The sequence below is a fragment of the Bos grunniens genome, chromosome 14 (assembly GCF_055505025.1).
Source record: "Bos grunniens cultivar Pamir isolate PY7600 chromosome 14, Bosgru_T2T1.0, whole genome shotgun sequence".
Classification (NCBI taxonomy): Eukaryota; Metazoa; Chordata; class Mammalia; order Artiodactyla; family Bovidae; genus Bos; species Bos grunniens.
In genome coordinates, this window is record NC_141178.1 from 16200262 (window position 1) to 16258466 (window position 58205).

The window sequence follows — 58205 nt, forward strand, 5'->3', positions numbered from 1 at the left end:
GGAGGTTAAGTGCAATCGACAGTGAGTGAAGGGAACTTTTAACTTCTCAAATCTATAAAATTCTGTGTTGGAATTTATTCTACAACAGGAGGTATTCATGTAGTAGTTTCTATGTGAAAAGACTTCAAAGAACAAACAAAATGGTTACACAGAGCCTTTACAACAGTGTAAAAATGTAAAGTCAGGAGTAAACTGAGAAAAAAAATAGTGGGAGTTTAAACCTCATGGTTTCTTCACTTTTATTTAGGTAATGTAATTTAATGCATACATTAAACTGTTAAAAAAATCAGTAAATGGAATCACACCAAGGAAAATCTGCATGCTATTTCCACTAGAAAAATATTATCTATATAAAATTTGGTCCAGTTTCTTCTCCTTTATCTCTGCCATTCAAATTTAAATACTTTAATTTTATTCAAGCAAAAATCACATATCTGACATAATAAAATACTTCACATCATTAAATTAATAGGGTTTAGTTGAATTAGGTGTGCTCATCTTTCCTATGTTACTTCTCTACTTTTATTCTTCTGAGTTAACTCAGTAAGGCATGTCTGTTTTCCCACATCCAGCAATACAAGTGTTACAGAAGTATAATTTGTAACATTAGTAACTAGATTCATCATTAATCTTCATGTTGTTTCCCTTATTATATGGTATTTCCATATTTCTAGATATTTCAATCTTACACTTTCCAACAAGGATTAAGCCATTAGTTTAAAAATACTATTAAATTTCCAGACTAAATAACACTTGGCCCACTTAGAGTGATGCTGTCGTGAGAGGTCCTTGCACAGCTATTGCTTCGATCTCAACACGGCCTCCCTGTTGGGAAAATAACACAGATTAGGAGAGCATCATAATGTCTACTGAAAACATATGCATTTTTAACATTAAACTTTTCAAAGAAGGAAAGGAGGGGGCACATTCACCAAGAATCACTAAGAAAAGGCTAGGCTACCGTGCCCAGCATGTTCATTTATGTTAGCTTGTGTGATTCCCCTAGCAGCTCTGTTATCAGGGTTCTCTCAGTGCAGAGGATGATACACTGAAGCTTAGAAAGGTTGTTTAACCCATCCCAGAACACAAAGCCAAATGGCAGAGGTTCAAACCCATGTCTTATGTCAAGTTCAGAGCTCCTTCTATCTCATTCTGCATCTTAATAAATTTGATAATACTGATCATTCCAAGTAACAGTCAAAGCAACAAAAATACCATTCACAGAAGCTAAATTTCTTTGGTGCAAAATTTCCAGAAGTCCATGAGAATTGCTTCTTTATAGGTAGAAATATAGTGCTGCTAAGGGGCATAGGAAGTGCTTCTAGTTCAATTAGAAAACCAAAGTAAGAACGGTAAGAAATCTACGAGCCATTGTTTTTCAGATGATTTTTCCTAATGGAAAGCTTAGTGTTGTCTTGGGCGACACCATGCAGCTTGTTGGATCTTAGTTCCCCAACCAAGGATCAAACCCGAGCCCTCGGCAGTGAAAGCGCGGAGTCCCAACCACTGGACCGCCAGGGCATTTCCTAGATATTTTATTATACAATAGAAAATTAAAATTTTAACTGTAGAACTCACAGACCTGGCTCAATTTATAGTTGTTAAGTAACAGTAAAACAATACAGTGGCTGTTTTACTTCTCATAGTTTAAGTAAAATGATTCTGTTGTATTCACATTCATGTGTGGCCTTGATTTTTTCTTTTTTTAAAGATTTATTTATTATTTTTAGCTGTGCTGGGTCTTCACTGCTGCAAGGGCTTTTTGCTAGTAGTGACGAGTATGGGCTGCTCTCTAGTTGCGGTGCACGGGCTTTTCATGGCGGTGATTTCTCTTGTCGTGGAGCACAGTATCTAGGCACATGGGCTCAGTAGTTTTGGCACACGGATATAGCTGCCCCGTGGCATGTAGGATCTTCCCAGACCAGCGACTGAACGCATGTCCTCTGCATTGCCAGTGGACTCTTACCATTAGGTCACCAGGGAAGCTTGTAGCCTTGATTTTTAATTTTCTTAATTTTTAAGACAAATGTGTACTTACTTTGGGCAAAGCAGCAACCTGGTAAGCAGCTCTTGCAGGAAAACTACTCTGGAAATCTAATTTAAAAGAATTTCATTTTAGTTTTTTCAGATACTATATTGTAATTCAACACTGCAGGATCAAGAATCTGGTAAGTAATTCAGATCTATGTCAGTTCTTAGATACAAGCCAACATTGGAAAAAAGAAGCTCATGTTCATATTTGTTTGACAAAATACTTTGCCATGAGTCCCACAATATTTAATATTCTTAAAAATAGCTTTCTGGGAAAAAAATGAAAATATACACTCTTGCTTACATGCTGTATTAACTCATTTAAAATTCCAACCTTACAAGATGTTTTCCACATTTAGGATATGAGGAAACCAAGGCACAGAAATATTAACTAACCAGTTAATGGTTCTGAGAGAGCAGGACAGATAGTGGCTAGACCTCATCACAGCAATAATAAATGCAGTCATGTCTTGAAAAATGATTAGGAGAGTACAGAAAACCTGAGAAGGATGTAATAAAATTAAGCTTAAGGAAAAAGGATTTGTCTGGTTGTGCTATGTTTTTCTAGGGAATGCAATAGAAATAACTTGGATCTTTTTCAAGGGGACACACTTTGTGTTTCTAATCAGCTATTAATTCTTTCAGGACAGGATCTATGACCATTTCTTTAACCTCGCCCAACATTCTTAATGTATTGTTGTTGTTTAGCTGCTAAGTCGTGACCCCATGGACTGTAGCTCACCAGGCTCCTCTGTCCATGGGATTTCCCAGGCAAGAATACTGGAGTGGATTGCCATTTCCTTCTCTAGAGGATGTTCCAGACCCAGAGATCAAACCCACCTCTCCTGCATTTGTATGCGGATTCTTTACCACTGAGCCACCAGGAAAGCCCTTCTTAATTTATAATGGACACTTATTAAGGTTAATATATATCTTTTTAAAATGTTTATTTATTTGGCTATGTTGGGTCTTAGTTGCAGTGCATGGGCTTAGCTGCCCTTCAGGATGTGGAATCTTCTGGGACCAGGGATTGAACTCACATCCCCTGCACTGCCAGGTGGGTTCTTTACCCCTGGGCCATCAGGGAAGTCCAGTAGATACACTTCTCTTTAAAATGCAAAATAGTAATAAAGCCAAATAACTTACATTGTTTGTAGATGTCGTTGACAGTACTGAAGTCATTTATATCAGCCAGCAAAACAGTTGCTTTTACCACTAGGAGATATATACATTGTCATTAGGTTTGTTTAGTTATTTGGTCTGATCTAAAACATTACTTAGAAAAATGGTAGTGATGAAATAAAATTCACATTTTAAGGCAAGACAATAAAAATGTTAACATAAAATTTCTTTTCTCTGCCAATTTAGTCCTCCTGCCTCCCCTCTAGTGTGCAGTGGGTGTCTTCATAGAGCATTAGCCAGACCTCTTCAACAACAGAAATACCTGTTCAACCATAAAGTTCAATTCTTCTTTTGCTGGTGCTGGCCATGCAACTCCCTAGACCATAACATAACTTACTTATGAGCTTATTCATGTCACTAGCTATATTACCTGTGTTCTATTTTGCAAGATTGTTTCTTGCATTATCAAACGTGACCAAGTCTCCAGTAAAAATAACTAGATGACGTGAAATTATTGACCTAAAATACCGTTCTTCAAGATCGATGATTATAATAGTTGTACTCTAGATATAGGAAGCCGCAACAAGAGAGACTTGTTTCCTGGCTTCTGGCTACTATTAACAGAGCTTTAGTCCACTAACAGCACACTGAGTGACATATCAACTAAGTCCTCACCTGACTTGGCAATGATTGAAATTAAGATCAAAAGGGAGCATCCAATTCTATAAGAATCAAGTCATAGCCACTGTAGTCGCTGACCTACAATACATCCTGAAAGGAATTCAGGAAGAAGATCAGGATAAGGCACTTCGTGCTCTAGGGAAACTGGCAGAACCGGCCCCCAGATAGATATTTTTTGGAGAAAATGTTATGAATCTAGTTTTACATATGTTTCCATACCTAGCACTAAAACCATTAACTTAGCTATCTGTTCCTCACGAATAGTACTAACCTTCTGCCAAGATTTGGGCCAGGTCATGTATATACTGGCCTCTCCCCTTACCTCTTCAGAATAGTCCTCAGAGCTTTCTGAAAGACTGTCTGCCAGGTATCAGTCTCAGGTTGGGTCAAATAAAATGTTCCATTTTTTCCCTTAGATTGACTAACTGATTAATTTTTTACTGATATTATGTATATGGCTCTAGATCCACTATATTAATTTTTCATTGGTATTGTGTCTATGGGACTGAAACTCAGCCAACTTCAAACAACAAAAGATACAGCAGGACATATTATTAGATGCCATTTGTTCTTTAAAAAGACCAAAGAAATATCAAAAAGAAATGTGAAATAATTTCAAGTTGCTCACCATTCGTGAAGTCACAGCCTGCTGCTTTCAGAATTTCACCTATGTTTGTAAGAGCCTGTGAACCAAGGCAAGAAAGCCCTTAGGCACTAATGTTACATCGAAGATTTAACTCAATTCAGTTAACCATCTTTTACTAATACTTCCTATGTTGCAGAAAAATCTTCCTTTTCTAGGAAATTCACTCTTCATAAGCCACCTCTATACAAGTAAACTGCCTCTTGGCTTTCTTTGATGGAGTGAATCTTTCTGAAATATAGTGAGAATTTGTCTCTTTTTGTGAGGAGAAAGACTGAAGTCTCTTCCTCAATGCTAGAATTGTGAAATTCTCAATGTCAACTAAGCTAAAACAGAAATAACTACTTGGGCTCCTAATTCTGTATCACTTTCAGGAAAAGTATGAGCTAGTAAGCATTTAAACCTGTTTTCTTTGAAGCAATATTTTTAAAGAGGTTGTTTCCTTTTTCTTAAAAAACAATTATTAGTAAATTTTGTGTATGTTTGACACTTCAGCCTTTGGAAAAACATTAGTTTTTCACTCTGTCCTTAATTTATTGTTTTTCCAATTCACTCTTCCACTTTGGTCACATTATAGTAGTTGATGATTTTAAAAAATTTAACCTTCTAAATGGGTTATACATGGATATGGCAAAAAATTGAAAACCTACAAAAAACATATACAGTGAAAAGATGTCTTTCACCCTCACTCTCCCTCCCGAGCTTCCTTCATCAAAGGCAACAACTAGAAAACTGTTTCTGGTTTCTTGTATATCCTTCCAGAGACAGCCAATGCCTATACCAGCATAAACGTATATATCCTTAGACAGAGACACACACGGTAGCTTACTGTGCAAGCTGTTCTGTATCTTGGTTTTATTATATAACAATTTATCTGGAAGATATTTCCATATTAATTTAGCTGTACAGATCTAGCAGGATTTCTTTAGCTAGTTCCTCATGATGCACATTTTAGGTTATTTTCTACCTTTGGACATCACAAATGACTCAGTGAATGTACTGAATGATAATTTAATTCTATTTATTGGATTAGAATTATACTCCCATCCTTACTAATATTTTTAGAAAACATACTGCATACTGCATGTAACCTTTGATATTTCTCTCTCTCTAACAAACATTGATTTTTACTTCTGTGGTGGTGGATTATTTTTACGGTCATTGGCCTAAAAAAATTTCCCAACTCATGCGGAAGTGGCAAGATGTTTTCACAATTCACAACTGCTTTCACAATTCACAATTGCTTTCACAATTTCCTTCTCATTTCACTGAAATGTAACTTGAGATATAACACTGCATTAGTTTTAGGTAAATAACATGATGATTTAATACATGTATGTATTGTGAAATGATTACCACAGTAAATTTAGTTAATACCCAATAATTCAGGTTTAAAGTCACCTTGGCAGGTAAAATTTTTTTTTTTTTAGGTTGTTAAATGATTCATCACATTTAGAACTTTCTATTGATGTAAAACTGTTTTACATCAATAAGTCAACAGATAACTTAAAAAGCATCTATCTGATAATCTCTGTAAAATAAATGAGCCAAATGGATTCTTAATATTCCTCAATATGGCAAGGAAACATGTAAAATATCATGTAGGAAACGAGTTGCCAGTCCAGGTTCGATGCACGATGCTGGATGCTTGGGGCTGGTGCACTGGGACGATGCTGGATGCTTGGGGCTGGTGCACTGGGACGGCCCAGAGGGATGGTATGGGGAGGGAGGAGGGAGGAGGGTTTGGGATGGGGAACACATGTATACCTGTGGCGGATTCATTTTGATATTTGGCAAAACTAATACAATTACGTAAAGTTTGAAAATAAAATAAAATTAGAAAAAAAAATAAGAAAAGAAAAGAAAAAAAAAATTCCTCAATATGATGAAAAAGAAGTAGAAAAGGGAACTTCAAATGTGGAAAATGACTCACCTGTTTAGCCTCTTCTGCCACCCCTCCTGGCACAAGCTGTCCACTTGCAGGGTCCATGCCTAGTTGTCCTGAAATGTAAATGGTCCTGTCGACTAACACAGCCTGACTGCAAAGAACAGAAATCCAAAATGTGTAAAATATAAAACTCAATGCTAAGAGATTTCTTTGCTAAGATACAAAAAGTACAAAATATAAAATAGTAATTGGACTTCATGGAAATTAAAACCTTCTGCTTATTGAAAGTCATCTTTAAGAAAATGGAAACCCAAGTCACAAATTGGGAGAAAATATTTGTGAAACGCTTATTTAACAATGGATTTGTATTCAGAATATATAAAGAACTCTTATATAATTCAATAATATAAAGACAGACAACCCAGCAAAATACTGGACAAATGATCTGAACAGACACCTCGTAAAAGAAGACATACAAAGAGTGAAGGAGTAATGCAAACCAAAGCCACTCCACCATACCACTACACACAATAAGGCATGACTGATAATAAGCATGGATGAGGATGTGGAGAAAACGGAATCTTCATACTTTGTTGGTGGGTATGCAAAATAGTACACACACTTTGGATAGTAGTTGGGAGTTTCTTAAAAACTAAACAGGGAATTCTCTGGGTCCGGTAGTTAGGACTTGGCACTTTCACTCCAGGGGCTGGGTTCAATTCCTGGTCAGGGAACTAAGATCCCATAACCGACAAAAGAAAGCACTGCCAAGCACTCAAGAAAATAAGTAATGAGACAAGGTTAATCATTGCTGAAGGGTCAAGAAGGATACATGGCTTACTGTCTGAACTGATCATTTTTGTAGTAACTAAATATTAGAATTAGTAACAAGACCACAGGGAAAAGCATAAGCTACACTGAGACCTGAAAGAGAGCCAAACAAATCAACTTTCAGTTCAGTTCAGTCGCTCAGTCGTGTCCGACTCTCTGCGACCCTGTGAACTGCAGCATGCCAGGCCTCCCTGTCCATCACCAACTCCCGGAGTTCACTCAAACTCACGTCCATCAAGTCGGTGATGCCACCCAGCCATCTCATCCTGTCGTCCCCTTCTCCTCCTGCCCCCAATCCTTCCCAGCATCAGTCTTTTCCAATGAGTCAACTCTTCGTATGAGGTGGCCAAAGTACTGGAGTTTTAGCTTTAGCATCATTCCTTCCAAAGAACACCCAGGGCTGATCTCCTTTAGAATGGACTGGTTGGATCTCCTTGCAGTCCAAGGGACACTCAAGAGTCTTTTCCAACATCACAGTTCAAAAGCATCAATTCTTCGGTGCTCAGCTTTCTTCACAGTCCAACTCTCACATCCATACATGACCACTGGAAAAACCATAGCCTTGACGGACCTTTGTTGGCAAAGTAATGTCTCTGCTTTTGAATATGCTATCTAGGTTGGACATAACTTTCCTTTCAAGGAGTAAGCGTCTTTTAATTTCATGGCTGCAATCACCATCTGCAGTGATTTTGGAGCCCCTAAAAATAAAGTCTGACACTGTTTCCACTGTTTCCCCATCTATTTGCCATGAAGTGATGGGACCAGATGCCATGATCTTCGTTTTCTGAATGTTGAGCTCTAGGCCAACTTTTTCACTCTCCTCTTTCACTTTCATCAAGAGGCTTTTTAGTTCCTGTTCATTTTTGCAATTAATTCTCTCTTAGATAAAAAGTCCCACCATTGCTTCTAAACATAAAATCTACCATTTTAACCATTTTAAAGTACACATTTCAATGGCATTAAATGTTTAAAAACTTTTTGATAAAGAGACCTTAACGTCACTTTAAATTTAGAAGTAAAATCTGTTTTACCCCATTTCACGGTTATTCAGAAAATAAGATACTTTCATTTCTAATATCCTACTTCCCTATATTTTGTTCAACATGCTCCCAACTTTCCTCTTCTATTTCATGACGTCTCCCCTCATATCTTCTTTCCTTTATAACTTTAAATACAATTGGTAATTTTATAACACAATTGGTATTGAGTCTCTCGGTGCGTAGCCTGCTATGGTTCATTTCCAGTGGGCACAGTGAACCCCGAGGCCCGCAGCAGCTCTAACCTGGACTAGCGGCTGCCGTCTATGGGGTCGCACAGAGTCGGACACGACTGAAGCGACTTAGCAGTACCAGCAGCAGCCCAAGCCCCAAACCCCCACCCCACACGCCCCGAGTGCCCGCCCCGGGGTCGCCACCCCAGACGCCTCGAGTCCTTCTCGGCTCCCACAGCCCTCCTGTACCTGTAGGGACCAATGGCCGCGGGGGCTTTCGCGGTGCTGATTATCTTTCTGACCAGAGACGACATGGTTAAACCCTTTTCCCTTGCTGCCCCTCGGAAACAACTACGCAGAACTCGGTTCTTGCTCGCTCTTCACCTGACCAGCCGGGGCCAGAATCGCTGCTTTAAAGCTTGGCCGGGGATTCGCTCGGCATTCTGGGAGTTGTAGTCTCCGTGCGACTCCGGGCCACGTGGAGGTCGCGGTCACACTGGCGCATGCGCCCTCCAGTTCGCTCTCCGCGCCCGGCGCGTCGGTGGCTGTGGCAGAACCTTGTCATCCGGACTAGGTGGGGAGTCCTGGTTTCTTCACACCGGGCGTCTGGCAGGTAGGTCGTGAGGGGCTGGCGTCCTCCAGGGATCGCGACTGTGAGAGAGAGTGTGTGGCCTCCCACTGCGGGTGCCCAGTACTGGCCGGGCTCCTCTTGGATTGTCCTCGCACCCAACTATAACCTACTCTTCTTCCCTTGCTGCTAGCGCTGGGGCCCTTCTTTCCGCTTGGCACCTCCTACTTTTATCAGAGAACTGGGGTCACGTCTTGGTGGGTGTCAAGCCAAAAAAAAAAAAAAAACACGAAACAAAAGGACTCAATGAAGCCAAAGATCAGAAGGAAGGATTTATTACTTGCTTCAAGTGAGGAGAATACCGGGGATCTTTCCCAAAGCAGTGTCTCCCCAGCAGAAAATCCGGGACCTTTTAAGCTAAAGTAAGTTAAGTCGCTTGAGTCGTGTCCGACTCTTTTGCGACCCCTTGGACTGTAGCCTGCCAGGCTTCTCCGTCCGTGGGGATTTTCCAGGCAAGAATACTGGAGTGGGTTGCCATTTCCTTCTCCAGGTTTTAAGCTAGGAATACATGCATATTCATGAAGGGGCTCCAGCGGAAGGCAGTTCAGCATAGACTTGTGGCAAAGGTCAACAGAGTTTTAGTTTTAGTGGAAGAGACGGGGTTGGGGGAGGGGGTCATAAGAAAGGTCAGCATCATCATCCCAGTTGATCTGATGATTGAGTGCCCGAGGGGGTTCAAATTCTGCAAAACAGCTGGAGAAAATGTTTCAGGCTACTCTTGGTCATGGAACTAGAAACGGGAGTTTACAACTGATTTTTATTACTGGTACTTCTCCTGCCTGATAATAGTTGTTTTTTAGGTCCCTTTCAGCTGCTCAGTCAGTGTCCTACTCTCTTTGAAACCCCATGGACTGTAGCCTACCAGGCTCCTTTGTTCATGGGATTTCCTAGGCAGAAATCCTGCATGGGCTGCCATTTCCTGCTGCAGGGGATCTTAAGATCGTTTTTTAAGGTCCATTAAGATCATTATTACTGAGCCATGCTGTTCAGGGACAAGCCTTGTGGCCAGGCTTAGATCACAAAATGGCTTAGGCAAGAAATGGCTTCTCTAATGCCAAGAAAGCCTTGCCTGGTTGTTTTTCTGGGGACCCCCTACTTTATCTGTTTACACTTCAGCCCCTGTGATCTTGAGCCCACTCTGTCATTTCTCTGCATTGCCCCACCAGGCAGAGGCTCTCCTAGGACTGGGCTTGCACTCTCTAAAGGAATAAGATGGGTGATTCGGAGAACCTTGGGGAGACTTGGCACTGTTCACCTCCTCCCTGCCCCCTCATGCTTCCTCCTCTGGAGAGCCCCTCGAGATTTACAAGATGTCTCTGCAGAAGCCTAGTGACTGGCATCTGATTTCAAGTAGGAGATTATTGATCTCGGTGCAGCAAATGGCCCCAGAGCTGTTCTCTTGGCAGATATTCAGTCATGCAGTATCAGAAGCAGTGGTACTTGGCTAAATATTTTTTACTGTTAAAATATGCATTATAGGCACGTTTCACTTCTTATTTTATGCATGCACATGCATATTCAACAGATATATATATTGAGCCCCTGCTTTGTGCAAGACACTCTGCTGGGTCCTGGAGATGCGGCAGTGAAAAAGACTGGCAAAAATCCCTGTCCTCCCCTGCTTCTGAAACAGAATCCTCTGTTTTCCACCTCATTTTGTTCTACATACTGTGGGGTTTTGGCTTTCCAACTCTGACTCGAGAACCTTCAGAGCTTTTTCATTGGTTTAGAGTTTTTGCCTCCAAGCCTTGCCTACTCAGTTTTGTCCTCTCCTGCTGTCTTTTTCCACTCTAGTTATCCAGAGTCCTCACTCCTGAAGTCATGAAGCAGATTCTTAAATACTTTCTTCCCTAAGTTCCGACTAATGAAATCTTATGTTCTCATTGACTTTTCCTGTAGATTCACACTTTTTCTTTCGCTTATCCTGTTTCCTATTGTGCTGTACTGCAAAATTTAGTCTTTTAAAATAAAAAAATTTTTTTCTTTTTTAGTTCATTTTAGACCCCTGTGTTGTGTGTTAGTTGCTGCTGGGGCTTTTCTCTAGTTGCAGCAAGTAGCGGCTACTTGAGTTGCGGTGCGCAGGCGTCCCACTGCAGTGGCTTCTCTTGTTGCAGAGCACAGGCTCTAGGGCACAGAGTCTCAGTAGCTGCAGCTCCTGGGCTCTAGAGCACGGGCTCAGGAATTGTGGTGCAGGGGCTTAGCTGCTCCTCGGCATGTGGGATCTTCCTGGATCAGGGATCAAACCCAGGTGTCTTGCATTGGCAGGAGGATTCTTTACCATTGAGCGACCAGAGAAGCCCTTTCATCTTTTACTATATGTGATCTTATTCTCTAACTGTTTTTAAGAATGGTGAATAGAGCCAGACTGCCTGGTTTGAATCCCCGCACAATCACAAGCTGAGTTTCACCTCTCTGTGCTTCAGTTTTTTCATTTATGAAATGAGGGTAGTGCTAGTACTTCCCTCACAGGGTTGTAAGAATAAGTAAGTAAGTATGAGTTAAGGCATGGGGAATAGGGCCTGACACACAAAGTTCTCAATAAATATTGGTGCTTAAGATGAGTAATTCTTTAAGGAAAGAGGCCACACCCATGTGCTACTTTGGTATATACACAACCCAAAGCTATTAACCACATATAGGTACCCCCCAAGCTTATTAAATTTGATTAAACTGGATAATTAGGAGGTGTTTTTAATTTACAAAACACTTCACTATATGATTTTTAAATAGGCACTCTCTTGAAGCATTACAGATAATTAAACTTGAGTAGTATTGGAGAAGACTCTTGAGAGTCCCTTGGACTACAAGGAGATCAAACCAGTCAATCCTAAAAGAAATCAGTTCTGAATATTCATTGGAAGGACTGATGTTGAAGCTGAAACTCTAATACTTTGGCCACCTGATGCAAAGACTGACACATTGGAAAAGACCCTAATGCTGGGAAAGATTGAAGTCAGGAGGAGAAGGGGATGACAGAGGATGAGATGGTTGGATGGCATCACCGACTTGATGGACATGAGTTTGAGCAAGCTCTGGGAATTGGTGGTGGACAGGGAAGCCTGGTGTGCTACAGACCATGGGGTCGCAAAGAGTTGGACACAACTGAGCAACTGAACTGAAGTAAACTGGAAATATTAATATTTCTTGTGAAACAGCATGCCTGTGTTCATTAGGCAGATTTTATTAAGTCTGAGTCACCAGTTTTTTAGGGTAAAATAAGTCAGAGATCATCTGTTTAATTCCCTGGTTTTCAAACCAGATTCTACTCTACCAAGGGTTGTATCTGATCAGCCAGGGGATAATATGCTGGATGGGAAAATATGACATGTTCAATTTATGTGAATATTTGAGAGAAAACACTTTTATAAAGCCTGGCACATACTTAGTGCTCATTGAAGTTTTGACTAAAATGGCTATGAAAACAAAACTGTGACTGTTGGGAATATGTAAAATTCACGTGAATGTTAAAGGTAATGTTGAAGGAATGTTAAAATTCCTGCTGGAAGCTATTTTAAACTAAATCCTCAGGCTTCATAAGGATGTATTCTACATTCATTCTCTTCTAGCATCAGAACTGTTTGAGATTCCTTGCTAGTTCAATCTGCTCATTTTCTACTCTCAAACCTAAGCTCAGAGATATGATTTCTGGTTCCTAAATTTGTTGTCCCAGCCAGGGCTCCCAGGTAGTGATGTGTTTTACTGGTTAAGTTCTGATTCAAGCATGTGGACTGAACTGTTTTGTAGGATAATTTTGAATGGTTCTTAATACAGTCAGACCTTCACTAGTCAGTGAGTTTTGCAGAGCTCTGTTTACTTACTACGTATTTTTAAGTTTGGAAAATATTTTGGAGTGTAGATCAAGTTGTTTTTCATGTAAGTGAAAACAGAATGGAGTGAGAAAGTGAAATGAGATACATTTCTGTGACTTCATTTTTTATTTAAGAGTAAGAGTTACCATTAACTGAGCCCTTAGTTTATGCAGAGCCCCATGCATTGTGTTGGGTACATTACCTTACAACCATTTGTAGATTATTCCCATTTATAGAAAGGGGGACCGAAGCTCAAAGAGGGAAAATCATTTTCCTAAGATTATATGACTAAAAAGTGTTACGGAAGATATTTGAATCCAGGTCTTTCTCACTCTGAAGTAAAGGCTCTTAAACACTCTGCCACATAGATTACTCTTGATTTTTATGAAGTATTGAATTGGAAAGAAGATAAGTGAATTTAATTCAATGGCACTCATCGGGTGTGGTGCAAATCCTGATGTGAATTTTGAAAGTTTGTGCAGGTGGTCAGCATAGTGATTGGGGTAACACTGCTACCATTTACTAGACAGGGATCAGGGGTGTTAGCTGTCCTGCAGTGTACGATACCTGACTCTGCTTTGTGTAAAGTAGTGGCTGGATGGATTTAATATGTACTGAGTTTTCCAGGAATACAATAAAAAGGCAAGATTGAACTTTAAAAGTAGGATTTGTACTTTACCAAAGAGTGTTTACGAGTTTAGGGAACCACGTCGCCAGTGGCATTACTGCCCTAACAGGTACTAGTATACACCTGCATCTCTGCCTTTGTGGTTGTCGCGGGCGTGTAATTCTGTGTATCAGATCAGATCAGTCGCTCAGTCGTGTCCGACTCTTTGCGACCCCATGAATCATAGGTGTGAGTAAAGGCTAGTATTAAAACATTTAAATGCTTGGAGAATAGCTTGGTCGTGGCTGCACTGAGCCTTCCGGCCTCCTAGTGTCTCCTTCCTGCAGGACGCTTCCCTCCCTACAGTCAGCAAGGAAAGAGTTAATGCCTGCCCTGTGGGGGCTTCTAGGTTCCGCTCAGCTCCAGCTCTGCAGATCGTGCCCATGCCTCTGTTGGCGCCTGTGTCTGTGATTATCCCCCTGGGTTAAACATACCTCTGTTTCATAATGTCATCTAGTTATGTGAAATACTTACATACAGAAAAGAAATATTATTTTAGTTACTTTTGGGCTTCCCTTGTGGCTCGGCTGGTAAAGAACCCGCCTGCAATGCGGGAGACCTGGGTTCGATCCCTGGCTTGGGAAGAGCCCCTGGAGAAGAGAAAGGCTACCCACTCCAGTATTCTGGCCTGGAGAATTCCATGAACTATATGGTCCATGGGGTTACAAAGAGTCGGACACAACTGAGCGACTTTCACTTCACTAATTACTTTTAGTTCTCCCCTACATCACAATGAGGGCACATATTGTAGGACTTGTTTTGATAAAAGTTATGTGTCTAGTAGGTTATGTAATTAATGAATTTCATTTAAAATAGAAGACAGGTGTTTCAAGCTCTTCAGTAAAAGAAAGGGGCATTGAATTTGAGAGCTGAGAACCGCTGTGGAATCAAGCTCCACTAGGTTTTTGTCCCTTTGTCTTCTTACTTCAAATTGAAATCTTTTGCAGTTCTAAAGGTACAGCTGGCCTCATCTCAGTAGTAGAAATGAAAATGTTAGTAATTTGTGTTCAGTTTTTGGTGAGGGTGTCATATTGGAATAGTGTATTTCGTTTTTCATTGATTCACGTGGCTCTTGTTTCACTTAATTTTGATGAACTGTTTTAGCTAACTAAATTTTTTTACAAGGGCACAGGGATCTTATCTTCATTTTTCATCCTGCCAACAAACTTTATGCAGTGTCAACCCTGGTACGTGACTCGATTATTTGACAGTACAACACAGTTATTTTTTTCTGTTGAATTAAAAGTTTTTGGTGTTAATGCTAGTCCCTCTGGTTATAAATCCCTGCTGTAGCTCAGTATCATAGTAACTTTTTTTTTAAGTGTTTTTTTTTTTTTTAATGTGGACCATTTTTAAAGTCTTTATTGAATTTGTTACAGTGTTGCTTCTGTTTTTATGTTTTGGTCTTTTGGCCATGTGATATCTTAGCTCCCCGACCAGGATCGAACCCGGGCTTCCTCCACTGGAAGGCCAAGTCTTAACTACTGGATCACCAAGGAAGTCCCCTATGATAACATTTTGGTGTCATTAACCCATCTATAATAGATGGAGATGTATTATGTTGAAGATTCAAATTCTAAGTCACATGAACATTTATTCATTAAATTTATTTTTTATTTTTAAAATGTATTTCAAAATTTATTACTTTCTTTCCAGAAATGTCTAATGCAAAAGAAAGAAAACATGCAAAGAAAATGAGAAACCAGCCCACCAATGTGACTTTATCCTCTGGCTTTGTGGCTGACAGTGGAGTAAAGCACCATAATGGAGGTGGAAAACCTTTCCAGTCTCAAAAAGGTAAGATACACATGGTACTGGCTGCACTCGCTTCCCTATGGATCAGATTGCTTTCGTCACTCCTTTTGGTAATCATCATCTAAATGATGGAGGAGCTAGATTAAAAATAGATACAGTTGACCCTCATTATTTGCAAGCTTTGTATTTGCAGATTCCCCTAGGTGCTAAATTTGTAACCCCAAGCTTAATCCTCATGGCACATTGGTGGTCATATCAAGAGTGGGAACATTTTTGATTCCCCTGATGCAGGTATTTCCAGTGGAGTTCCCAGTGCCATCCTGTTTGACCTTCTTACCAGAAGAAGGATTCTGATGGGGCAGGGCCGTGTAGTGTAAGAAACTCCAGCTGTCACGGGGTTTGAATGCCGATTGTGCGGCAGCCCCAGGCAGGTCACTTAACACTTCTGAACTTCATTTTCTCTTTGGAAAAGAAAGGAAAGGCTGAGTTGTTCTTACGATTTAAGACTGTAATCTCTGAGATACATGTAACTCACATACACGCATGGACACATACATGTTTTCTCTCAGAGCAAGGGCTCAGTGTTCACTCGTTCACTGTTGGCTGTGACTTTCTAGAACATAGCAGCTGGGAATAATGAAAACTGGCTGTACGTATTTTAGAGCTGATATATTTTATCTGTACCTTAACAGTTTATTAAATGACACTGGTATGTTTCTTGAAATACACTGCCTTTATCATGTCAGCATTTAATTTTTGTACTGATTTTAGAAATCTTATAAGGTGATGTGAAGGGGATAGCTGTTTATTAGTCAGCAACAGGAAATAGAAAATAGATTGAGATGCAACACTGATGCCCAACAGGCCGGGTGAGAAGCCTTAACACATATCTCATTTATGTCTCACAACGACAGACTTTGCAACATGTTTCTTGATTATAGGGCCTTAATAATTGTCACCACAATGGAAATAAGCAGGAATGCAGTGAAATTCTCTACTGATCTTTCCCTGTGTTCACAGAGAGGGATTTGATGATATCTTGAAGTCAGAATGGTTTGAATGCCCAGGCATATGTATAGAAATTGCCTTTTTTCTTGCTTAGCATAGCGGCTATCGATTGGAGTGTAGCAGAGAATTAAGATGAAAGACTAAATATGCACAATCAGGTGAACTGTAGTATTTAAGGGAACTTGGGTGTAAAATTCACATTGCACTATTTATATAGAGAAAATTTCCCTTGTGTCTGTTATATCCAAGGTTCTTCCGTGTGTCACAGGGACATGGTTAGCTAGCATGCCGCCTCCTAGCTGTGTGACCTCGGGCAAGTCAGTTCACCTCCCCACCTGGGAGCCCTCCTCCTGCAGGGGAGGACAGGAATAGCCACCTTACAGGGGGGTTACAGGACTAAAATCCCCATCAGTGTTGTCACCCAACACTCTCATCCTTATCTCTGATAAAAGTGACCTGTTTCTTCTTGTTTTCTTTTTGAAAACATACTAGAGTCTCATCCTGGAACTTCCCGACAGCGGCAGACCAGAACGACCCACCGTCCGCTGGCCGAGTCTGATGTAAAGGAGCAGCCTTCCTCCAGGGTAACCTTTAGAAAAAAGGGAGGATGGAAAGCAGGTCCCGAGGGCACTTCTCAGGAGATTCCCAAGTATATAACCGGTAGGTGTTTGTACGGAAGCCAAGCGTGATTGGACTGTGAGCTCTGTTTCTCCTGCAGCCAGATTTCTAGTGCCCTCTGGTAGCTCAGGTGGTAAAGAATCTGCCTGTAATGCAGGAGACCCTGGTTCGATTCCTGGGTCTGGAAGATCTGCTGGAGAAGGGATAGGCTACCCACTCCAGTATTCTTGGGCTTCCCTGGTGGCTCAGCTGGTAAAGAATCCGCCCGCAATGCTGGAGACCTGGGTTGGGAAGATCCCCTGGAGGAGTGACAGGGTACCCACTCCAGTATTCTGGCCTGGAGAATTCCTTGGACTGTGTAGTCCATGGGGTCTCAGAGTCGGACACGACTGAGCGACTTTCACTTCAGGCGTGTCTCACCTGCAGCCTGGACTCACTGCCTGGGCCTGCGTGCTCTCCCCGCCCCCACTCGCCATCTTCTTAGAGGTCCTGATTTGTCTTTTTTGTCTTAAAGTTGTCGTTGGCACCACTCCCTCCTTGTTAAAAAATATAAAATGCCATCCATACTCTTCAGCACGCGTCTCCAAAGATGCACTGAACCAAATTCAGTGCAGTCTGAGGGCAGCCAAGGCCTGTAAGTTCCTGTCTCCAGGCCCTTTGTTGCCTCGTTCCCTGATGCCCCCTCGTTCCCTGATGCCCCCTCGTTACCCTCACCCCCACTACCTCATAACCCTGTATTCTTATGGTCTCTATGCCTTCCTGGAGGAATTCACTTAAGTGTCTCCAGCACTTTGTTTATTCTTTAGGAAAAAAAAGAGTCTATTTTTCAATAAAACTAAAAATACTTATGGTTATATATTTGTAAAAAAGCAGACACTGTTAAGGAAGAAAACCCTTGGAATCAAGACTAAGATTTTGTTTTTTCTTTGTTTTCTGGTGGGATAACACTTAAGAACAGTTGTGATTATATTGCATGTAGCCTTCTGTTTTAAAAATAAAACCTTTTAAGCTTATTTTTTAAACTTTTTTTTCTGATTAGGAAAGTAGAACTGAATCCTTGCAAAAAACTTGAAAAATATAAGTTGAAGGACAGTTTCCCAGTCATGTAATACAGAAATAACTACTATTGGTATTAATCTATTAGGGGTTAGGGTAGTGGATGAATTGTAAGCTTGTGTATTTAAAAATCTTTCTGAAATCTACCAGGAAAAGTATTGATTCAAGATGAGTTTTTAAATGGCATTGCTATTTCCTTCAACAGCTTCTACTTTTGCTCAAGCCCGAGCTGCTGAAATCAGTGCCATGTTGAAAGCAGTGACCCAGACATCTTCTAATTCGCTGGTTTTCCAGACTCTGCCACGGCACATGAGACGAAGAGCCATGAGCCACAATGTCAAACGCCTTCCTCGGCGGTTACGGGAGATTGCCCAGAAAGAGGTATGAGAATCCCTTAATGTAAATGTTTAGGTTAGTAGTTCTTTAAAGAAATTGAGAAGTATTAGCCTGATAGAATTTATTAAAATGAAAACTAAGAAACAACATACTCATTTTGCATATTTTTTGGTTTATCATTACCTTTCCCCCCTTCACCCCATACCCCCCAAATTAGCAGGCTGCTGGATATTATAGCTACTTTTAAATATAGCATTTGCAGCCTCTCTCTCTTTATGACGTTAAACAGTTGGTATTCCCCAGTCAGATTTAAAATAAATTTAGACCTTCTTACTAGATAAGTAATTTAGCTCTGCACTTTGGAATGTGACCAGTCTAGAGCTGAAAGGTTAAAAGATTGCCTTTTGTCCTTTTTAAAATTGAAAACTTGAACTTGGATTTAATTTTTGTTCAAGTCCTGTTGTTTTTGGCTTTACCAAAATTCTTGGTTTGGTCATTCTATGATTGTCTAAGCACCTTATGTCTTCATTAATTGATTCAAAATTTGTTTATCAAGTGCCTTCTAGGTACTGGCATGAAGCTGGTGGTGGGGTTAGAGTCTCTTAAGGTAAAATCTTCTTAAGGGGCCCACACACTAATGGAGAAGAGTTTTTCCCACAGAAGTTTAGCTTAGCTATGGAAGAGAGGAAGAGTGAAAACTAAACAGGAATTTGGTACTTTCTAGATTTCATGAGAAGTCTGTTTCCTCATGATAGCATTTAGCCTTTGTCTTTCAGTACTTAAGTGGTATGAATTGTGTAGGTTTTTCCCACTTTTATATTTTTGGTCCTTAGTTTTGGGTTTAATTATGATCTTAGAGGTTAAAAAAACTATAGAAAGAGAACAACGAAGAGCTAGCATTTATTCTTTATTGCTGTCTGATATTGATAGCCACACATCAGTTTGACTTACTATGTTGAACAGTTTGTAAATATTCTAATCTTCCCAGGCCCCAAAGTTTGCCCAGTTCGTGACTGATAGAACTGAGCTTCCTTCCTAGGTTTGCCTTTTCCTAAAATCTTCATTCTTTCTGTGACCTCCTCTACTTTCGTTGGAAAAAATCACCAATTAAAAAATTGCACAAACTAATGGCGTCCGTAAGGTATTTCACTTCCCCTAAAATTAGCTGTTTGAATTCCTAACACTTAACTTTGTTTTGAGATGGTCACAAAAGGGGATCTGCCTGTCTTCTTGAAACTACAGGCAGAGAAAGCAGTTCATCAGAAAAAAGAACACTCAAAAAATAAGTGCCATAAAGCTCGACGATGTCACATAAACCGCATACTGGAATTTAACCGGAGACAAAAGAAGAACAAATGGCTGGAAACTCACATCTGGCACGCGAAGCGGTTTCACATGGTCAAGAGGTGGGGCTACTGCCTGGGGGAGAGGCCAACAGTCAAGAGCCACAGAGCCTGCTACCGGGCCATGACGAGCCGCTGCCTCCTCCAGGTAGGCTTCGAAGCCGGCGGCCGCTCAGCGTGCTCCCCTCTGTTGCTGTTTAGACTCTTCCCCACCCCTTTAGAAGAGTTCTATCTAACATGATGTATTTTAGAAATAATTACTGGGCGAGAACCATTTTGCTAGATGCTGGAGTTGAAGCAGCCTAAAGTTTTGCTGGGAGACTGACAATCAGATAATTAGCCTAAAATTCAGTTTTGTTATAAGGGAAAACTGTGCAATACTATGAGTATTCATAACGGGAAGAGGAGTGCTTCCCCATGCAAGTGATATTTGAGCCGAGCTCTAAGGGATAAGAAATTGCCAGAGTGGGGAAGGCAGAAGGCAGCCAGATAGGGAAGGATTGAAATAAACGCACTGTGACAAAGACGAAGAGAGTGAGAGAGAGCAGGGCTAACATTAGGGTGAGAGTAGTTCTGGAGAAATAAGAAACCAGAGCCCGTGGGGTCTTGTTGGTCATGCTCCAGGTTGATTCAGCATTGATTCATTTAGCAGTCATTTGCCACCATAGATATTTGAGAACCGTCTCCGCTGGGAAGAGTGTTTTAACGTCTTTGAGAGGACAGTTGATTTTAGAGCTGATTTTAGAGCTGTGTAATAGTCTTTGTCTGTCTTGGCTGTCCTAGCTCCCCCACCCCAGCAGCCTGCCCCAGTCCCCCCAGCTCCGCATGAAATCGCTTCCTCTTTTTCAGTACATGTTTAGCAGTCTGTGGGTTTCCCTGGTGGCTCAGACGGTAAAGCGTCTGCCTACAATGTGGGAGACCCGGGTTCGATCCCTGGGTCGGGAAGATCCCCTGGAGAAGGAAATGGCAACCCACTCCAGTATTCTTGCCTGGAAAATCCCATGGACTGAGGATCCTGGTAGTCGCAAAAGACCCCAGTCCATAGGGTCGCAAAGAGTTGGACATGACTGAGCGACTTCCCTTAGCAATCTGTTCTTTGCAGAGGGCCTTTCAATGGCAGGATGGCCTTGACCAGCTTTAGAAAGCTCTTAGTATTAGCATCCTCTGATACCTCTTGAGAGCAATATAGCAGAATAATCAATACAGGAACCTGAAAAAAATCTGTGGTAAAAAAGACATAACGTCAGATTTGCCATTGTATTTTTAAGTCTGCACTTGCGTGGTACTTATTGCTTAGGTCTTACGTATATTCACATTGTTGTGTGACTGTCATTACCATTCATCTCTGGGACGTGTTCGTCTTCTCAAGCTGAAATCCCGCATCCATTAAACACTAAATCCCCATTCCTGTCTCGCCCCGGTCTCTGTCAGCTACCATTCTACTTTTCATCTTTATAAATTTGACCACTCTAGGTGGCTCACATAAGTAGAATCATATAATACTTGTATTTTTGAGACTGGCTTATTTCCCTCAGCATGATGTCTTCAAGGTTTGTCCATGTTGTATCATGTGTCAGAATTTCCCTCATTTTTAAGGCTGAATGATATTCCGCTGTATTTTATGCCACGTTGTGTTTATCCATTCATCCATCAACGCTGATCCACTCTTGGGTGGTCTCCACTTCTTGGCTGTCGTGAATAATGCTGCTGTGGACATGGTGTACCAACATCCCTTCAGTTCTTTGCTTTCAGTTCTTTTGGGTACATGCCCAGGAGTGGAACTGCTGGATCATGTGGTAGTTCTTGGTTTAAATTTTTGAGGAACCATCGTACTGTTTTCCATAGAAGCTCTACCATTTTACATGCCCGTCAGCAGTTTCTCCACATCCTCACCAAAACTTGGTGTTTTCTGTTTTTTGGGGTTTTTTTTTGATAATTGCCATCCTAATGGGTATAAAGTAAAATACAGGGACCTCTTAAGAGCCTCTGATTTGAAGACTGAGTAGCAGAAATCATGGATTAGAGTCAAATTCTTCATTTTACATTGCAGAACTGGGATTTGGAGTGATCAAGTGACTTGCCTAGGGCCACACAGCTTGTTGGTGACCTACCTAGCTCTTGGAAGCTGACTCCCCTGGCCCATGCTTTCTCCACTACCATTGCTCAGATTTTAAGGCAGACCTAGTTACTTCTCATTTGGGGCAGAGTTTTTGCTGAGGTTATCCCATAGTTTCTTTACATCAGCCCTAAGTAATAAAAATAATAGCTAGTAATAAATATTTTTGAATTCTTAATGTCTGTTTTAGTACTTTACATATGTTTACTCACTTAATCCTTATAGCAACAGTATAGGGTAAATGTTTACTATTATTTCCATTTTACAAATGAGGAAGCTGAAGTACAGAGAAGTTGGGCAGTTTACCCATAGCCATACAACTAACGAGTGGTGCAGCTGGGATTTGAGCCCAGGTAGTCTGGCTTCAGGAGAAGGAAATGGCAACCCACTCCAGTGTTCTTGCCTGGAGAATCCTGGGGACGGGGGAGACTGGTGGCTGCCGTCTCTGGGGTCACACAGAGTCAGACACGACTGAAGTGACCCAGCAGCGCAGCAGCAGCAGTCTGGCTCCAGAGTTCCATGCTCTTAACCCTCATTCTCTGCTGTCAGCCAGTTGTACACACTCGAGTGGGGTTCATCTGCCACTGACAGCTGGGAGTGGATCGCTGTTGCTGGGAGATTTCTGTCAGCACAGATGAACATGGGTTTGTTGGAGCCTTTGCTGTGCTTTGCATTTTAGTCTCCGTATGTACTAGATTTGCTTACCGGACCCGTGGCAGAGGGGTTAGCTCGGGGGTCAGTGAGCCTGACTCGAATGCCAGCTTCTCCACTTTCTGATGATATGACTGTTCAAGTAGCAGTCTCTGTCTCAATGTCCTCACCCGGCAAATAAGTTAATGCTGGCATCTGATCATCAGGTGTTGGGAAGATTAAATGACAGTCCAGTAAGGAGTTAACCCCACGCTGGCACTCAGTAACCTTTCAGTAACTATTAACCATTATTATGTCTTTAACATAATTGATTTTATTAGCTCAGTCTGAGCTCTCTTCATCCTATTTAAATTGATAAGGCTTTATTCTCATTACTCGCATTTTTCCTTGTACACTGCTTAGTCAAAGTTGGATATCGTGGTTAATACTGAGCAGGGGATGGGGCTTCCCTCGTGGTCCAGTGGCTAAGGCTCCATCTCTCAATGCAGGGGACCTGGGTTTGATCCCTGGTCAGGAAACTAGATCCTTCATGTCAACAGCTAAGATCCAGAGCCGCCAAATAAATAATATTAAACAAACAAAAGAGAGAGACTGAGCAGGGGAGAAATATGTGATAAATTGTCTCATGTGTCTTTAGGCTGAGTGTTGAATAATCCTAAAGCCCTAAATTAGCTAACCAAAGTGAGCATCCTTAACATGATTTTGCTGAATTTATTACAGTCTTGCTTATTCTACTTTGATTTTTCACTTTAGGTAGATTTTGGGGAGGGATAATCCTTAAAGGCAATAGTTTTTACATACCGCTTGGAACTTATCTGTGAATATAGGATAAAACACATATCTCCTTTCTGAAAAGTAAGATACTACCACTTACATTTTAAATGGAAATTCAAGTATTTAATTGTATCTCCCTCTTTTTACAGGATTTATCCTACTACTGCTGTTTGGAGTTGGAGGGCAAAGAGGAAGAAATACTAAAAGCACTTTCTTCAATGTGTAGCATAGACACAGGTAAACTTGTTTCAAAGCTGAGTCCTGTTCAAGTCTGTGTATGTGTTCATTTCATGAACAAGTGTCTGCTGTAAGTTAACCCTAACCCACTCCAGTGTTCTTGCCTGGAGAATCCCAGGGACGGGGGAGCCTGGTGGGCTGCTGTCTATGGGGTTGCACAGAGTCGGACACGACTGAACTGACTTAGCAGTAGCAGTAAGCATTTTGGCATTTAAACAGGCTTTACGGAGATAGTTCTTATTCCTAACGAGTATATTCATGTAAGGAAAGCTTGGGGTAGCTTTTAAATCATTTCTAACATACTAAGTATAAAATGAGAGAACCATTATTCTGGTGCAGTAAATCTAGATAGGAAGAAACTCAAAATTCATTAAATCATTTTCTCAATAAATTTTTATTGAGAACTTATCATGTGCCAGGGTTTGATCTAAGCAATGACCAAAACTAAAACCTCATCTTTTATGAAGATAGACAGTAAATGATCTTGGAATTTTGTTTTTGTTTATGTCAGGATTGACTTTTGCCGCAGTCCACTGTTTGTCTGGAAAGTGCCAAGGAAGTGTCATGCTTTACCGGGCAAATAAGTATCCCCTAGAAATGCTGGGTCCTGTGACATTTATGTGGAAGGCCCAGGGGACCCCTGGTGACACTTCTGAGAGCAGGCAGTTGTGGATCTGGCTTCATCCAGCTCTTAAACAGGTATAATCCTTGACATTATTTCTCATCACTCAGTCACTGTATTCTTGATTACTGTAAGAAATGAGTGCTACAGAAATTTAAATAGTGTGAAAGTTTGACTGACTGCTTGGTATTGGAATATAGGGAGGATAGTTATGTTAGTATTAATAAGTGAAGCAAATCTTGGCCTGAGTTTTGGTAAGCCCTGAGTAGGAGTAGAGATGAAACCAGTCTTACGCAAATGGCTTGAAATGGTGCGTTGGACTCATGCTTCCATTGTCCTTAACTGGCTCATTGGTATTCATGTGCTTGTTGGAGCCAGTTTGATGATGAGAATCTGTTTTGAGTAATTCTGACAATTTTTTAATACTGCATTTAGCTTAGCTTCCCTCTATTAGCATACTCATTGCTTTTATACAGTAGACTATAAATTTTCTCTAAATTCATCTTTAAACTAGTTTAAAAAAAAATTGGTCAGAGTAGTCATGTTGTTTTCATGAATCTTGGACATTTAGGAGTTCTTTTTTTGTTCTATGTGTCAAGCACTACTCAGAGGAATCAAAAAAGCTTTTCAGAGGAATCAAGCTTTTTGACGATTTTAAATTTAGCTTCATTTGTGTGAGATAAGAATATAAATTTTTACAGGTAGAAAAAATAAACTAAGCCAACTTAAACTTTATTTAAATTCAGAGTTTAAAATGTTTGAATGTGTCCTTAGGATATCTTAGAGGAGATAAAAGCAGTGTGTCAGTGTATGGAACCTACCAAGGCAACTGTCCAGATCCCAGATCCCCTTCTGACACCCTCTCAAGAGAAAAGCCAGATTGACCTGCCTGAAGAAAAAGTCGGCAAGAAAAGAAAACGGAAAGATGATGGGGAAAACGCTCAACCAGTTAAAAAAGTCACTGGTGATGGAACTAGAGATCCACTGCAGCCATATTCTTGGCTCTCTCCAGCCACAGGCATCGTGATCCGGTATGGGCTGAACCTACTCTGAACCTACTGAACGTTTTCAGTGAAGGCGTGCTCTGTTTCTGTCAGTGAGGCAGACATTACATGCAGTATAAAGCCCTTCTCTTTCTTTCAGTGATTTGACTATGGAGATGAACAGATTCCGGCTGATCGGTCCTCTTTCTCACTGCATCTTAACTGAGGCGCTCAAAGCTGCTTCCGTCCACACCGTAAGAGTAAACCTGATTGCGTTGCTTTATTCTGGTCAGGTCCTTCTTAGCAAATTTGCAAAACCTAACATATAACTTCGGAGAAGGCAATGGCAACCCACTCCAGTATTCTTGCCTGGAGAATCCCAGGGGCAGAGGAGCCTTAGTGGGCTGCCGTCTATGGGGTCGCACAGAGTCGGTCATGACTGAAACGACTTAGCAGCAGCAGCATATAATTTGGCAGCTTTTGTGGCCATAGCTTATATGTGTTTGTTTGCCTAGTTATGCTTATTATCAAAGACTCTATCTTTCACTTCTAGAATAGCAAATCTAAGTGAATGTAGCAAGTAAACTGATTGTTCTCATTTAAATACAGACTGCTCCTGCAGCTTCTGAATTTTTTAAAGGGTCTTAACTTCTCCACCATAGGTAAGTAGGTAACAGGGAGCTGCCCCTAAAATCCCTGAAAGTATATGCCAGGTTTTTTTGTTTGTATTTGTGTGATACACGTTCTCTGGGGTTCGTTTTCAGGATGGTCTCTAGCAGGTTGAGAGCAATGTGTCACATGTACCTCTGTTCAGTAGAACTTTCTGCAAGGATGCTGTTTCTTTGTGCTGTCCAGTACGGGAGCCACCAGCCCCAGGTAGCTACTGAGTGGCTCATGTGACCAAGGAAGTGGATTGGTACTTGTACTTATTTTAGTGATTAACAGGTAAATTCACAGCTCTCTGTGTCAAGTGGCCACCATGTTGATTGCACAGGTCTAGGGAGTAGAGAGTAGATGAGGAATCAGACTCACTTGGGGTTCAGATTTGGTCTGTTTTCCTGTATCAGTGCCTCAGTGTCCATGCTTCTCGCAGATTGGACATGTCTGATATGGTGATAGAGCCGATCAGAGTTTGACCTGTTGGAAGACAGATAAACTTTAAAAACCAAAGGCGACCTCTCTCTCTTCACTGTTTCCACACTAGTCTCAACCACTGTCATCTCTGGCCTGGGTCCTGAAGCAGCTTCTCAACTTTCATTCATTGTTCCCATTTTTTGCTCCTTTCTCCACACAGGAGGCAAAGTGATATTTTAGCAATTTTTGTTTTTTTTTCTTTTTAAAGGTGAAGTGTAATTTTCTTTTCTTTTTTTTAATTAATAAATGTTTTATTTTTGGCTGCACTGGGTCTTGTTACTATGCGGGCTTTTTCTCTAGTTGCAGTGCAAAGACTTGTCGTTGCAGTGACTTCTCTCGTTGCAGAGCACGGGCTCTCGAGCACGCAGGCTTCAGTAGTTGTGGTGCACGGGCTTAGTTGCCCCAAGGCATGTGGGATCTTCCCAGACCAGGGATCGAACCCATGTCCCCTGCATTGGCAAGCGGACTCTTAACCACTAGACCACCAGGGTAGTCCCATTTTAACAATTTATGCTCATCGAGCTACTTCCTGATTAAAAGCTTTTGGATAGCTTCTCACTGTATGTGAGAAAAAAAATCCAAAGCCCTTAATTTGACTGGTAATCTTGTGCCTCCATGCCTGTCTGGCCTTATCTCTTCTCATGTTCGGCACTTCAGCCACACCGTCTTATTCCAGTGGTTCCAGGTTCTAGAATGTGTCAGATCTCATGTCCCTTTGAGACTGTCTGAATTTTCTGTCTCTACCCCTCTTCTTGGCTGAGTCTAAAGGTTTCAATATCTATATCATTTTCTTCTAGAATTCCTTCCTGACCTCCAAGTTCAATTAAATCCTTGCTGTTGTTTTCATTCCGTCTAGCTCCGTTCCTCAGTTTTTACGTCTAGATTTGTTCGCATGTCTTTGTGAGGTCTGTGTCTCAAGACTCTCAGCTTCCTGCTGGCAGGCTCGGGGCAGTCCTCTTCTTGACTCTGTGCCCCAGGCTTAGGGCAGTGCCTGGAGCTGACTAGGCATTCCACGCTAGCTAGTAACTTGCAGAGGGAGGATTCGAACCTGCAAAGTTTGGATCCAGGGTATGTACTTTGAACCACGTGCTACCTGAGTTTCTGTGAGGTAAAGGGCTCAGTGTATTAATATTATAGGTTAGACTCTTAGGGTAACATCCCCGTTCAGCAAACTTTGGTATGAACCGCAGCTGTAAAGTTCTCTTCCCAGTCTTACATATGGTACTCGAAGTGCTGTTTGAGACCTCAGTCCCTAGTTCTGTTCAGAAAAAAAGGCAAGTAAAATACAGTATTTCTTGAAATTTCTAGAAATACTATAGTAGTAATGTCTTCCTTTGCTGAAGATTTCTTCAAAAGGGGTTTTGTTTTGGTTTTTCTTCAGTGGGGAAAGTTTTATTGCTTAGTCTGGCGATGAGGTTGGTAGTATTGGGAGAAGAGCAAGGAGCAAGGTCTCTCATGTTGGCTCTGTGCTCCAGAGACCACAGGCGTGTGTTAAGTTAGGTAGTCTCTCAGAAAACCGCAGATATTCTTCTTAGTATATGAAATCTTGAGAGAAGTACAGTCCTACGTCCTTGTCTTTGATTAGAAGAGTCGTTAGTCTGATGTGACAATTTCCCTGGTTCCTCTCCAGAAACATTCATTCTAAGAAATGAGGATGCAAGGACGGAGGCCAGTAGCACAAACGTTTTAACCAAAATTATTAACTGATCCACTGTTTGTCTGGTGAACAGGAGTTGTTGTTTTCTAGGAGGGAGAGGACACAGAGAAGACACCTCACCGTTGGTGGATTGAAACCTGCAAGAATCCTGATAGTGTTTCCCTTCATCGCAGACAAGAAGCCGTTTTTGAATTGTTGGGAGGTATACGCTGGAATGGGGCTTCCCAGGTGGCGCTAGCGCTAAAGAACCCGCCTGCCAGTGCAGGAGACGTGAGAGATGTGGGTTCAATCCCTGGGTTGGGAAGATCCCCTGGAGGAGGGCACGGCAACCATTGCAGGATTCTTCCCTGGAGAATCCCCTGGACAGAGGAGCCTGGCGGGCTACAGTCCATAGGGTCACAAAGGATCGGACCCAACTGAAGTAACTTAGCACTCAGCATGCATACAGGGGAACACTGGGTTGTACTGGGAAAGAAGGGAGGAGTGGGAACTGGGTTAAAAGAGCATCTTGCAGCTGAGCTACCTAAATGTAGTGGTGCTTTTTACTTTGAAACTGTTAAAATACAGCAAGAAACACGAATGAGATGTTAAAACTTTAAATAAATAACTGGTATTCTGTTAATGTAGGTAAAAGCATATACTGAAATGCTTTAGCTACTAAATGTTTTAGCTACTAAACTGAAATCTTACTTACCCACACATGATTGCATTTGTGTGTAAAGCTCCTGTAGTTATTGATAGGAACATACATGTTCATGTTGTAAAATGACCTGTTATGTTAATGTTTTTGGTAAGAAACTTCACTCTTTATGAATGTTAATTTATTCTCTGAAAGTATCATTGGGGAGATAAAAGGGAATGTGTATCTTTACAAAATCAGCCCAAGATGAAAATTTCATTAGAAACATTTGAAAATGAAAGCAAAATATGTATTTGTGAATAACTTCCTGTTTGCGTCTTGTTTTGTTGCTAAAGGGATAACATCACCAGCAGAAATTCCAGCAGGTACTATTCTGGGACTGACGGTTGGTGACCCACGAATAAATCTGCCTCAAAAGAGGTCCAAAGTTTTGCCCAATCCAGAAAAATGCCAAGGTAAAGTTCCTGAGACAACCCTGGTTTTCCTTAACAACTGTTCTGACTAGTCAGTCCCATTAGAAGAATTCTGTCAGTGACAACTTCTGCAGTAACTTTATCTGTAGAAAATTTCAGGCCCTCTTTTTACCTGCCTACCTTTTTAAGGTGATCATGATAAAAGGAAATGGTATATCAGGAAGTATCTTTAGCTGTAAACGTGTAGCCTGATCCTCATGTTCATTTTTTCCGCTGAGTTCTCTATTTTCAATATCTAGTAATAACCTGCCTCTGCAAACGGGGTTCTCTGAAAATGCCTGGCTTTTCAGAATTTTAATTGTGAGGAAGGGACCCGCACCCGAAGCTGGTCTTGTGCTCTTTGGAAGCCTCTGTCTGACCATACAGATGACCCAGGTTCGAATCCTGGCAAGGCCATCCCAGGTGCTGAAGGGTAAGAGGTCTCGGCTTAGACTCAGTAGCGTGGCCTGTGGGGGTTTCTTCGGGGTGATGTGGTTGTGGGTGGGTGGGGGCTGGCTAAAATCTTAGTCTGATCTGCACAACTGTGATAATGCCTCACTGTGTTTACTGTCATTTAAGCCCAGTTAATTGGAAGAATAATTAAAATCAGTCTGTCAGTTTTTGGAGAACAGATACTGGTGTGTGTAGTAACAACTTGAGATTTGTTTTTTTTTAACCTTCACAAGTAGATAGATAGCTTATTAAGGGGGCAGTACAGTACTCTGCCAGAACCTTAACATGAAAGGTGGATTGGCTGAAAGAGTTTAAGATATATAGGTAAGTTAGTTAATTAGAGAGTCTTACACTTTAATCTGGAGAAGGCAATAGCAACCCACTCCAGTACTCTTGCCTGGAAAATCCCATGGGTGGAGGAGCCTGGTGGGCTGCAGTCCATGGGGTCGTGAAGAGTCAGACACGACTGAGCGACTTCACTTTCACGCATTGGAGAAGGAAATGGCAACCCACTCCAGTGTTCTTGCCTGGAGAATCCCAGGGACGGAAGAGCCTGGTGGGCTGCCGTCTATGGGGTCACACAGAGTTAGACACGACTGAAGCGATTCAGCAGCAGCAGCAGCAACACTTTAATTGATGAATTGCTGGCTCTTTCTTTTCTTTTTTAACAGCAGTATGGTTGGGTACAACTGTAAAAGTTAGAGCATCTACTACACTGATAACTGTTGACTGTCAGAATGATCTCAGAATCGCAGTTAAACTCTACTTAGTTTGGCTGCCTCAAATCCTTTTTTCAAATAATTTTTTAAAATTCCTATTGGGGTATAGATTTACAATATTATATTAGTTTCAGGCGTATGGCAAAGTGAATTTGTTATCCATATACGTTCAGTTCAGTCACTCAGTCGTGCCTGACTCTTTGCCACCCCATGGACTGCAGCATGCCACATACATACACGTACATCCATTGTTTTTAAGATTCTTTCCCCATATAGGCCATTACTGAGTATTGCGTAGAGTACCCTTTGCTATACAGTAGGTCCATATTAGTTATCTATTTTATATACAGTAGTGTGTATGTGACAATCCCAGTCTCCCAATTTATTCCTCCCCTCTTTCCCCCCAACCCCATAACCATAAATTTATTTTCTACATTCGTAACTACTTCTGTTTTGTAGATAAGTCCTTTTGTGGCCTTTTTTTTGATTTCACATATAAGCTATATCATATAATATTTGTCTTTCTCTGTCTTACTTCACTTAGTATGACTGTACCTAGGTTGATCCATGTTGTCGTAAATGGCATTATTTTGTTCTTTTTGATGGCTGAGTAATATTCCCTTTATATATGTACCAAATCTTCTTTATCTGTTGATGGACGTTTAGGTTGCTTGCATATCTTAGGTATTGTAAATAGTGCTGCAGTAACATTGGGGTGCATGTATCTGTTTGAATTGTGATTTTCTTTGGATATATGCTCAGGAATGGGATTGTCGGATCGTATTGTAGCTCTATTTTTAGTTTTTTAAGGAATCTTCATACTGTTCTCCATAGTGTCTGTACCAGTTTTGGGAAAAGGCAGTTATGTATTAAATTCTTTCGAAGGCTTTCATTGTTCATTTGCTAAGTTGTGTTCAACTCTGCAACCCCATGGGCTGCAGCACGCCAGGCTTTCCAGTCCTTCACTATCTCCTAGAGTTTGCTCAAACTCATGTCCATTAAGTCAATGATACCATCCAACCATCTTATTCTCTGCCACCCACTTCTGCTCCTGCCTTCAATCTTTCCCAGCATCAGGATCTTTTCCAGTGAGTTGGCTCTTTGCATCAGGTAGCCAAAGTATTGGAAGTTCAGCTTCAGCATAAGTCCTTTCAAGGAATATTCAATGTTGATTTCCTTTAGGATTGACTAGTTTGATCTCCTTGCTGTCTAGGAAACTCTCAGGAGTCTTCTCCAGAACCACAGTTCAAAAGCATCGGTTCTTCGGCGTTCACCCTTCTTTATGGTCCAACTCTTACATCCATACGTGACTACTGGAAAAACCATAGCTTTGACTATACAAACCTTTGTCAGCAAAGTGATGTCTCTGTTTTTGAACATGCTGTCTAGGTTTGTCATAGCTTTTTTCCAAGGAGCAAGCATGTTTTAACTTCATGGCTGTAGTCACCGTCTGCAGTGATTTTGGAGCCCAAGAAAATAAAATCTGTCACTGTTTTCACTTTTTCCCCTTCTATTTGCCATGAAGTGATGGGACTGGATGCCATGATCTTTAGTTTATTGAATGTTGAGTTTCAAGCCAGCTTTTTCACTCTCTTCTTTCACCCTCATCAAGAGGCTCTTTAGTTCCTCTTCACTTTCTGCCATTAGAGTGGTATGATCCTAATATAAATCAGTTCAGAGAAAATTAAAGTTTATCTTGAAAAAACATTACAAAATGATAACCAAGATAAGTCTAGTTACCATCTGTCATCATAAAGATTTATTTCAATATCATTGGCTATATCCTCAGTCCTGTACATTGCATCCCCACGACTTACTTATTTTTTAACTGGAAGTTCGTGTCTTTTAATCTCTCTCAACTATTTCATTCATCCCTCCACAGATCTCCCCTCTGGCAACCACCAGTTTGTTCTCTGTATCTATGACTCTGTTTCTGTCTTAATTTTTTAGATTCCACATACTAGTGATATCATCTGGTATTTGATTTTCTCTGTCTGGCTTATTTCACTTAGCATAATATCCTCCAAGTCCATTCATGTTGTTGGAAATGGCAAAATTTCATTCTTTTTTTGTGGCTGAGTAGAGTTCCATTGTATATATACCACATATGCTTTAACTGTTCATCTGTTGATGGACCCTTAGGTTGCTTCCATACTTTGGCTATTGTAAATAATGATGCAGTGAGGATAGGGATGCACATATCTTTTCAATTTAGTGTTTTTATTTTCTTTGAAAATGTCTCCCAAAACAGAATTGCTGGATTGTGTAGTAGTTTGATTTTTGTTTTTTTTGAGGAAGCTCCCTTCTGTTTTACATATTGGCTGCACCAGTTGACATTCCGACCAACAGTGTATGAGGATTCCCTTCCCTCCACATCCTTGCCAGGTCGGTGTCCCCAGGAGGACTCCCAGCTGCCTCCTGCGTTTCTGGGAAGCTTTAAAATCAGCAAGTAAAGGCTCTTTTCAGACTACGTCCTCGGTTCTGGTTCTTGGAGCATGTAGATTTTGTGTGCACCCTTTCAGAGTGGGGTCTGTGTTTCCTGAAGTCCTCCAGCTGTCCTGTAGTCAAGCCCACTGGCCTTCAAAGCCAGTTGTTCTATGAGCTCGTCCTCTCCATACAGCTCCCCCGGGCTAGGGAACCTGATGTGGAGCTTGGGCCCTTTGCTCTTTTGGGAACACTCTGCAATTGTGATTCTCCTCCTGTTTTCTGTGGGTCACCTACCCCATCTGCCTACCCTGGGGAGTGTGTGGCTTGACTATACCAGGTTTCTACCTTTCCTCTCCAGTTCCTTATTTTCTTTAGCCGTAGGAAGTCTTTTCTGCTGGTCTTCAAGATGTTCTCGTACGTAGTTGCTCTGTAAACAGTTGTGATTGTGCTGTGCCCATGTGAGGAAGTGAGTTCAGGGCCTTCTGAACCGTCTTGACCACCAATCTCACAGTCTCACTGCATCACAACTGCAGAGTCACTTCCAACTTTTTTTTTTTTCTTTCAGCCATCAGACTCATGTGGGTATGTTCTATTGAGTGATCTTTTGTGTTGGCATTTTAGGACCTTAGCCTAAACTCATGAATTGTCTGATTTTTTTTTTCTTTTTTTTTCTTCTAATTCTTCAGTCCAACAAAATAAAATCTGAAAGACGTTTTTCCCCCTGGTGTTTAAATAATTTCCTATAGGATATCTCTTCTATTAATATGCATGTTTATAACTGAAACGATCCCCCGCCCCGCCTTCCCCGCTGGAGCACTTTTTGGCCGGTGTGGCTCGTTTAAAGGGATGAAACAACATAGTTCACAGAAAATATATTCATTTGAAAAGAATGAGAGCAATACATTTTACAGAAGGGGAATTCACTCAGTTCAATAAAAATAGGGTCATTAGAGACTTGAAATAAAAGGACAGAAAAAAAGGATGGTATCTCTTAGCTCAGGACTTTTTGGTCAGGGATGATATAAAGAGCCCTGAAGCCTGTAGTTAAAGTATAACTTGTGCAATCAGAGCATATGATCAAGAAGTGGTTCTTTGCCTCTGCAGTGATGCCTAGAATAATCTTCCCTGTGGAATCAGGCAGTTATTTCGAGGCAATTTAATGTAATATTTGCATCTTATACACTAAAAATAAATGTCAAGTAAGTTTAGGAGTCTGCACTGTTTCACAGGTTATGAAACCAACTGTAAGAATTACAGTTTCTATTCAAGTAAATAAATTCCTCTAGAGAAGTAAATGCCTGTAGAATATTTTCCTCTAATAGAAGGTCCCCTAGCATCGTTTAGAATTTGACCCTTACTGACCTAAATTAAAGAATGTGGTTTAAGGCTGTTTCTTTTCCCTCTTAGATAATGAGAAAGTTAGACAGCTGCTTCTGGAGGGTGTGCCGGTGGAGTGTTCACATAGCTTTCTCTGGAACCAAGATATCTGTAAGAGTGTCACAGAGAATAAAATCTCGGATCAGGTAACTAATGGTAAAGTCATGAAAACAGGTTGCAATTCATCACTCTAGAGACCATTAAAGTTATTTCATACTTTATAGACGCCTATAGACTTCCTTTTATTTTTAGACTTTTGATCCCTTTACTTAATGATATAAACAATGATTCTCTTTTCTGTTTTAGAGAAGAATAATCTCTAGAAAAGATTAATACAAAGACTTTTTCTTAAAAATGATAATCTTATGGTTTAAATATGTTTTTCATTCATTATTTTTTTCCCCTTATATGTTTTCTGTCTGTAATCTCACAATGATTGAGCTCCTGCCAGCACCAGGTATTGTATTCAGTGATGGGGCAAATGCCTAGGATACAGTTGAAGAAGTACAGAGTATGAAGGAAGCCCAAAGAATGGGTACTGAGCCCGGACTAGGGAAATTGGGGGAAGCTTCCCAGATGGAGGAGCTGATGTTTGAGCTAACTCTTAGGTGGATGGTCGGAGTTAACCAGACTTCTTGGGGCCAGGGGCCAGGAGCCAAGGCTACGATGGAGAATGGATTGTCTGAGTTGAGAGGAAGGGCTAGGGCCCAGGCCAAAACCAGGATGACCTGTTCAGGAATCTCCAAGCAGATCAGCATCTTGGAGTTAAGGGTGAGGCAGGAGATGGAACTGAAGAGATTAAGACGGGAATCAGGGGTAAAAGATCTTGAGGCATCCTTGGATTTAGACTGAAGACTAGGGGCCATTGAAGATTTTAAACGCGGCCATGACATGATTAGATTTCACTCTGGCAGTGTTGTGGAGACTAGGGATGGGGAAAAGGCGGCCCGAGGAGCTGGAGAGAGGATGCGTGGTTGGATGGCCTTGAAAGAGGTCCTTAAAATAGTCCAAATGGCACGGTGGGGGCCTGAAGTGTGGCAGTGCGGCTGGAGTGGAGGGGCTGGGGCTTGGAACATACACCTGGGAAGTAAAACTGACAGGACTCTGAGATGGGACGTGAGAAAGGAGAAGCCTGTGGGTTAGCTTCCAGCAGTCTCGCTTGGATTTAAGAGCTCAGCTGAAAGAGAGCCAGAGCCAGGTCTGACTTGTCGCTCCTATCTTGCCAAGTGCTAGCAAAGTGCCTGGTGTAGCACGAGTGCTCAGGAAATATTTGAATGAATGCGTAAATGAATGAACAGTAAATATTTGAAAGGATGAATGAATGAGTGAATGAGATGTGAGAACTGTGTGTCCTTCAGGAAGAGAGTGAAACAGTGGGGAAGATGAGTTCAATCTCAGGTAAACCAGGTTTGAGAGGCCTTGGGCTGTCCCAGGAGCAGATGTCCAGGAGACAGGTATCTGTCTCAGGAGGAAACACTGGGGCTATAGACATAGATACTTTGGGATGACTAAGGGTTAAAAAAAGGAGACCCAAGATTTGGTCATGCATGAAGGGTGTTCATGAGTTAAACTCTGTAGCTGGTGGAGGTGGTCTCTGCTGTAGTCTTCTCAGTCGAGTGGCCGGCTTCTCCTACCTGCTCATCTCCTTTGACAGCTGGCAAGAAAAATCTGAAAGGGTGTTGTTACCCACTCCCTCCAGTCCACCTGACAGATAATTTGTAGCACCTTCTGTTTTAAGACCTGATGAGAAATTTTCTCAAAGAGCTGGAGTATTATCCGACTTGCTTCCCTTGAGAAATTGTTAATTATTCATACCTCCTTTACTCCATGACCACCAATCTTAACCAAAGTAAATGTAAAAGTGTTAAAATATAAGATTAATCCTGATATAAGAAAGAGCAGAATGAATGTATATTGTTTTAGAACATTGAATCATCTAGTATATTCTAGACCAAATTTAAGACAATGTGGCATTTTCTACCAAAGCACTTCTATGGAGGTGCTACTCCTGGGAGGAGTACTTTGTACTTAAAAATGGCTCACGTTTATTTACTGAGAATGTTTTCTTCCTAAAAGAGTGTTTAACTTTCTAAAGCTGCTTATAGAGAGACCCAGTAGGATCTCCCGGAAGACTAGAGTTGTTTGTCTTGAATTATTTTCTTCCACTCTAGGATTTAAACCGGAAGAGGAGTGAATTGCTGGTGCCCGGGTCACAACTTTTTTTAGGTCCCCATGAATCCAAGGTTCCTATACTTTTGATTCAACAACCAGGAAAAGTGACGGGTGATGAGCAACGAGGCTGGGGAAGCGGCTGGGATATCCTGCTCCCAAAGGGCTGGGGCATGGCGTTCTGGATTCCATTTGTAAGTAACACTTACAACATTCAAGGTACGCTCTTAGGGAGTGCCAAGTGCTGAAAATGTTCCTGACTTAATGCAGGGCCTAGAAATTGAGTGCTAGTTTTCTGCCCTTTGAGCTATCATCTTGGATACGAGATAATTTCATAAAGTCCCTGGAGCCAGGTTCCTTAATAAGAGTTGTGCGGACATTTGATGAACTTTTGAGGTTTTAAAAGTGGCCTGATTTTTGAATAGTAGTGGCAACAAACGAGGTTTTTTGGGGTTTTTTTTACTTGAAATTTGTTGTAGTTTAAAAACAAAGTATTTAATTTTTATAGATGTGTATAATACAGTTGTTTTTTGTGTGGATCCATTTATTAACTGCAGCTAAAAATTTTCTTAAAAATCTAACGTGTGTTTAAGTTTTCCTGGTTAGTTTAACTAATTACTTTGAGAACATAAAGGACATGTAGGACTGTTGGATTCATGCAGGCAATTAATTTCAGTCCTTACGCATAGTACAGAAGATATTTAATCATTTAGGAGTGGGGTTATTTTTAAAGATAACTTTAAACTTACGAGCTGTTTCAAGTATACAGAAAGTGACACTTGGATACCGTCCAGCTTAAGAAAGAAGACATAAAAGGGTCATTGGAAGCACTCTATCCCTCTCCAATCCCATTTCCTTCTCTCCTTCCAAAGGAATCACTGGCCCTATTGGTGTTTGTTGCTATCATGCACGTTTTTATAGTTTTATTAATTGTGTGTGTATGTATCCCAAACTAAAGTAGCTAAATTTGTAACGTGGAAACTTACATTACCATATGTAAAATAGATAGCCAACGGGAATTTGCTGTATGGCTAAGAAACTCAAACAGGGGCTCTGTATCAACCTAGAGGGGTGGGATGGGGACAGAGATGGGAGGGAGGTTCAAAAGGGAGGGGATATATGTATACCTATAGCTGATTCAGCTTGAGGTTTGACAGAAAGCAATAAAATTCTATAAAGCAATTATCCTTTAATAAAATAAATTTAAAAAATAGCTAAATTTGACATGTTTTTACTTGCTCTGTTCACTCAACATTGAGAATTTTTTTTCCGTAATGATTGATGAAGCTCTAAGTCATTCATTTTCACTATTGTATGGTAACTCATTGTAGAGTAAGTCCTCAGTGTATTTATTCTTTCTCTTTGTGATGGGTATTTAGGTTTCCCACTTTCCCCATACAAATGACAGAATCCTTCTGGGATTTCTTCTAGATCTATCGAGGTGCAAGAGTTGGAGGGTTAAAAGAAACCTTAGTGCATTCTCAGTATAAAAGGTCGCCTAATGTCCCAGATGATTTCCCAGACTGCCCTGCTGGGGTTCTCTTTGCTGAAGAGCAAGCGAAACATCTTCTTGAGAAGTACAAGAGGTAAGAGACTGGCTTCTCTAGTGTTCTGTCTTAAAGGGAAGGCACACTGACCAGCAATGTTTTTCCTGGCTTCAGGGACTCCTGACTGTATAATGTGGAGTTCCTCGACTTGTCAACATTCCTGAGACATAATTTAAGAAGACATTACTTAGTTAGGAGATGGCCCTATCGCTGGATTTTATAGTTCATGCAGGTTACAAACCCTTCTCTTGGTTATTTGATTCAGTGACGATGGTGAACTCCTGAACTGTGGACCTGAGTTCCAGGCGCTTGTTAACAGATTCCCACTACTGACCCCTACCCCTAAAAATGGACATTGTATTTTTTTTTTGTAATGGTTATAAATGGAGTATATATTTATGAAATTTTAAACAAAGTATGGAAACATATAAAAATACTTTATAAACTAGTATATTCCTTTTATCAGTGTATTCTTTTTGTCCAGAGAGATATGCACTGTTTTTACATTTTGCTATCTGTCCATCTAGGCTGTTTTCTTTTCTTTTTCCATTGGAAGAGTGGCCGATGAGAGGCTCTATTTCCTTTATACTCAGGAAAGGAAGCCTTGGGCACGTGTATTTCCTGCTGAAATACAGTAGGCTCCTGGACGCACAGAAACCCTCTAGTTTGTTGTGGCATCTGCTGTGCCTGGCCAGTGCACAGTGGGCCCGAATACTTGTATTTGTTGACTGATGAATGGGTGAATAATTGAATGTTGTGTTTCCTTGACTCTGAGCTCCACGGTCGTGCTCTCCTATGCATGGCTGAAGCCACAGAGATGGGCCCTGTCTGACTTTCCAGGTTTGAATGATGAACAGATGAGCTGTGGTTTGAATGATGGACGAATAAGTGGGCGAGTGAGTGGCGAGAGGTTCCTGGATTCTGGCTCACAGGCCATTTGAGGGCAGCCGTCCTATGCCTCCCATGCAGGGTCTTCTCTGTGCTTGTTAAATAGTCGTGGGCAGAAATGCTTATGTCTCATCCTTCAGATTTTTCTATATGTAAATTTTTTTAAAATTTAATTACTTTTTAAATTACTTGTTTATTTGGCTGCATTAGGTCTTAGTTGCGGCAGGCAGGATCTCTGATCTTAGTGGCAGCATGCAGGAACTTGAGCTGCAGCATGTGAGATCTAGATCCCTGACCAGGGATTGAACCCGGGCCCCCTGCATTGGGAGCGTGGAGTCTTAGCCACTGGACCACCAGGGAAGTTGGAATCTTTTTTTTGAAGCATTATATGACATATACTATTTTGAAACCTGCTTTTTTCATGTAACTGTATATTATGGAAAATTTTCCCACGTCAATAAACACGACTCTACACACCCTCTGTGGCGGCTTTTGCACCATGCTGCAGAGCTGAGCAGTTCCTATGGAGACCACAAGGCCCAGAGAGCCAGAAATAGCTATCATCTGGCCCCTTACAGAATAAGTTTGCCAACACTTGGTGTAAACGAGGGCCTGGCTGTGTTCCAGCTCACTCTGTGGACTTCCTATCATTTTCATGTGCCGTAAGATATTAATCTCCTGTGTTTTTCTCCGCCATTTAAGAGTGTAAATCCATCCCTAGCTCATGGGTCATACCTGGCGCCTGGCAGTGGGCCAGATTTGGCTGGTGCAGCGTGGCTATTCTGTGATTTATCAGTGGCCCTTTATGTTCTTTCTGCTTTTTTGCTCTATGCTTCCATGAACAGCTTTCCCTATGCGTCTCTACATATTTGTCCCATTTATTCATTTAACACGTGCTAATTTAGAACCTGCCATGTGTCGAAAACCTTTTTAGGCCCTGAGGCTACAGCAGCGGTCAGGGCAGGCAAAGTCAGTTCTGCCCTTGTGGAGCTTACTCTTTTTGGAAGTGCATGTTTCCAGGCTGGTGGGGGGATCCAGGAGAGGTGAGGGAGGCTAACTTGCGAGAGCAAAGCCCTCAAGCAGGGAAGAGGGGGTGGCATCGGGGCACCAGGGGAAGGGGTGGCGTTCTGTAGAATCAGGCTCAGCGCTCTCATTTTAATAGGCTGGAAGGCTGACTCTGAAATGCTACAGATTTAGGTAGGCTAGACTCTGCGGAGAGGTTGGGTAGTAGGCATGGTTAATGCCTGTCTTCTCAGTGAAAAATAGGCAAGGCTGTCACCTAGGAATAAGGGGGAGAGAGGCTGTCAGAGATTTAAGGAGCGAGGAATTGATGTAAACGGTGTTCTTGGAGAGTGGAAGATGGAGTGACCGGGAGAAACCTAGGGGATTTGTAAGAAATGTAAGAGCCCACTTGAGTTGTGTGTTGATAGTGAGGCCCCTCAGGACGGTTGCGTGCTCTTCCCCAGCCATGTTCTGCCAGTCTGGTCCTGGGCTGGGGAAGGGGGAGGGTTGCATGTAACCAGGATGGGCTTTGCCAGGGGGAAGGAGTTGAGGGTATGTGTAAAGGGAGTGACTCTGTGAACTATGGAGAAGGGCAGGCAACCCACTCCAGTGCTCTTGCCTGGGGAATCCCTTGGACAAAGGAGCCTGGTGGGCTGCAGTCCATGGGATTGCAAAGAGTCAGGCAGGCACTGAACTGTGGGATCTAGGCTTATCAGCAGAGAGATGTGAGGATGGTGGTGGGCAGTGATGAAGTGGGAGAGCAAACATGCGGTTAGCCCTACGTGTGAACCTCCAAGTTGCCAGCTTTCAAAGACGTGAACGTGCGTTCCATTAGCATCAGGTATGAGTGAAATTGCAGCTCGCCTCTGTCTCCCCTTTTGTGTTTTCACCGTTTTTTATCTCTTTTTTGTAAATTGTCCATCTCTCTTTTTAAAGGTGTTTGGGTGAGGCCGGTACCCTGGGAGAGTTCTTCACCAGGTGCCCCTCTCAGAGTCCAGAGCGCGTTTGGTTCCATCTCCAGGATACAGGCTCACACTGAAGCCCCGGTGCAGGGTCATGTGCATTTGGGGTCTTAGGGTGCAGCACATAGTAAGAAGCCAAGTCAGAAGGATGGTCTGGGCCTGTCCCCGAGGAGACCGTCAGTCTGAAGACGCAGGCTCTCACAGAGTCCCCCTGCCCAGAAGGGCCCGTAACCAGGCCGGTCCCTACCTCTTGGGGTCGTTACGTACCAGAGCAGGCCCTGGTTCCCACTCGTCTGTGGCTTTCTGAAGGTTTGCCCTCACTTACCTGTTGCTGGAAAGGTCAGCTGGTGTCACTCATATGGAGGGCAGTTTGGAGATAATCATCAAAATTGCAAGTGCTAATAATACTCGCTGCCTTAGCACTTCCACTCCCGGAACTTGATCCTGTGAACATACTTGTCCTTGTGCAACGTGTTCAAGGTCGTTCGTGGCAGCAGCGTTTGTGGAAGCAAAAGCTTGAAAATAATCAAAATGCCCTGCAGAAGATAATGCCCTGTCTGTCTAGATAACTGAGGCCATGAGCCTCGTGCAGAAGAGTGAGGGTGTCTAGATGTGCTGATATAAGGTGATCTCCTAGATATTTTGTTAAATGAATAAGATTAAGCAAAGAGCGCAGGATCTTTTTGCCACTATTTGTGCAAGATGGGTAAAAACAGAAAGAAATATGTACATTATCGGCTTGTATGTTCAAAGAATGTCTGTAGAAGGATATGTGAGAAACCGATGATGACAGTGACTCTGCGGAGGATAGTGGGGTCACCAGAGGTCAAGGGTGAGAGAAACTTCACCATCCTCCATCTTGCACCTTGGCAACTTCAAACCCTGTTGAGAGTGCAGGGGCGTCACTGCACAGCTGCAGGAGCACACCTTACCTGCAGTCCTTCAGGAGGGGTGCCCATGGGGCGACTTTGTGGGTGCATTATCTGTTACAGCAAAAACCGAACAATAAGAAAAAAAGCTCAGCCAGAAGAATTGGTTATTATCATTTTTTAAAAAATCATATTTCTTTGAAAACTTTTCTGTATGTTTATTTGTTTATTTGGGGGTTTTATTGATTAATTCGTTTATTTTTGGGTGCACTGGGCTTTCTCCAGTTGTGGTGAGTGGGGGCTACTGCTTGCTGTGGTGTGCAGGCTTCTCATCCTGGTGGCTTCTCTTGTTTTGGAGCACGGGCTCTCGGTGTGCTCTTCAGTAATCTTCCGGGACCAGGGACCGAACCTGTGTGCCCTGCATCAGCAGGTGGCTTCTTAACCACTGGACCACCAGGGAAGTCCCTGCAGGTTTGTTTTTTAAATAGAGATGGAGTTCAGTGCCCATGGTTCTTTTGATTGTCCATCCTAAATCGTTCAAAACTGGTTTTCCTCTTTGATTCCCATTAGACGTCCTCCTGCAAAACGGCCCAACTACGTTAAGCTTGGCACCCTGGCACCTTTTTACTGTCCCTGGGAGCAGTTAACTCGAGACTGGGAGTCAAGAGTCCAGGCTCCAGAGGAATCGTCTGCAGCTTCCTCTCCAAGTGGTGGGGAGAGTGGCTCGAGCAGAAATGGGGTGCCTCGTGTTGCCGAGCCTGGGAGGACTGCTCAGCTGTCTGACGACCAAGGCACACCCCTGTGTGACTCCAGTGGGCCCGAGGGAGTCATGGACACAGATTGTCCAGCCGGGATGGGGACCAAGGAGGCGGCCAGCCAGAGTGCCGCCAGCAGCCCCCTTTGCGTTCTGAGGTAAGTGCTCAAGACTTCCGGATGCCTTTTTTGGATTGTCTGTTTTTTGATACTGACCCTGGCCACAGGATGCAGAAGTTGTCATGGTGCCTTTACACAAAGGCCAAGTAAATTTACAGACCTTCTAGCAGGGAAAGTCAGCGGATCCTTAAGGGCCTGGGGAAGAGCCTGAAGTCATACACACTTGATTTGGGGCATGATGTAGCTGAAATGATTTAAAATACCGCTTCAATAGACCTAAACCAAGGCCATTTATGACCTATTTCTTTTAGTCTTTGCTCACAAAGCAGTACCCTCGCGGTTATAGTCTTAAGGAATGAAGAACCCCTGCAAGCTTTCTTTAAATCGCTGAATTAGATTTCTTCTCATTGGTTTTGAGTAACCTGTGTTTGTGGCCGATGAGGTGATTCATTCATTCTCATTGTGATACTGTTGTATCACCGAGGGGAATGTATGGAATGTGTGCTCGTGGTATTGCTGTAGGCTATTAGATTCTGCTTATCATTTACCCTTTGTTCTGGGCTCTGATTTTAAAAGTGTGCCACCCCTTTGCTTTATACTTATTTTTCTGTATAATACCTTGTAATTTTGTATCTTTCCTTCTGACTTTTCATACAAATATCCCTCCCTTAGGCTTTCTTTTTCCATCAAAATTATCAGTTACTTTTTAACCCTCCCACTGTGAATACAGCCTAGATTCTACCCCATCATCTTATTTTTAATCTGTCTTCAGCTTTAAACCTTTAGTCCTCAGTCTTGAAATAGTAGACACCTGAAACGGATCGTTACAAAAATGTAAAAATGTGTAGTTTTAATTTTTTTTAAATTGAAGCTTTGATCCTTTCCCACATTGAGTATTAAACAACAACAAAAAAGCAAATGAACTCTAGCAAACCAGTCTCCTGACTGCTTATTTTCTCCATGAACAAAGTATCTTCACAAGGCTTGTCTCCCCCTTCACGCAGGAGTAGAAGATTACTGAGGCAGCTGTCAGCCTGGTGCGGACCCAGGCCTGGGGGCCGTCAGGCGACCCAGCGAGCCGGCAGAGGCCAGCAAGGACTAACCGGAGAGGCCTGCCCGGCTGTGCTGGACGCCTTCCCCAGGGCCCTGGTGTGGGTCAGGCTGGCCCTGCTGGGGAAGGGCAGCCCTGGCCCGCACACCCTGATCTGCGTCCCAGCCGAGGAGGATCTCCTGCAGCTCTCCCGCGATCAGCTGTACCATGGGCCCCAGGAGCCCAAGCACAGCGACCCATTCAAGAGCCAGATCCGGGAACAGAAGGAGAAGAAGAAGCTAGAGAAGAGGCTGAACCAAGGGCGTGCCGCGTCTGAGGGCCTGGCAGAGGGCGGCCCTGCGGCCGGGCCCCAGCCCCTGACCCTGGGCTTGTGGTCAGGCCCCCTCCCCGTTGTGACTTCTCACTGCTCCAGAGTTCTCCTTGGCTTTGTCACACAGGGAGATTTTTCCATGGCCGTTGGCTGTGGGGAAGCCCTGGGGTTTGTTAGCCTGACGGGCTTGCTGGACATGCTGTCCAAGCAGCCAGGGCTGGACAGGGGCCTTGTGTTGCTGAGGCCGCCTGCCTCCTTGCAGTATCGGTTTGCAAGAATCACAATTGAGGTGTGAACGTGGGTTCACATCACGGCACAGAAAAGAACTGTGTTTGCCAAGTCTCACAACCAACCAGAGAGTTGTTCCCCTCCCCCTGCCCCACCTTCTGTTTCAGGACATCATTCGAAGTTCCTTGGAAATGAGAATAAAGAAACTTACGTATTTATGCAAATAGATGAAATGTTTACATCATTCCAGTAATCTCGTTGATTTCCATCTTTCCCTGTCCTCACTGTGATATTTTAAAATTATTTGGCATATAGAGCCAAAAGCTTTTGTATTTTGCTTTCTTGGCCTGTGTAATTCTGGCTGAAAATAATTAGAAACTCTGGTTGTCTTCTTGCATCCTTTTTTTTTTTAATCAGGAACTATGACACCACCCTTATGGCAGAAAGTGAAGAGGAACTAAAAAGGCTCTTGATCAAGGTGAAAGAGGAGAGTGAAAAAGTTGGCTTAAAGCTCAACATTCAGAAAACTAAGATCATGGCATCTGGTCCCATCACTTCATGGGAAATAGATGGGGAAACAGTGGAAACAGTGTCAGACTTCATTTTTAGGGGCTCCAAAATCACTGCAGATGGTGATTGCAACCATGAAATTAAAAGAAGCTTACTCCTTGTAAGGAAAGTTATGACCAACCTAGATAGCATATTGGAGAAGGAAATGGCAACCCACTCCAGTGTTCTTGCCTGGAGAATCCCAGGGACAGGGGAGCCTGGTGGGCTGTCGTCTCTGGGGTCGCACAGAGTCGGACATGACTGAAGCGACTTAGCAGCAGCAGATAGCATATTAAAAAGCAGAGACATTACTTTGCCAACAAAGGTCCGTCTAGTCAAGGCTATGGTTTTTCCACTAGTCATGTATGGATGTGAGAGTTGGACTGTGAAGAAAGCTGAGCGCCGAAGAATTGATGCTTTTGAACTGTGGTGTTGGAGAAGACTCTTGAGAGTCCCTTGGACTGTAAGGAGATCCAACCAGTCCATCCTAAAGGAGACCAGTCCTGGGTGTTCTTTGGAAGGACTGAATGCTGAGGCTGAAACTCCAATACTTTGGCTACCTCGTGCGAAGAGTTGACTCATTGGAAAAGACTCTGATGCTGGGAGGGATTGGGGGCAGGAGGAGAAGGGGACGACAGAGGATGAGATGGCTGGATGGCATCACCAACTCGATGGACATGAGTTTGAGTAAACTCCGGGAGTTGGTGATGGACAGGGAGGCCTGGTGTGCTGTGATTCATGGGGTCACAAAGGGTCGGACATGACTGAGCGACTGAACTGAACTGAACTGAAGGGCTGTCAAGTCTATTTGAAAAATCTTGTAGTCATGTGATAAGCGACGATGACAGTTGTTTAATGATTTGATTGTTACCAAAGAGGAAAAGAGGGCTTCCTGGGTAGCTCACATGGTAAAGAATCTGCCTGCAATGTGGGAGACCTGAGTTCAGTCCCTGGGTTGGAAAGATCCCCTGGAGGAGGGCATGGCAACCCATTCCAGTATTCTTGTCTGGAGAATCCCATGGACAGAGGAGCCTGGCGGGCTACAGTGCGTGAAGTCACAAGAGTCAGACACAACTTAGCGACTTTCACTTTCACTTTCAAAGAGGAAAAGACTAAACGTCTGGTCTCTGTACCTGACCGGTGGATCCCCTGTGGGCCACATTCACTTCTGTGCTGTAATCAGCAGTCCCGCCACTTCACACCATAAAGAAGGACATCGTGGAAAACGCATTGCTGCTTCGGCGGTTTGGTTTACGGCAAGTGTTGAGATGGAATGAGAGTGGGGTCTGTGGTTTCATGGCTCTTCATCCTCTGTGTTGTTGACCAGCACATGTTTCCAGAAGTTACTTAATGTTTCTGTGCTCTTTGTTTTTGCAAAGAGTGTTTCACAGCCATTTCTCAAAACATGCTCTATGAAATATACGACCTAAGGAAAAGAGTCCAAGGACTGAGTGATTTTGAAAACTCTGGGTTAAATACAGTTCAGCACTTCTTTTTAAAGGAATTCTAGAACCTTCCATATGATAGGTACATTGTGATTCTCTAAGGAGTGGATACTGTAGCTGAAACATCTGTTGTTTCCCCTCTCACCCTGCCTCTGAATGTATTTGTGCCCCATCTAAATGAGACTGAAAAAAACAGTATTGCTTAGTGGTGGCTATAAGCAGAATACGTTAGAATGTCACCTGATGCTCAGTTATTAGTATTTATTGAGCTAGTGCTCATTTGTTCTCTAGGCTCTAAGCCACTCCTTCTGTGGCTTCACTCGCTTGATGACAAGTCTGAGTGAGCTGTGTCACCGAGTCTCTATACAGCATGTCTCGTGGGGGCTGCTGCCCCGCCCTCATCACAAGGGACAATTAATTGCTCTGCTTGCTGGTGGCAAAGAACTATGCGTTGAGAGGACAGACTAGCATTTCCCAAAATATACTCCTGGGAGCACTGGTCCCTGGAGATGTTTCCTGGGAAAAAAGTGTTTCCTGGCTACATAAATTTAGGGAAAGACAGGCTGTGTGGCTTTCCAGGTGACACCACTGGGAAAGAGTCTGCCTCCCAATACAGGAGGCCTAAGAGACCCTGTTTGATCCCTGGGTTGGAAAGATCCCTTGGAGGAGGGCATGGCAACCCACTCCAGTATTCTTGCCTGAAAAATCCTATGGGCAAAAGAATCTGGAGTGCTGCAGTCCATGGGGTTGCAAAGAGTTAGACATGACTGAGTGACTGAGCATGCAAGTTCACTTCTAAGCTTTGAGATGTGTGTCTGTAGTTCTCCTTTAAGGAAAGTATCGTCAGCAACATATAATACATAAAAACCCATGCAGTGTGTGTGCCCCTTAAGTGGATGTGGCAATCATTTCCTTACCTTGTTGTGTTCGACTCTTTGAGACCCCATGGACCCCCCTGTCCTTCACCATCTCTCGGAGTTTGCTCAAACTCATGTCCATTGAGTTGGTGATGCCCTCCAACCATCTCATCCTCTGTCGCCCCCTTTTCCTCTTGCCCTTAATCTTTCCTAGCATCAGGGTCTTTTCCAGTGAATGGGTTCTTCGCATCAGGTGGCCAAAGTATTGGAGCTTCAGCTTCAGCATCAGTCCTTCCAATGAATATTCAGGGTTGATCTCCTTTAGGATGGACTGGTTGGATCTCCTTGCTGTCCAAGGGATTCTCTCAAGAGGCTTCTCCAGCACCACAATTAGAAGCCATTTCCTTATGGGGCTTAATGATCGTGAACTCTGAAATTCATCCTCCTTTTACCGGAAGTTCGTAGGAGCTGGCCATCGTGACCTCAGTGTCACGTTGCTGTCTTGGCTGCCACGTGCCCAAGTTGAGTTCTTTCTTCCTGGCCAGTGGGAAGTGAGGCAGGCAGCGGATGGCCCGATGGACTCCAGGGTCGTCTTACCCCTTCTGAAGCCTGTGGTAGCCAGTCTGAGGCTGGGGGTGCGCTGCTTGGCCCCTGATAGGAGGGAACAGAGGCAGCCACTGGGGTTGTCCAGTGTAGCCCCAGCTCCCCAGTCACACAGTGAAGCTGGTGGCCCCAGGACACGGAGGCCCGGGCCCTGTCTCCCCTTTGACAACAGTGGCTTTGATTCTCGGCAGCGTGTCTGAACCACCTGATAACCCAAACCTCGCCTGGAAAGCAGTCGTGGGTTGGGCCCAAGCCTCAGCGTTTCTCACTATTGTAGCCACGCGTTCCGGGAAACAAACTGACTCAGAAGGACGATGCAGATAGTTGAGTGCAGTTTATTACACCCGCGGGCCCAAGGCAGAGTCTCCTCTTAGCCAAGGACCCAGGCCAGTTTTTGTGAAAACCTTATATACCCTAAGTGTACATGTTCAAACCCACCTCCCCAACTTCTCTGAAACTAGTCTGAACAAAGGAAAAGAAAGATACAAAGTTAACTCGTGATTCATAAGCCTTAAGCCCGTGATTCGTATGCCTTAAGCCTAGGTAGTTAACAGTGGACAATTATCAATAGGCCTGTGGTCATACCTCAAAAAGTGTAATAGAATTTATGATTCTATTTGGTTACACAGATAATCAGTGTATTCTTTTAGGCGATGGAGAGTCTAGATACAAGCCCTGGGGCTCTTTCATAGGGGGCGGGAGGGGTCTGGTTTTCCAGTTGGTATGTCATTTCCATAAATACTGGGCACATAGCTCAAAGTCCACAGTCCAGCCCAACATGGAGTCCTGCTTTCAAGATGGAGCCTGTTCTGTCTGTCTCCTCCTTCATTACGAGCTCCCAGGCCATTTTGATATGTGACTTGGGTTGAGTCTTTGGCTTCAGGGAGTCTGGAGCCCCTGCTCCTTGAGAAAGCAACGGGTCTGTGGGCTGGGTAACTGGGCTGTGGCAATGGGGCAACCTAAAACCCAGTTCCCTTACCAAGTGTGTGGTTAATCTCCTTTCCCTAGACTTTGTTCCGTTGCTTGTCTCTTCTGACTTCAATCTCTCTTTTTTTTGTTTTTTTGGCTACACTGGGTCTTTCATTCAGCATGGGAATGTGGGATCGTCTCAGACCAGGGACCGAACCCTTGTCCCCTGCATTGGAAGGCAGATTCTTAAACACTGGACCACCAGAGAAGTCCCCTCAATCCCCTTTCTTGACTCTTCTGACCTCAGTCCTGAACACTAAGCAACCAGTCAGATGACTGAGGTTGTTATGACTACAATTGCTGCTTCGATAACATAACGGATAACGTCATTAACATACAAACTCTCGGGTCAAGATGAGCTCACAGGCCTCCTAGCCACGGACCACCTGGTTAGAGAATGTAAACCAGAAACATCCTGAGCCCTGAGGCTGCAGTTGAGAAACACTGCAAGAAATGACTAATCCCAGCCTCTTTGTTCTTCCCCTTTGAAAACAGCCCTAACGCAGAGCCCGCGTGGGAGTGGGTCTGAGGCTGACTTCCACCCCCTTGCTTGGCTGCCCTGCAAATAAAACTCTTCAGTTCAGTTCAGTTGCTCAGTCGTGTCCGACTCTTTGTGACCCCATGAAACGCAGCATGCCAGGCCTCCCTGTCCATCACCAACTCCCGGAGTTCATTCACACTCACGTCCATCGAGTCGGTGATGCCATCCAGCCATCTCATCCTCTGTCGTCCCCTTTTCCGCCTGCCCCCAATCCCTCCCAGCATCAGAGTCTTTTCCAATGAGTCAACTCTTCACGTGAGGTGGCTAAAGTACTGGAGTTTCAGCTTTAGCATCAGTCCTTCCAAAGAACACCCAGGGCTGATCTCCTTCAGAATGGACTGGTTGGATCTCCTTACAGTCCAAGGGACTCTCAAGAGTCTTCTCCAACACCACAGTTCAAAAGCATCAATTCTTCGGCGCTCAGCTTTCTTCACAGTCCAACTCTCACATCCATACATGACCACTGGAAAAACCATAGCCTTGACTAGACGGACCTTTGTTGGCAAAGTAATGTCTCTGCTTCAACTTTTACTTGGCAGCAAACTACCACCGCCCCGGATTTCAGCTTTCTGTGCCTCGCACACACCAGCCTTTGCTCAGTTAACCAAACCTTACAACTCTCCTGCCTGCAACTGGCCCAGCTCATAGGTCTGCCTGCCTGTGAAACAGCCAGGTGGGAGCTGAAACTGAGCAGATTGGCGAGGGCTGGGGGCCCAGAGAGGGGGCTTCTGCCTGGGGAGGAGGCTTCCTTTCAAAGAAGAAAACAGCCTGCTTGCTTGAATCAATATAACCTTCACTACTTGGGGAGCTTCCCTGGGAGTTCTGTTGGTAAAGAGTCTGCCTGCAGTGCAGGAAACCCCAGTTCAAATCCTGGCTTGGGAAGATCTCCTGGAGAAGGGATAGGCTACCTACTCCAGCATTCTTGGCTTTCCTGATGGCTCAGCTGGTAAGGAATCCACCTGCAATGCGGGAGAGCTGGGTTTGATCCCTGGGTCAGGAAGATCCCCTGGAGAAGGGAATAGCTACCCACTCCAGTATTCTGGCCTGGAGAAATCCATGGACAGAGGATCCTGGCAGACTAAGAGTTGCAGAGTCGAACACAACTGAGTGACTTCCACTTTTACTACTTGGGAGTCATTCTTCTTTGTTTTTTTTTTTTTTTTTTCTTGGGAAGATCAGATCAGCTGTCCTCAATCTTGGCTGAGCATTGAAATCACTCAGGGGCTTTTGAAACCCCGGTGCCCACACCCACCTGCAGGCCTGCCAACTTCCCAAGTCGGGGTGCGGTCTTTGGGATTCTCAGAAGCTCCAGGTGACTTGCAGCAGGGTTGAGACCCGTGCCCTAGAGTTTAATATGAGGTTCAGTGCAATTATCCCAGGACTCAGAAGCTTATCAGCTTGTCACGCAGGGTCGGAGCAGATAGACGTAGGCTGTCTTGAGCAGGGTGTGCACCTGTTCCTAATGTCCTGGAAGCTGTCCTGCTGCACGGGAGCAAGTGGCCAAGTTCACATGGTGGCATTTCCTTTCTTCTTTTATTTTTTGGGGCTGTGCTGGGTCTCCGATGAGGCGCACAGACTTCTCTTGTTGAGGCAAGGGGGCTTAGCTGACTCGGAGCATAAATCTTAAGTCCCCGACCAGGGATCGGACCGCGATCAAACTGGACCACCAGGGAAGTCCTTCTTTTTTAAGAATTAAAATTCAACCAGGTACTGTTCTGGAAAAACCCACCCTAAGCACCTGTGTGCTTACGCGGAGGAAGCGTTTATACACGGAGACCGCTCCTAGGTCCTTTCCCAAGCCTCATCGCACCCAGCTTCGTCCTCCTCACTTCGCAGTGAAGACACTGACCTGTGGGATCCTTGAGGAGCCGGGCTTGCGATGCCACCAGGCATGCGCTGTGCTCTGTCCTTGGGATGTTCTCACCCCTCCCCCACGCTCCCTGAACCCCGAACCCGCTCGCCCCATCCCGCCAAGCTCGACGGAAGGTTTCTCAGGGAGGCCTCCTCCTGCCTGGGTGATTTTTGATCACGCAATGGATTTATTTTCCGATGACATCACAATGTACAACGATGCGTTTTGCTGTTTACTCGTTTGCTGTCTATGCCATTAGGCTGTGAGCCTCATGAAGAGGAGCCCACGTCTTCTTCGCTAACTGTTGCACCTCAGATTCTAGCACAGTCCCTCATCCACATCTTGTATTTAATATATTTTTATTGAATTGATGCCTGAATCAAAGAGGGTTCAGCTACAATACATTTTATCTCCAATGTATGTCGTAGTGGACGAATGAGCCACTAGGTGGCGCCAAGACCTCAGGAGAAAAAGGTCTGCTCTGGGAAAACACCGGAACTAAAACACAATTCAGTCGTGTGTGTGTGTGTGTGTGTGTGTGTGTGTGTGTGTGTGTGTGTGTGTTGTGTGTTGTCGGCCTGGGGGAGTTTATGACGTGACAGATCAATTAGTATTCCCTCATTTGGGGTAGGGGTAGACCCCCTATTCCCAAGGTCATAGTTTGAAAAGGTTCCGTGCTTTTTAAAGAGGGGACTAGAGAAGAAACGGGGCTTCCCTGGTGGCTCAGGTGGTAAAGAATCCTCCTGCAATGCAGGAGACCCCTGTTCAATTCCTGGGTTGGGACGATCCCCTGGAGAAGGGATAGGCTACCCACTCCAGTATTCTTGCCCTTCCCTGGTGGCTCAGATGGTAAAGAATCCGCCCACAGTGCGGGAGACCTGGGTTCGATTCCTGGGTTGGGAAGATCCCCTGGAGGAAGGCGTGGCAACCCACTCCAGTATTCTTTCCTGGAGAATCCCCATGGACTGAAGAGCGTGGCAGGCTGTAGTCCATGGGGTCACAAAGAGTGGGACACAACTAAGCGACTAAGCACAACACAGCACAGAGAAGAAACAACTTTAAAAGCTCTCATCTAAAGAATAAGTCCCATCCATATTATCCTCCATAGGTTTGTCCTCTACCATGAACTGAATGCCTTCAATGACGGGCAGTTCATTGCTTCACCCGGAGATGCCGCTTCTCCACTGGCCACGTGCTGATGGGTGGACTGCCCCCTAAGCCCCCGTTTCAGCCTGTCTTCCCTCCTCTTTGCTTTTGTCACCTAAAACTGGGAGTATGTATGTTAGCCTCTCAGTCGTGTCCAACTCTGTGTGATCCCATGGACTGTAGCTCTCCAGGCTCCTCTGTCCATGGAATTCTTTAGGCAAGAATACTGGAGTGGGTAGCCATTTCCTTCTCCAGGGGATACTCCCCACCCAGGGATTGAACCTGGGTCTCACACACTGCAGGCAGATTCTTTACCATCTGAGCCACCAAGAAAGCCAGCCCTTAATTTTTAGGAAGTCAGCTATTTGCTTTCTCTTCTCCAGGCTAAACAAGCCTCATTTCTTTCAGCTTCTTTGCTCTTGTTCACCATATCTCACAGAGGACTTTGTTTTTTGAACAAGACATAATTTGTTTTCAGAACACCCCTGCACAGCTGCATGAGCCTCAGGCAGGGGTGCCGGCTTCAGGGAGCACCTCGAACGTTCTGGGTCACTCTGGGCCCTCTCTGAAGCCTCCAGCCTTCTACTCCCTTGTCCCGCAGGATTTAGTTTTTACTGCTGGAGACATGTGTGAGCGTGGTTTTCCTCAAAAGCATAGCCTGGATGGCTTCCATGCAGGTAGTTTATTTTAGGAAGTGACCTAAGGGGACAGGAACACAGAGATGGGGGACAGGGAAGGAGTGAGAGCTGATAGAAACTTGCATTATTCAGCTGGTCACACGGTGGAGGGGGGGTAAGTGAGGGTGCCCTGTGCTGCCCACGGGAGCCCCGGGAGAGGGCAATTTCTTTACCAGCTCTCATTCCTCCTGGGCAAGGGATGCCCCAGGCCAGGGAGTCTTGATTTGCTTGCACCTGCAGGTTTGCACAAAGGCTAGAAGAGCCGAGTTTGTGGGCCCTCCAGGAAGGCCAGCGTGAAGCCTGGAGGCAGAAGAGGTGCAGAGAAGTCAGGGCTGCAACCAGCACTGAACAGAAGCTGAGCCCAGGGGTAGAGCCCTCAGGACAGGGGACTCACTTGTGCTGCCACTTTTGCGAAGCCCAGTTGTGTGTGTGTGTACACACACACACACACACTCGTATGCTTGTATGGGGGGAGGTGTGGGTGCTGGATGAGCTTTCTGGAATGAGTGAAGCTGATCTTGCCAAGGTGGGGACAGCTGCAGTCCAGCCCTGCTAGCTCTCAGCCGTCGGGAAGGGTGTCCCTGCAAAGAGCCTTTCTCCTTGAGCTCCACCTGGCGCGGTTCTGAATATTCTCCATCGTATGCCTGCAACCATCATTAGGCAACAAGTCCCAAGAGTGTTGTCTGGTAAGAAAATCTCCCAGCAGAGGTGTTCTGCTGGCTCAAGGGCCACTCTCCCATCATTTTTGCCCAACGAGCATCCAGCCTCCCTCTGGTTCATCTGTACCCACTTCATTTTTTCTCTCCTTTCTCAGTGGTTCCCCTCTCAGCCTCCCCCTATGGCTGGAGCTCAGTTTTTCTGGGACAGAGAAAAGGGCCAAAGTAGGTGGTTAAATAGTTCATCCTGCTAGGGAATGGTAAGTAGACAGCCAAATATGGGAGACCCTGTAAGTGAATGATCACTCAAGAAAGCAGGCTTGCTTAGCAACCAAACCAAGCAGGCTTGTTTAGCAACAAAACAAGCAACAGAAGCATGAAACAGGCACCAAAGCAACAAAACAGCGGTAAAGTGAGACCCACGTCCTGCCCGGCGAGACCAGTAAGCCCAGGATTCCTACGATAAGCTCCTCTGTGCACACAAAAAAAGAAAATACAAGGAAAGGTGCCTTGTACTGAAGTGAAAATCACTCAGTCGTGTCCAAATCTTTGTGACCCCACAGACTATACAGTCCATGGACTTCTACAGGCTAGAATACTGCAGTGGGTAGCCCTTCCCTTCTCCAGGGGATCTTCCCAACCCAGGGATCGGGCCCAGGTCTCCCACATTGCAGGCAGATGCTTTACCAGCTGAGCCACAAGGGAAGCCCAAGAATACTGGAGTGGGTAGCCTATCCCTTCTCCAGCAGATCTTCCCCACCCAGGAACTGGGGTCTCCTGCATTGCAGGCGGATTCTTTACCAGCTGAGCTCTGAGGGAAGCCTGAAATGATTTGAGGTCTTCGTATATGTTACTGCCTTTCAGCTCATTTCCACTGCATCACGAGAGTCCCGTTTTGACCGTGTGGGGACAAGAAAACTCCCCCGTCCGACATGGAGGAGGAACTGATGATGGGAGTGTGGCATTTACACAGGAATGAGGCAGAAGGTGGTCTTCTTCTCGCTCCCACTTCCCCTCTGATTATAAAACTGCAGCCCGGGACTTCCCTCGTGGTCCAGTGGTTAAGAATCTGCCTTCCAGTGCAGGGGACATGGGTTCCATCCAGGGACGCAGGTTCACTCTCCCATCAAGAAATTAAGATTCCACATGCCTGGGGTGGCTAAGCCCCATGCCACAACTACTGAGCCTGTGAGCCACAACTAGAGAAGCCCGTGTGCCACTGTGAAGAGCCAGGGCAGCCAAAAACTAAAAAGCAAAGCTGTAGCACACGACGCTCTTGGGGCGGAACTCTTGCCTGCCGGCTTGTTCTATACTAATAAACTCTTTCCTCACCTGTCACTCCGCCTCTCACTGAATTCTTCTGTACCAAGACGGAAGAACCTGTGTTCTAGCCCCCAGATGTATTCCACCATTTCAGTAGAGGGGAGGTTGCAAAGAGACCTCTTACTACTTAGAACATGGTCATAAGACCGACAGCATCAACGTTAGAAATTCAGGCCATACCCCAGTCCTCCTGAAACAAGTCTGCGTGTGAACAAAGTCACTAGGGGATTCGTGTCCACAGGAAAGTTGCAAGAGCGGTAGATCAAAGTGGTTTCTAAACCTGGTTGTCATCAGAAGCATCTGGGCACTTTGATAAAAGCACACATTTCTGAGCATCAGTGATCCTAAAATGAGTCATTTTTGCTAAGCTCCCTTTGTGATTCCAACACAGGCTGTTTGTGGGATCACGTCGGGGAATCACCAGAATAGGCATCTTTTGGGTCTTTTCCACTCCAGGATTCTGTTTTTGCCACTCACTGACTTATCACAGATTTGAACGTCACTCTTTTCGGGTGTTACGAATTAATGGGGCCTAAGGTTTTTTGGTTTGTGTGTGTATGTTTTCAACAGGCCTGGTTTCTAATTTCTGAATATTCTGGTCAGGAACTTGTTTTTCTTCCAACATCTAATAGAGGTCCCTTCATGGGTACTTTGCCAGGCCCTGCAAGCTCCCACTGGGGACACTCCAGTGGTGCCTGGGATGGCATTTTGCCCTAGCTCCCCAGACGTTAAGTGCTGGATGCTGTGTCTGAGATGCCAAGTGATGAACTCCCTGGTGATGCTGTTGAGAGATGGAGCCTGGAGCGGCTACGGAGAGAAGTCAGAGTGTCTGTTTGCATTTGGGCTCGTCTCGAATGCCCCGAGTTGGTCCTGTCCACCCACATCATGCCCTCGCAAGCCTGAGCGGCCTTGAGAGGCAGCAATCCCTCTCCCTGGGCGCCCTGGCGGGGGCATCTGAGTGGCACCGCCCATGGAGAGGGACTTGGCACTAGCTGGCTGCCCCCAGGGCACAGAGCACTGAGGCGAGAGGAGGAGAAGGCTGAAGACCTCGGGGCACCCCAGCCAGGCTGAGATGCTACAAAGTGGCAGGAGACGCCAAATCCCAAGGAAGATTTCCTTCGAAGGTCCTCCTGGAACTCGGGCTCTCGCGCGAAGCCCGAATATCTCATCCCATTACATTTCCTTTCTGCGTCATTCATGGTTTTCTGCCTCTCTGGGGCAGGCAGAGCTAACTCTTTGGAACAGAAAGAAGAGAGGGTAGAAATTTTTTTTTTTTTTCCTAAGGGCAGAGGCTGGCTCCCCCCAAAACTTGCCATTTGTTCAGCTGAGCACACTGTGGGGTGGGGTACCCTGACAGGGGAGTGGGTGGCTGTTAATGGGGAGCTGGCCTTTTAGCCTGGAGTCAGTGAGGGTTGGGGTCTCGGGTTTGTTTCTCCCGGGCCAGCATCTTCAGAGAGTGCTCTGCCCAGCCTGCCCTCCCAGAGGCTGGAGGAAAGGGTGGCAAGGGCTACATGTCTGCCAGTTCACAGCCTGAATCAGGGGACACCTCCCCAAGCCTGAGGGCGAGTGGAGAGAGGAGGGAGGAGAGGAGGGATGGCCAGGAAACCCCCAACCCTAGCCTGATGCCTCCTTCATTGCCGTCACCCCTGTTTCCTCAGCCTGCGTCTCCCTGCAGAGGGAAAAAAATTAATCCCACCAGCGTGGCATGTGGGATGGATTTTCAGTTTCTGGTTACCTCCTTCAGTCGTTAGTAGCCACAAACAGGGGCACCGACAGGCTGTGCACTAGATTCTGTGTGCACTATTCCAGTCACAACTCACAAGCACACCCTTAGCGCGTGGCCGACTCTTTATGACCCCAAGGACCGTCGCCTGCCAGGCTCCTCTGTCCATGGGATTCTCCAGGCAAGAACACTGGAGTGGGTTTGCCATGCTCGTCTCCACATACTCTTAGTACTGTCTCCATCTTACAGATCAGGAAACTGAGGTTTAGATAAGGTCAGAATGTTGCTGGAAAGACACAGATTTGGGTTAGCTAACTCACAGCCACACTCCAGGCTGGGCAGACCCCAGTCCCACACTCATTCAGACCATCAGGGGTCTGAATTTTGTGGGAGGCACCGGAGGGGTCAAATGCAAGCGTGGATCAGAAGTGGATCAGATGAAGCCATTTGAGGTCAAAGAATTGCTCCTTTGGTGCCACGTGAGGAGTGTTCAGAATTTTGGCCCTCGGTCTGGCACAAGAATCAAGCCTTCTCCTCCTGATGTTTTCCTAGGAAGGCTGGCCCCGGAGTCCCAATAGATTTATTTCACTTGCTTTCCTCTCTTTCATTTTGCCCTGTACGCCACTATTATTTACGATTCGAGCACCACCCAGACCATTCATCTTGCCATTGATAGACATGTATGAAAGGCCTGTGATTACGTCTCCCAGTTGGCCTGCTTGTATTTGAAACATCAGCCAAAGGCAAAGCAATAAATAAAAGAAAAAACACACAGCCACCCCTCTACCCACAAAGGAGTGGGTACCTGGCATAGCATTGTCTTCTGAACCCAGGGGACGGGGGGCGGGGTTCTCCAAGTGCTGGCCTCTCCTCCCACTCGGCCCAGTGTGGGTCTTCGAAGCCTCAGTGCATTTAATTCTTTTCATCTTGCCTCAGAGTCGCTGAACCCGGCTCCCCTGACCCGCCTCCCTCACAGCCTCCTGCTCCCCTGGCTGCTTGGGTGGGCCTCCTCGGGCCCAGCGCTGCAGGCCTGGTGAGGATTAATGTTAATCTCCTGTTCACGAGAGTGACTTGAGTTATTCTTTCCATCTGTCACCCCCCGAGGGCCAGAGTGCTATGTCCTTTCTTCCTTCCACCCAAGGTCTCTGAGGGCCATTGGTGATGAGCCCCGCATCCTGGACACATGCAGGGCCTGCGGCCTCAGGACAGGCTGGGGGCTGAGAGGCTCTGAGGGGCGTCTTGGCCGATCCCCCTGGCTCATCTTGCCCAGGAGGAGAATTCGCAACCATGGCCCAGTCACAGCTGCTGGGTAACGGCCGAGACCAGAGCCCAGGTCTCCTGACGTGGCCAGGTGCTTCTCAGGACCGGCTTTGAAACAAAAACTTCTCCTGGCCAGACTGGCATCCAGAAGGAGATGGAGCAGGGCCACGCTCCAGTTCTGAGTATCTGCTTTCTTCCTCTCCTGCCATCTCCTGACTTGTCTTCAGCAGCTCTGCTCTACTCATCTCTTCTTTCGAGGAGCTGCCTGGGATGCTGCTGGGAGAACAAGAAGGCTTGGGTTCAAGTCCTGACTTCCCGCCCAGAAAGGCCCCAGGCAGGTCCCCTGGGCCAGCAGTCCCCAACCTTTTTTTGGCATCCGGGACCGGTTTTGTGGAAGACGATTTTTCCACCCACTGGGGTAGGGTTGGGAGTGGTTTTCAGGATGATTCACGTGTATTGCACTTATTGTGCACTTTATTTCTATTATTATTACATCAGCTCCCCTGCAGATCATCAGGGGACTTAGATCCAGGAGCCCGGGGATCTAAGTGATCGGAGCCTCAGTGCTCCTGTCAACAAAAGAAAGAATATGAACGTCCACCTCACCGCCTCGAAGCGAGACTCAGGTACAGTAATAGAAATGCAGTGCTTTGTGTTTATATTTGTCGAGCCCACGCCCATCGTAGAGCCTTAGCTTACTTTTTATGGCTTATGGTCTTCAGTCCTTGCAGCCAGCCGTTCTGTGAGCTGTATAATCTGCATTTGATAGAGAGGTAAGCTGAGGCTCAGTGAGGTGAGGCAGTGCCCAGAGTCACACAGCTAGTTGGGATTAAAACC

General features: G+C 44.2%; 2 protein-coding genes across 2 annotated transcripts; one reads left to right on the plus strand and one right to left on the minus strand.

The window, feature by feature from the left end:
- Window positions 1-225: 225 nt before the first annotated feature.
- RIDA (reactive intermediate imine deaminase A) lies at window positions 226-8792 on the minus strand. Its single transcript, XM_086336051.1, has 6 exons — window positions 8656-8792; window positions 6411-6516; window positions 4463-4517; window positions 3178-3246; window positions 2039-2094; window positions 226-825 (listed from the first exon to the last, which is right to left on the minus strand). The coding sequence occupies exons 1-6, from the start codon at window positions 8718-8720 to the stop codon at window positions 763-765; spliced, it is 414 nt and encodes a 137-aa protein (XP_086192177.1). The 5' UTR covers window positions 8721-8792; the 3' UTR covers window positions 226-762.
- A 90-nt stretch (window positions 8793-8882) lies between these two features.
- On the plus strand, window positions 8883-43991 carry POP1 (POP1 ribonuclease P/MRP subunit). The gene is made up of 16 exons (XM_086336050.1): window positions 8883-9019; window positions 15167-15307; window positions 16766-16933; window positions 18153-18328; window positions 19526-19774; window positions 23317-23404; window positions 23916-24103; window positions 24801-25057; window positions 25170-25263; window positions 27891-28002; window positions 28776-28895; window positions 33899-34014; window positions 36040-36231; window positions 37469-37623; window positions 41876-42217; window positions 43183-43991. The coding sequence occupies exons 2-16, from the start codon at window positions 15169-15171 to the stop codon at window positions 43832-43834; spliced, it is 3048 nt and encodes a 1015-aa protein (XP_086192176.1). The 5' UTR covers window positions 8883-9019; window positions 15167-15168; the 3' UTR covers window positions 43835-43991.
- The last annotated feature ends 14214 nt before the right edge of the window (window positions 43992-58205 follow it).

Excerpts from the sequence above, each read along its gene's own strand:
- RIDA (XM_086336051.1), bottom strand. The coding sequence starts at position 8,720 with ATGTCGTCTCTGGTCAGAAAGATAATCAGCACCGCGAAAGCCCCCGCG. Across the intron at positions 3,247-4,462 it reads AGGCTGTGACTTCACGAATG|TGGTAAAAGCAACTGTTTTG; the intron begins GTGAGCAACTTG and ends TATATCTCCTAG. Across the intron at positions 2,095-3,177 it reads CAACGACATCTACAAACAAT|ATTTCCAGAGTAGTTTTCCT; the intron begins GTAAGTTATTTG and ends CTTTTAAATTAG.
- POP1 (XM_086336050.1), top strand. The coding sequence starts at position 15,169 with ATGTCTAATGCAAAAGAAAGAAAACATGCAAAGAAAATGAGAAACCAG. Across the intron at positions 16,934-18,152 it reads GATTCCCAAGTATATAACCG|CTTCTACTTTTGCTCAAGCC; the intron begins GTAGGTGTTTGT and ends TTCCTTCAACAG. Across the intron at positions 24,104-24,800 it reads TTCATCCAGCTCTTAAACAG|GATATCTTAGAGGAGATAAA; the intron begins GTATAATCCTTG and ends ATGTGTCCTTAG.